Source organism: Urtica dioica, chromosome 5 (genome assembly GCF_054948205.1).
Source record: "Urtica dioica subsp. dioica isolate 48M chromosome 5, U.dioica_male_clone48M_v1_H2, whole genome shotgun sequence".
Lineage (NCBI taxonomy): Eukaryota > Viridiplantae > Streptophyta > Magnoliopsida > Rosales > Urticaceae > Urtica > Urtica dioica.
The window spans coordinates 36,497,761-36,569,849 of NC_142760.1; the positions used below are offsets into that span (position 1 = coordinate 36,497,761).

Here is a 72,089-nt window from a genome sequence, read left to right on the forward strand (position 1 = left end):
TTCGCCTTTTCTAGCCTCGAGCGTAGATAGCTATGACAAACAAATATTTAGTTGATCAAAACACTAAATATTGAATATTGATATTAAAAAACGCATATAAAGAAAACTCTTACTCCATATAAACCGTTATGCTCCCCGCGCCAATTTCCAAGTATTGCAAAAAATCGGAAATGTCTTCAAATTACACCGGAATCGGGATATCCGCGAGACTTGGACTAAAATTGACCATAATCACATCCCCTTCCGGTAACATTACTTTGTTGGCATGTTGAGCTAGCAATCGATACTTGGGATTAATCACCTTGTACGGAATCTTCTTAGCATCATCGATGCTAGCTTCACTCTCAAAACCGAGCTTTGAGAGTTGTTTGACAACCGGACCGCGACTCTCTATTCCCGTGTCCATTTCCATGAGTCTCTTCGGCCACGAGACAAACCCGCCTATAGCATCTTCAATGGTTTGAGCTTCTTCGGTGGGAATTGGCAATTTTGCTTTTTTAATCAAAACCCCCAAAACGGCCACGCGTAAATTTCCTTCCTCCAAAGGTGAGAAATGAACTACGCCTCCATTCATGTACGCTCGCCCATTTGCAACATGAATTGTGCCTCCGAACTCGGTGTCATCAATGAAAAGAACACACTCGACGCTTTCATCCGAACTCGGTGTCACCGGCGTGGTTGGATTCAAAGAGCAACTAGCACGAACACTATTGGGTTTTTCCACAACAATAGGATCGATCTTCGGACGATCATCAACAATGATAGGATCGATCTTCGGACGATCATCAACATCGTCGTGTTCTAAGCGAATCAAGAATTTTATCAATAACTTAATACCAAAACATTTATCTTTAATAAATAGATAAAAAAAAAAAATTAAACATACCTAACGAGACCGCTTCATTGACGTGTTCTTCAACATTTGCCATCTCTTTATCATCAACAACCTTTGCGTTGAGATTCTCTTCCACTTGCTCGACACTAGGCGACTCGACATTAATGCTACCATTTCCACCGAAGGCCTTCATCACCAAAGACTTTAACTCGCTCATTTCCCGACGCATCTTCATTACTTCTTCGTTGGGCGTTGGAGGAACAAAGTACTTAAAACGCGACGTATGTTTGGATTGACCGCAAACTCGTGACGTTCCCAAAGCTTCTTGCAAAACACTCTTTCCCGATTCCGGCAACCATGTCCCTTGCGATGCTTGTTGTGATAACGTTTTCTACACATAAAATTATTTGAAAATAAAATTACAAGGTTAATTGTTATAACAAAGGTAAAGAACTTATGATTTTTTCTCCCATCAATTTGTCTTTCTCATCCTTGTAGTTATCTACGTCTTTCATTCGCGAGTCAATCCAAAGTTCCTCTTTCGTAGGCCATTCCCCCGTTTCGTCATGCTAGTAAGAAGTAATTATATAATAAATTAAAAAATAATTGCAACATTTGGAATAACTAAAAGAAAAAAATGAATCTAACCTTTTCTTGATCAAGCTTTCGATATCCATTTCGGCCCGTTCGAGATTTGTACACACTTTTTCCGATTTATGATTTCCCATGTTCCGATGTTTGTTTGAAAATTTCGGTTCGTCTATACTCAACAAATGCTATCAAATCTTCTTCGGTGATACTTGTATAGTATTTCAAAATACAAGCCGGTCTCTTTAAGGCGATTGGTTCGTTGATTATGTCTTTGAGTAGATCGTTGTATATCTCATGACGAAATAACCTTGCGGCTTCTCCGACTCTCATAAGGCAATCGTGTTTTTGTTCGATAGGAATCGTAAATCCTTCTTGCATTTCGTTCCAAATCCGTTCTTTAATTTGGGCGTTGTCTTTACATCTCCAATCACGCATCGAAAGTGGAACGTGTTCTCTTGCTAACACGCCAAAGTAACTCGACAACTCATCACCCTCTTTACCCTTTGGTTGCCCTTTATCATCAAATTATACCGGGATTTTTTTACCAAGTGTTTTAGCCTTATTAACCCGACCCATAAGAGTGTTTCTTCGTTTTCCTTGTTCATCAGATTTAAGCGCTAGTTGTCTTCTAATTTTTCTTTTACCACTACCGCTAGAAGTAGTAGTAGTGGACGACATTGAATCTAATAAACAAAATTCAAAACATAATTTCAATTTTCAACTCAAATGTAATCAAAATTTCAACTCAAATGTAACAAAAATCCAATATAAACTCAACTCCAATCACAATATAAACTCAAATCCAATCCGATTCTAAACAAAAACACAATTTCAATCCCAATTCAATCTAATATCAAATATATTTCTCCTAATTTCAATAAACTCAAATCCAATACAATATCTCCTAATTTTAAATCAATATCGAATTCACACTAAATAAGTCTATGTAAAAATGTTCAAAAACATTACCCGGAGTTGGACGAGCACAAGGGCGGCGAAGAGAAGGTGGTGAGATGAGGGCCGGAGAGGTAATGGCCAAAGGCGGCGAGGTGAGGGCGCGCGGCGAGGGTGGGCGCGAGCGAGGTGAGACCGGAGGGCGCGCGGCAATGTGAGGGCCGGAGGGCGGCGTGGGCGCACGGCGAGGTGAGGGAGGGGGCGGGGGCGGGGGCGCCGAGAGAGATGAGTGAGGTGAGGTGAGGGAGGGGGCGGGGGCGTGGGCTCCCGGCGAGGTGAGGGAGAGCGCGCGGGGCGAGGGCGCGGGGGCTCAGCGAGGTGAGGGACGGAGAGAGAGAGAGGGGCCGAGAGAGAGAGAGTGGTGGCGAGAGAGGGGCAGGGCGGCAAGAGAGTGGCGGAGAGAGAGAGAAGGACGAGAGAGATGAGTAGTGGAGAGAGAGATGAGAAGAAATGAAGTAGAATAAGGAATGAGAATGAGGGAAAATTGAAAAAAAAAACGCTAAGTATAGAATATGAAATGGGCGGGTAATTAAAAAAATTTGAAATTTTCAGATTTTAAAACGCTCCTACAACGCTTATTCTAAGCGTTGTAGGAGCTCGCCATGGCGATGTATATTTCTCGCCGCGGTGAGCTGCTTCTACAACGCTTATAATAAGCGTTGTAGGAGCCTCGCCGCGGCGAAACCAAATTCTCGCTGCAGCGAGGGTTGCCCAGAAAATTCTCGCCGCGGCGAAAATGTGCCATCGCCGCAGCGAGGTAACCCTAGATGTCCTCGCCGCGGCAGTATACAATTTTCGCCGCGGCGACACCTTTCTACAACGCTTAAAAGAGCGTTGTAGAATCCTCGCCGCAGCGACAGCTAATTGTCGCCGTGGCGAGGAATACATTCGCCGCGGCGTAAAATCTATGATGCCGCGGCGAGACTATATGTCAAGAACATGGTGCTCTCGGTAAGATTTTCGCCGCGGCGACGATGTCTTCCCGCCGCGGCGCAAGACTCCTGCCGCGGCGAGATTTGTACATCGCCGCGGCGTGATGTAGTTGCCGCGGCGAACGCATATTTTTGCCGCGGCGAGGACATTCTACAACGCTTTTGGAAGCGTTGTAGAATATCTCGCCGCGGCGAAGTAGAAATGTCGCCGCGGCGAGTGACACGAGACTGGTGATATAAATTCTCATTTTTGGTCTTTTTCACTTTGAACTCTCTCATAACCTCACTCGAAAAAATATTTCCAGTACCTTTCCTACTCATTCTAGAGCGTCCTCGTTTACTAGTCTCATCTACACATTCAAATCTTGTAAGTTCTTCTTTAACTTGTTCTAATTGTTGTTCTCTTGATAGTTTACTAATTAGAATTGGCAATTTTTTGTATAATTAGGGTTTTTCTATGAATATGAGAAAGTGGATGTGGGAGAATAGATTGAATGAGATATATCGGAAAGGTGTAGATGAGTTTTGTGATTTTACTAGAGAGAACATGGTAGATTTGAAATCTATTCGTTGTCCTTGTATTAAATGTGGAAATCGTAGACATTTTTCGATTGATGTCGTTCGGACCCATTTGTTTGCATATGGAATAATGACCTCGTATCAAAGATGGTTCTACCATGGTGAGGTTTTTCGTTCTACGGCAAATGAGGATGATGTTGAAGATGATATTGATGATATGTGCGGAATGATGAATGATTTGGAGGATGATTTTGTTGAGCGACCGGAATTGTTTGAGTCCATGATGAATGATGCGGAGACACCATTATATGAAGGGTGTACAAGCTATTCGAAGTTGTCATTTTTAGTTACATTATTTCATTTGAAGGCGTCGGGGGGTTGGACAAACACTAGTTTTACTCTATTGTTGGAAACACTGAAAGAAGCATTTCCGAAAGACAATAAAGTACCTTTAAGTATGTATGAAGCAAAGAAGACTTTGGGTACATTAGGCATGAAGTACGAGAAATTCCATGCGTGCCCAAATGATTGTGTTTTATATAGACACGAGTATGAAGATCTAGATGAATGTCCGACGTGCAAAGAGTCACGGTGGAAGAAGGGTAAAATTCCATGTAACGGGGTTAAAGGAGTTCCAGTTAAGGTACGTACATTTTCATCACTTGATTAGAAAATACATGTAGCTCATATTCATTATTTATTACTGATTTTCGTTAAATATATTTCAGTCGTTATGGTACATTCCTCCAATTCCGCGCTTTCGTCGAATGTTTAATAGTGTCAAACACGCGAAGAACATGGTTTGGCACTCCGAAAAGCGTATCGATGATGGTATGTTGAGACATCCTGCTGATGTTGCACAATGGAAATCATTCGATTTAGAGTATAACGATTTCAGTGTTGATACTCGAAATTTGCGCCTTGGTCTAGCTTCTGATGGAATGAACCCGTTCAGCATGATGAGCTGTAAATACAGTGTTTGGCCAGTTATACTTGTGAACTACTATCTCCCTCCAAAGCTATGTATGAAGAGAAAGTTCTTGATGTTAACGCTTTTGATTTCAGGACCGAATCAACCAGGAAATGATATTGATGTCTATTTGGCACCGTTGGTCGATGATTTGAAGATGTTATGGGAGAAAGGGATGGAAGTTAAAGACGCTTACCGTGGAGATTCGTTCAACTTAAGGGCAATGATAATGTGGACTATTAACTATTTTCCGGCCTATGGAAACTTGTCAGGATACTATATGAAATGCTCGATTGGTTGTCCGATTTGCATGAAAGACACATCTTCCATTCGTTTGAAGCATGGTAAGAAAACTGTTTTTCTGGGTCATAGAAGATTCTTACCAAGAGATCACTCGTATAGAAGATTGAAACAAGCATTTGATGGAAATTCAGAAGAACGACCCCCTCCTAGAATTTTGCCTGGTGAAGATGTCTATGAGATGGTTAAAAACGTCAATGAAGTGCTTGGGAAAAGAAAGCGGAGTGCTAGTACTAAAGAATCGTTCAAAGAGAATCCTTGGAAGAAGAAATCGATTTTCTACGACCTTCCTTATTGGAAGACACACTACGTCCGGCATTGTCTGAATGTTATGCACATCGAGAAAAATGTTTGCGAATCGCTTATTGGTACACTTCTTGATGATCCAAACATTATTTTTAAGTATTTGTTTCATTATAGGTACTTATTCGATCGTCAACCGAAAAGAGTGGGAGCAAGCAAGTCTCCATGTGCTACACAACGTTTCCGAGGTCAAGCCATTTGTGGATATTCATTTGAATGAGTTGAGAGTGAATAATCCAAAGAAGGGTAGAAATGAAAAATGGTTGCAAGAAGAGCACAACCGTTTGTTTCAAAACTGGCTTGGAAAACGCATATTTAAAGAGGCAGGACATTCATCTACGTTGAGTAAACTATCTGGCGGGCCTTCCTCAATGGTTACAAGGTACACTGCTTGGTCTGTTAATGGTTTTACATTTTACACAAGGGAACGAGACAATAAGCATCCCGTACAAAATAGTGGTGTTACATTGTTTGCTGAAGCTTTACATGTTTCGTCGGCAAAAGATAAGAATCCAAAACATGCTTTTATGAAGTATTACGGATACATTGAAGATATTTGGGAACTTGATTATTGCGGGTTGCGAGTCGCATTATTCCAGTGCAAATGGGCAGACAGTAGTCACGTTAAAGTTGATAATGACGGAGTTACAATTGTCGACTTTAGACGGATTGGCTACGAGAATGATTCATTTATTTTGGCTTCGCAAGCAAGTCAAGTGTTTTATGATTCGGATCCAGCAAATCCTGAGTTATCGTTAGTGGTTCATATGAAAGCGAGAAACGGTAACGAAGAAGAAGACGAAGACATGTCTAGCATTCCTCCGTTCACATCAGGATTACCGCCAATTGATCAAGAGGTGGATGATTTTGATGATGACGATGTTTCACATCTACTTCGTAAGGATATAGATCCTATTTTTGTTTGATATTGAACATTTAGATAATGTATTTTCATTTTGGATTTTATGTTATTCTCCTGTGGACAACGTTATTTTTTGTTGTTGGCCCGTCTAGGGCCAACGGGAACAAGGGCATCTCTTCGACCCACATGGCTAGTACGAGGTCTTGGGCGGCGAAACCCTGACTCAACCAGGAGCCGGCCCAAACCAATGGCCAAGTCAAAGCCCAGCCATGGGCCGAGTCAATGGCTCACTCGGCCATTGGCTGGGTCAAATGGCTCACTCGGCCATTGGACAGTTCACTCGGCCAATGGCCGAGTGAACCCTTCAGCCGCCAAGGCAGTTCACTCGGCCATTGGCCGAGTGAACCTTCCAGCAGTTCACTCGGCCAATGGCCGAGTGAACCCTCCAGCCGCCAAGGCATTTCACTCGGCCATTGGCCGAGTGAACCTTCCAGCAGTTCACTCGGCCAATGGCCGAGTGAACCATCCAGCTGCCCCTACAGTTCACTCGGCCATTGGCCGAGTGAACCTTCCAGCAGTTCACTCGGCCAATGGCCGAGTGAACCATCCAGCTGCCCCTACAGTTCACTCGGCCATTGGCCGAGTGAACCTTCCAGCAGTTCACTCGGCCAATGGCCGAGTGAACCTTCCAGCCGCCCCTGCAGTTCACTCGGCCATTGGCCGAGTGAACCTTCCAGCAGTTCACTCGGCCAATGGCCGAGTAAACCTCAGCCGGCCCAAGCTTCTCACTCGGCCAATGGCCGAGTGAACCTCACCTCCATGTTCACTCGGCCATTGGCCGACCCAGCCACTCAATGGCCGAACCAAGCAAGTTCACTCGGCCAAGGGGTCTTCAAACCACCCCTTGGCCGCCTATAAATAGAGGGGCCACTCCCCTACTCCAGGTAATCCATTTTTGAGTCCCGAAACGCTGCCGAACTCGTACTTCGCTCGTTTCGCTCATCTTTGGCCTCTAAACACCCCTAAAACCTCTATACTCCACCTCAATCACACTAATGTTGAGCGTCGGAGAGGTAAACAGGGGCACCCTCCCTGTTTCCCCTTTGTAGTTCACGTGTTCTCTACTCCTTTTCAGGTACTCTGACGAACTCGAGGGACATCCATAGCTAAGGGACGACTCGGGACGCCGGGTCCGACACGCTCGAGTCAAGACGAGACCACTTGGTCCGGCCTTGGGTCTAACCGTCTTTGGCTCCTAAATCGTTGTCCGAAAAACTGCGACAACATTTTGGCGCTAGAAGGAGGGGATCTCTCGACCTTGACGACGCATTCCCTCTACCAGTTTTCTCCCTTTGTTTTCACGACTCTCGAGAGATGAGTCACATTCCCACTACCTCCGCGGGTACCCGAGCGACGAGCTCGAGGTACGGTCTCCGACTCCTCGCACACCGTCTTGAAGGGCAACCTCGCGATAGCGAGAGCCAGCCCCAAGACCCGGTGAACGACCCCGAGGCCGAGCTCCGAGAGGACACGGCCCGGCGGCTCGCGGAGCTCCTTGACCGTCCCGGCGTTGACGGCTCCCTCATCGCCGGTCTCCTCGGCTACGACGTCGAGGATCGATCTGCTCAGGATTACTCCGACCCCGAATACGTGGAGGAGTCGAGGACCGACGAGGCCACCCCTAGCCTCGCTCAAGCGCGACCCGAGAGGGCCAACGGTGCGTTGGCCGATCCTTTGTACCCGGCGCGACAACAGGCACGGTCACAGTCCCGGGGACTCACCCCCTCGGTTTCAAGAGGTGGCCGGACACGGCCCCTCGCCGAGGAGAGAGCGACTCTGGTCGACGATGGAGCCGATAGCCGAAGCGCTCGCCGGACGACCCGACCAAGGGCGACCTCGCCTCGTCACGCACCAAGCGTGGACCTTAGAGAGCGCTTGACGGCGCAGAGAAACTCCCGAGGGGAGGATCTCCGCCAAAGGCTAAATTCTCGAAGGGACGCGCTCCCCGCCGCAACTCTTGGCCGACCTCAAGCCAATGTCATGGACCAAGCATCCAACGAACGCCAACCGGTGACTCCCGTGGCCCCGACGGTCGGCCCTGCTAACGGGCTTGACGTGGTCACGATGATTCAGAGCCTCCAGAATCAAATCATCGAGATGAGGGAGTCAGGGAGGCAAAGGCCGTACGGAGGGATCGAGGAATCATACTCTCCCTTCGCCGCACAGGTCCTCGCGCAGCCATGCGTGGGAAACTTTAAGTTATCGTCCATTCCCCCCTATGATGGACGTACGGACCCCCACTTCCACGTCCAACACTATGAGACGTGGATGACGATGCAAGGGCAGACGGACGCCACCCTCTGCCAAGCCTTCAGCCTGACCCTCACAGGGTCGGGCTTTGAGTGGTTCCAAAGTTTGAGGCCTGGAAGCATCCCGTCCTTCCGGGCCTTGCGAGAGGCTTTCCTCGCTCGCTTTGCCACGCTTGTGGCACAAAAGAAATCGAAGACCCACCTCCTCTCCATTCGACAGGGGAGAGATGAGACATTGAGACAATACCTCGCTCGCTTCACCGAGGAGTCTCACAAAGTCGAGGGCTTCGATGACAAGGACACCATCACGGCGATCACCGAGGGAGTTCGCACGAGCGACTTCCTCAAGTCCATTGTCGGGCAAGTCCCGCGAGACATGGCGGAGCTGATGACGAGAGCCCGCACACATATGGGAATCGAGGACTATCTCGATGGCCGCGATGGCCGAAAGTCAGGAGGACAAGGTAGTCGCCACCGCGAAGAACAGGACGAAGATTGCCCCGACCCTCAAAGCAAGAGGAGCAAGGGAGGCCGGGCCCCTAACGGTCGCCCCCTCTCCGGTCCAAGATCGTCGCACGTTGATAGCTTCCGAGCGTCATCAACATACATCCCTCTGAACACTCCGCAAGAGCGGATCCTAGCTCTGCACCGCGACAAGCTAGGAAGTCCGGCTCCTCTTGCGAAGGATCCCGCGAAGAGGGATCGGAACAAGTTCTGTGAGTACCACCAGGATCACGGGCATCTGACGTCCGAGTGCTATCATCTTAGGCGTCAGATCGAGGCCCTGATTCAGGACGGGAAATTAAAAGAGTATGTCCTGAGAACGGTCGGGACGGCCGCTGTGCACGAAGGCCGTCCACGGCAAGGAAGGAAGGGTCCGGCGACGGTGACTGTCGCGGACCAGGCAGCGATTGAAGAACCGGAGAGCTCACAGCTGCATGTCGTGGGCTCGATCATGGGTGGCCCGGAGTTTGGGGACTCGTCCACGCAAAGGAAGAAGTACGTGCGCGAAGTTTCCCGAGGAAAAGTTGCGCACTACATCAACCACACGTACGAGGCTCCCCATCCGGCCCCGTTCGAGTCCATGTTCTTCACCGGCCAAGAGGCGACACGAGTTCTCCACCCGCACAATGACGCAATGGTCGTCTCGGCCCCGGTCGCCAACAATCTCGTCCGAAGAATCCTGATTGATAACGGCAGCTCGGCCGACATCGTCTTCAAATCAGCGTTGGACAGGATGAAGCTGACCGGACTGAAACCGACCCCAATCTCGACCCCACTCTTCGGCTTCTCCGGGGAGAGGGTCATGACGGAGGGCACTATCGACCTCCCGGTCACCTTCGGGACTCCGGGGGGGCTCGAGGTCACCCGCATCGTGTCCTTCCTAGTGGTGAACCAGCCTTCGGCGTACAACATCATCATCGGCCGCCCGACTCTCAACCGACTGAAGGCTATAACGTCTACCTATCACCTGATGATGAAGTTCCCGACTGAAAAGGGGATTGCCATCATGTTGGGAGACCAGTCGATAGCGAGGATGTGCTACATCCAAGGCGTGGACGCGAAAGGGAAGGAAAAGATGGTGAGCGCCATCCTCTAGCTCGGTCAAGCTACTGAAGCCGGCACTGCAGCGGAAGCCCGTCCCCATTTCTCATTATGTCATTTTATTTCCGGTTTTAAGACAATCTCGAATTTCAGTAAGGCCAATGGCCCAGGGATGTAATTTTGACTATTTGTGCATGATAATTGTATCACATTTCACCTCGAAGTCTTTATCTTGCTGCATTATAATTTCTAGTCTCCTCTACGAGTACACGAGAAACTCGGGGGGCTAATGGGAAACAATGCTCAACGAAACTAGAGCTCGCTCGCTCAAAAAAAAAAAGGTACAATAAAGTCGTGCAAATCGATTATGCCTTCGTTGGCAGGTCGAGAAAATAAGACGCGCACAACAAAACAAAGACGTGCAAATCAATTATGCCTTCGTTGGCAGGTCGAGAAAATAAGACGCGCACAAAACAAAAAAGACGTGCAAATCGATTATGCCTTCGGTGGCAAATCGAGAACATAAGACGCGCACAATACAAAAAAGACGTGCAAATCGATTATGCCTTCGTTGGCAAATCGAGAAAACAAGACGCGCACAACAAAACAAAGACGTGCAAATCAATTATGCCTTCGTTGGCAAATCGAGAACATAAGACGCGCACAATACAAAAAAGACGTGCAAATCGATTATGCCTTCGTTGGCAAATCGAGAAAATAAGACGCGCACAATACAAAAAAGACGTGCAAATCGATTATGCCTTCGTTGGCAAATCGAGAAAACAAGACGCGCACAAAACAAAAAAGACGTGCTAATCGATTATGCCTTCGTTGGCAGGTCGAGAAAACAAGACGCGCACAATACAACAAAGACGTGCTAATCGATTATGCCTTCGGTGGCAAATCGAGAAAACAAGACGCGCACAAGACAACAAAGACGTGCAAATCGATTATGCCTTCGTTGGTAAATCGAGAAAACAAGACGCGCACAATACAAAAAAGACGTGCAAATCGATTATGCCTTCGGTGGCAAATCGAGAAAACAAGACGCGCACAAAACAACAAAGACGCGCAAATCGATTATGCCTTCGTGGGCAAATCGAGAAAACAAGACGCGCACAAGACAACAAAGACGTGCAAATCGGTTATGCCTTCGTTGGCAAGTCGAGAAAATAAGACGCGCACAACACAATAAAGCCGTGCTAATCGATCACGCCCTCATTGGTAGATCGAGAAAATGAGCCACGCACGATCAACCCGAAACAAAAAGTCGTCCCTCGCGACGCGCGAAGGCCATTCCTCATGATGCAAACCCGAGAGCATTCATCCCGCGTCCGCATAAAAGCGTAGATTTTGAGCTTCCACTCGACCTACGCTCGACCGGAAACTCGGGGGGCTAATGTTGTTGGCCCGTCTAGGGCCAACGGGAACAAGGGCATCTCTTCGACCCACATGGCTATTACGAGGTCTTGGGCGGCGAAACCCTGACTCAACCAGGAGCCGGCCCAAACCAATGGCCAAGTCAAAGCCCAGCCATGGGCCGAGTCAATGGCTCACTCGGCCATTGGCTGGGTCAAATGGCTCACTCGGCCATTGGACAGTTCACTCGGCCAATGGTCGAGTGAACCCTTCAGCCGCCAAGGCCGTTCACTCGGCCATTGGCCGAGTGAACCTTCCAGCAGTTCACTCGGCCAATGGCCGAGTGAACCCTCCAGCCGCTAAGGCAGTTCACTCGGCCATTGGCCGAGTGAGCCTTCCAGCAGTTCACTCGGCCAATGGCAGAGTGAACCATCCAGCTGCCCCTACAGTTCACTCGGCCATTGGCCGAGTGAACCTTCCAGCAGTTCACTCGGCCAATGGCCGAGTGAACCATCCAGCTGCCCCTACAGTTCACTCGGCCATTGGCCGAGTGAACCTTCCAGCAGTTCACTCGGCCAATGGCCGAGTGAACCTTCCAGCCGCCCCTGCAGTTCACTCGGCCATTGGCCGAGTGAACCTTCCAGCAGTTCACTCGGCCAATGGCCGAGTGAACCTCAGCCGGCCCAAGCTTCTCACTCGGCCAATGGCCGAGTGAACCTCACCTCCATGTTCACTCGGCCATTGGCCGACCCAGCCACTCAATGGTCGAACCAAGCAAGTTCACCCGGCCAAGGGGTCTTCAAACCACCCCTTGGCCGCCTATAAATAGAGGGGCCACTCCCCTACTCCAGGTAATCCATTTTTGAGTCCCGAAACGCTGCCGAACTCGTACTTCGCTCGTTTCGCTCATCTTTGGCCTCTAAACACCCCTAAAACCTCTATACTCCACCTCAATCACACTAATGTTGAGCGTCGGAGAGGTAAACAGGGGCACCCCCCCTGTTTCCCCTTTGTAGTTCACGTGTTCTCTACTCCTTTTCAGGTACTCTGACGAACTCGAGGGACATCCATAGCTAAGGGACGACTCGGGACGCCGGGTCCGACACGCTCGAGTCAAGACGAGACCACTTGGTCCGGCCTTGGGTCTAACCGTCTTTGGCTCCTAAATCGTTGTCCGAAAAACTGCGACAACATTTTTCATTCAAAATTTCTCTATACAATGTCATTTACATTAAAATTACATTTCTCCGACATCGCCGCGGCTGAGTACAACTCTCGCCGTGGCAGGATAATCTCGCCGCGGCGAAATACAAATCCTGCCGCGGCGAGGACCCTTCTACAACGCTTAAACAAGCGTTGTAGAAATCTCGCCGCGGCAACGTCTATTCCATGCCGCGGCGAGGTTATAACGCCGCGGCGGGAATATCACCTCGCCGCGGCGAGACATGTTCTTAAAAAACACAGACTCTCGGTATTAAAAAATCAAAATCTCGCCGCGGCGAAATACAAATCCTGCCGCGGCGAGGACCCTTCTACAACGCTTAAACAAGCGTTGTAGAAATCTCGCCGTGACAACGTCTATTCCATGCCGCGGCGAGGTTATTACGCCGCGGCGGGAATATCACCTCGCCGCGGCGAGACATGTTCTTAAAAACACAGACTCTCGGTATTAAAAAATCAAAATCTCGCCGCGGCGACATACAAATCCTGCCGCGGCGAGTACCCTTCTACAACGCTTAAACAAGCGTTGTAGAAACCTCACCGCGGCAACGTATATTCCATGCCGCGGCGAGGTTATTACGCCGCGGCAGGAATATCAACTCGCCGCGGCGAGACAAGTTCTTAAAAAACACAGACTCTCGGTATTAAAAAATCAAAATCTCGCCGCGGCGACATACAAATCATGCCGCGGCGAGTACCCTTCTACAACGCTTAAACAAGCGTTGTAGAAACCTCACCGCGGCAACGTATATTCCATGCCGCGGCGAGGTTATTACGCCGCGGCGGGAATATCAACTCGCCGCGGCGAGACAAGTTCTTAAAAAACACAGACTCTCGGTATTAAAAAAATCAAAATCTCGCCGCGGCGAAGTAATATTTTAGCCGCGGCGTAGAGCACTCGCCGCGGCGGGGAATATACTGTGCCGCGGCGAGAATAGTCACGCCACGGCGAGAAAAGTACCTAGCCGCGGCGAAGAAGCACTCTATCACCTAATCATTCACTTTTTTTTCCAATATTTAACCTGTTCTCCAACTAAAAATGATCATTCAATTAAAATTTCTACAATCAATAAAACAAACCAAACTAGTCTTAAACTGAAACTTAAATTTAGTCATAAACATAAACAAACCAAGCGAGTCATAAACATAAACAAACAAACCAAGCGAGTCTTAAACTGAAACTTAAATTTAAAAAGAGTTTTAAATTTATATGGAAGAGTCGGTGTTGTTGGTTCTTGAAATTTACTCGTCATTCGGTGGTGGTGGTGGTGGGTTCCCCGGATATTGAGGAGGTGCCATATGCGGTGGCCACTGTGGTGGTGGGTATGGATAGTCGGAGTACTGAGGATATGGAGGAAATAACACCTGATTCTCTTGGTTGATGTCCCACCGAGAGTAGAGATCGTTCAATTGGTTGATGTGAGAGGCGCCATACTCCGCTTGTTGGTGCATGTACTGTTGCGTGTGTTGGAACCCGCCGACGAGATAGTTGGAGCAATGAGCAATGTAGTCGATGGTGGCGGGGTCGATTACCGGAGGTGCTGGTAAGCGCAATAGTGGCTCCGCTTCCCCCTCTTCCCCCTCTTCCTCCGCTTCCTCCGCTTCCTCCGCTTGTGCATCCTCCCTAATCTTGTACCGCTCGATAATGGAATCCGTAATAGGCCCCATTGGATTGTTGATCGTATCCCTTTTCAAGCGTGGTACCCCCGCATTTGTACAAAGGCCGGTAATGATCGACGGATATGGCAAACCGTATCGTTCATTAGTATAGTCGAGTTTCTTCATCCAATTATAGATGAATCGACCGACGTTAATGGAAAGGCCTTTAACAATGCAGAACAACACCTGGATACGATCCTCGTCGAGAGTGTTGAAGTGCTTGATCGGATAGAGACGAGCGCAAACAAAGTAAATCCACGCTTTAGCGATCCTGGTGAGTTGGTCACGCTTGAGTACCCCTTTTCCTTTTTCAGTGACCCAATCCTCTCCCGGAATGCACAACACCCGCGACATCTCCTGATGGATGCAACTTCTTAGCCATTCTCGATAGCCCTCGTTCTCGAAAGGCACATCTGGGGTCCCAAGAAGATCGTTGATAGCTTCGATACTCATATCGATCGGTTTCCCACGGACCGTCACAACATCACCTTGGGAGTCCGGCAAGTTTGCATAGAATTCGTACACGAAGTTGACGTTCGAATCGAACTCGGGTACAGCACAGTATCTCCACCAATCATGACCAACTATGCTGTTGCGGATTTGCTTTCCTATATCCGACGTATTGCTTACATTGAATCCTCTCTCATGGATAATGTTACGCGGCAAGATTTTGTCGTAGCGTTCCTCCGCGACCTTGCTAGTAAAGATACTCGAGTTGTATTCCTCTTCGGGAGACTGTTGACGAGGTCGCTTGCCTTTTCCTTTACTCTGACCTCTGGAAGAGCTCGGAGCCTTGGGGACCGCCGTGTTTTTAGTTCGAGGCATTTTCAAGCTCCTACAAAACCTAATCATAAACAATTCTACAATTAACATATAACAAATTATATATCAATTCCAAGAATATATATTTAAACATGACAAATTAAAACAATTCCAACAATCACAAATAATTCATAAACAATTCGACCAATCACAAATTCATGAACAATTCGATCAATCACAAATTCATAAACAATTCAATCTCAACATTAATATACATAACCATTTTAACCACTAACCTATGTAACAATATGTCAAATACAATCCGGACATTTCAATTTAACTCAAATTCTCATTCAAATTCATTCATATCAACAAAACCATAATTTCACTAAATTCACTCATTCAAATTCCACTAACCTAAATTCACTCATTCAAATTCCACTAACCTAAACCCTAATTTCTTGTTCTAAAAAGAGAAAATCAAACAAAACCCTAAATTTGTGAATTCAAAAAATCAAACTATATGCAATTCGGGTAAACAACAAGAAATCCATATCAACAACACGAAATTAAATCAATATACACCTTAAAAAACTTTTAAAATCATATCTTACAATGAGGTGGCTAGAGAGAGAGAGAGAGAGGCGCGAGAGGAAGCACGGCGAGGACTCGGCGAGAGAAAAATGGCGGCGAGGACAAGGCGAGAGAGAGTTGGCGGCGAGGACAAGGCGACGGCGAGATTTTGGGGCGGCGAGGACGTGGCGAGGGATTTTGAAAGAAAAAAACTGGAGAGATGCGGCCGAAAATGGTTGTCTCGTGTGTGGGTATTGGAAAAAATGAGAAAAAAAACTGAAAACGGCGTTTTATAGTGAAAACCTAAAAACCCTCGCCGCGGCGAACATATGTCTTCGCCGCGGCGAGGTGTTCCTACAACGAATATTATAACCGTTGTAGGAACGTCTCGCCGCGGCGAGATTCCTCAGTCGCCGCGGCGAGACAGTTTCTTAAAAAACTGCTTGGCCACGGTATCCACATCGCCGCGGCGGAGGATATTTCTAGCCGCGGCGAAATTATGTCGCCGCGGCGAGAAATATTTATCACCGCGGCGAATAGATTCTACAACGCTTGTAACAAGCGTTGTAGAAAGTTTCGCCGCGGCGATGTTGAAATTGTGCCGCGGCGAGGCCCATCCTTCTACAACGCTTTTACCATGCGTTGTAGAAAGTTCTCGCCGAGGCATAAATCACGTGGTGCCGCGGCGAGGATTCTACAACGGATAGTGTAAACGTTGTGGAAAATCTGAAATTTATGTACTTCTACAACGCTTAACAAAAGCGTTGTAGAATAACTAAGTTTCTACAACGCTTAGCTTTAAGCGTTGTAGAAACCATCAGATTCTACAACGCTTATCCATAAGCGTTGTAGAAACACCGAGATTCTACAACGCTTAGCCATAAGCGTTGTAGAAACACTATGTTTCTACAACGCTTATGTTAAGCGTTGTAGAATCCCTAGTTTCTATAACGCTTATGTTAAGCGTTGTAGAAAGTGGGTTGTATAATCCAACATTTGTAGTAGTGCCTCCAAATCCTAACCAAGAAATATGAATCACAAACATAACATTCAGATGCTCTCTCTCATCTCGTATCTCTCTTTCACCCAGAGTCGCTGGCAACCATCGCCTCCTCTTCGCCGCGCCTTCACCATCTTGTCGCTTGACCGGAGAAGGTGATGAAGATGATAATATTATTTCCTCTGATTTTTCGATTTTCTCCTAGAAAATCTAGGGTTTGATTCTCTGTTTTTCTTTTACTTTCGATTTCAAAGTTCCAGCGAGTGTTTCCGCCGAGAAGAAAGGGGGATTCACGTGGTCAGGTGAGGATTCAAATATTTTTTTTCCTAATTCTCTATGAAATTAGGGTTTTAAAACTCTGGAATTGGGGCTTTTGTTCCTCTGTTGTACTCCGTGGATTTCATGTTAATTTGAGACTCGAATTGGCTTGTTTTTGGTACTAATTATGTTATTTCCAATAATCTTTATAAAATTTTGTTACTCAGTTGCTGTGATATTTATGGAAAGTCCTTTACGATGATGTGTACACTGAAGAGTCCAGTTTTGCTGAAGGTTCGGGAGGAGATCAGGTACATAATTGTAATTCTTCTTCTACTTTAAACTTTACTGTAATAATCTTCTGTTTTGATTATGGCTTTTTTTTATTAGTATATAGTCGATGTGTTGTTATTTCATAGCTTAAAACTTAAAACTTTAAAACCATTCTTCCTTTTTGAATATGCAGGTATAGCCGTCTTCATTGTAGATGTATGAAACATGAAATTGTTATAGGGGTATCAGACCTTTGATGTTTGAAGGAGAAGCGTTGGGATTGAACGCCATGTATGAAACCAAATCCATTCAAGGTATGAAGATAAACAATTTTTCGAGAACCTCAAACACTTGTGGTCTTAATCCTAAGCGTCACAGGTCGGATCATTACCTACTGGCGGTTCTTACATAATTATGGAGTTCATCGAATTTGGTGGGTCTAGAGGTGATCAGGTCAGAATTAACATTCGCAATTCATGTATGGAAAAAAAAAATTAAAACCGACCTCTTTGTGTTAGTCTGTTCTTGGGAGGAGACTAGCTAAAATGCATAGAGCTGGGAGAACCGAAAAAGGCTTTGGCTTTGACGTTGACAATACTATTGGCAGGTGAGAAGAAAAATCGCGGATTGGTTTCCGATTTCGCAGTGATTTTGATTGGAGTTATTGTTTCCATTGGAGTTATCTTTCTAGATTTATGAGATGTGTATATTTCAATTCTTTGTTCTGGATTGTTATGATTTTAATGTTCTACTTTTAACTCTCATGTGGCTTTTCTTCTAGGTCAACAGGTGCCTGGTCTAGTTCAGAACGGAGAAATCGGTAATCTATTTATCCACATTTTATTTCAATTCCAATTTTTGGTTTCTAGGGTGATTAGAGTTTTTACTTGAATCAGAATACAGAGAATAGTATTTTGAGACTATTACTTCCCTCGTTCGGTCCTGTAGAAGGTTCTTGCACGTGAAATATGGTCCGAGTTTAGGTCAGTTCTTTAAGGGCTTAATTTCCCTGTTTTGTGCATCTCCAAGAACTAGGTTATTGAATATGAGTTCTCTTTGATTCAATAAAAGTATCTAGATCTATAAATTTGCAGCAACGGGTTCTTAGCCTTTTGCATCTTTCTACCCATCTCTTACATACACACACACACACACACACACACACACACACACACACACACACACACACACACACACACACACACACACATATGTAGGCTTTCTTGCAATACTTAGATAAGCATATTTTAAATTGTTACAGTGGTGATGATGGTTTGATTCAATTTTTTGGATAATATTTTTATGATGTGCGTGTGTGTGTTGCCTAACTCTGCGGGTGTGTGTTTATGTGATGTGCGTGTGTGTGTTGCCTAACTCTGCGGATGTGTGTATTAGTTTTTTTTTTCAGACCCTTTGTCCCGCGATCGAGCCACTGTCCCTGCTACCAAGCGCAAGGAAGCTGCTCAGAAGTCTGGTTTGGTCATGCAATGAGAAAGTCTGGTCAGTTAAGGACGCCGTTCAAAGGAATAAGCTCCTTGAAAGTGGCGGTGCCTTCCTCGACCAACAGGTCTCCGATCCCGATCTCCTCCGCGGAAGCCTTGACGACCTCGACGCCATCCACGCCATCATCGTCATACTCGACTCTGAACACGCCTTCCGTACTGTAGGGATTGTTGGGCTGGTATGCTTCTCTAGGGTTAGTGTGACAAATATCCCCTAACTTTGTCATCAGCAAAGGTAGTCATTTGTGTGTGTGTGTGTGTGTGTGTGTGTGTGTGTGTGTGTGTGTGTGTGTGTGTGTGTGTGTGTGTGTGTGTGTGTGTGTTTGAGTGTGTGTGCGTGTTTGTGTGTCTGTGTATGTGTTGAGTGTGTGTGTTCTGTGATGATTTCAGTTCAGCTCAATTCGATGAGTGCATTGCAACATGTATTGATATTTTGATAAGAGGTAGTGTAAAGCCCAACCCCTGTGTGCTGCTCGAGTAACACAGGTATATTCACATTAAATATTATAATTGTAATTCTGATCGCACAATTCCTGTTTTGTGTTCCATCAGTTTGAAAAAGAATATCATGTCAAGTGCTTGCAAGAATATGGATAGTGCGACTTAAAAGAAAGTGCAACCGAGTCTGACAAGTCTGAGTGGAAAGAGTCGTAATAACATAAGCCCGTCATCGAGCCCAACCCCGACCCGTTTATTCCAATCCTGACTCTGCACTCACAGCATGTCGTCTTCTCTTCCAGCACCGTCGTAGATCGTTGTCTCGTCTCGGTAACCCAAAATTAAAGGTGCGTGCTTTTGGACACAAAATTGAAGCTTGAAGACTTTTACTCTCTAGAGTGCTGAGGGATTCTCAAGGAGACTGTCTTGGACTATATGAACTCATATCTGCAATGATTTTGTTCCAGGATATCACGGCGTTGCTTTTGGACACAAAAAGCTCTCAGAGACACTATTAATTTGTTCATCGGGAGGTACAAAGACAAAGATATCTTCTTCGTTGCAGGTATAATATTTCTCTCGCTTTTGTATGGGTGAAAAAACTTCTTGGGAAGCTTGGTCTCTTGGTGCTTTATTTGTCAAAAATTTCCTTGTCTAAGATGATGAAATGGGAACAAGAACAACAAAGGCTATTGACTATAGAAAGAGGGAAACAGTAGTTGAGTTGTGAGAGAAAACCATGAGGTTACAAACACATCCGTGTGTATGAACCATAATCTAGATACTTTATATGACAATGTTGCTAAGAGTTCATAGTGAGATTATGCTTATTTAACTTGTTGCTGTACTGGCAATTTGGCACATGCATTGAAGCTAGAGGCTTTATATTTAACTTCTTGTTTTTTTATTTAACTTGTTGTACTATGTGTTATTAGAGTTCAGTGCCCGGTTTGAACAATTTTGATGTGTGAATTTATCAAAGGTATCTACTAATTTAATCTTTGATGGCGTCGAATACATGTCAATGTCAAATCTTGTTTAGCTAGAATATGGTGTTGTGACTATTAGTATGATAGCCACGGGAATTTCAGCTTCACATCCCAGTTCAAAGATGAGTATAAACTACCAAGAAGTTGGTGAGGAAATACTTGGTCAATCTGGTATTCTTGCTTTTTTTTTAATAAATGTTTGTTTTAAGCTTTTATGTCATAACTTGTTTTTGATATGGTTTCTCTGATTCTCTGCTCTCAAGGTTGGCGACCCAGATAAAAAGCTCACAGAGGGAATTAGACTTTATGTAGTCCGGTCCAGCCACTCTCCCCGGTGAAACTTTATTGCGTTTTGTTTAATTATTTTTTTCATGTGAATGGGTATATTAATTTTGCATGCTAATGAACTGATATCAAAACATGCTTAATAGCTTGTTTGGCCAAGTATGCAATAAATTAGACATGAATTTTATTTGTATGACACTATAATGATATTGATTGATGATTTAATGGAATATGAGATTTATTTGGATATCATGTGTTTTTTTAGATATTCATTTATGTATTTAATTTTATATTTATTTAAATATATTTTTATTTTAAAAAATTGCTCTACATAAATAAGATGTAGTCTATATTGTTAAAATATAATTTCATGAATATAAACTACAATTAAAAAATGTAGTCTTCAAGAGAAAAGACTGGAGTCATAGCCAAATAGAATAGACTTCGGTGCAATAGATGACACAAAACCACAGTAGTCAGTCAAATTCAATTAATTAAAACTACTTTCTAAAGTTGTAGTGTTTATGCACTCTTAACTTCAACAACTACATTTTAAAGATGTAGTCTTCAACAGAAAAGACTGGAGTCATAGGCAAAGAGATAAGACTCCAGTGCAATAGATGCCACAAAAACGCCGTAGTCTGTCTAATTGACTCAATTAAGACTACTTGTTAAAACTGTAGTTTTTTTATCTTATGTAATTAAGTTATATATAACTACATCATCACGATGTAGTATTTATAGATGCCACTAGTAAGACTACATCTAAACAATGTAGTTATATATTTTAACTACAGTCTTATAAAACAGATACACTACGGCCAAACACTGGAGTCATAATCAAAGAGATAAGACTCCAGTGCAATAGATGACAGTCGGTAAACTGTAGTGGATTTAAAATGACTACGGCGTTCGACAGTAGTTAGAGGCCAAATTTCTGGTAGTGCAACCACCCCGGTGACACCGACTTCGGATGAAAGCGTCGAGTGTCTTCTTTTCATAGATGATGTTGTGAAAGGAGGCATGATTCATGTTGCAAATGGGCGAGCATACTTAAATGGGAGCGTAGTTCACTCTTTACCTTTGAAGGAAGGGAATGTACGTGTGACAGTTTTGGGGGTTTTGATTAAAAAAGCAAAATTGCCAATTCCCACCGAAGAAGCTCAAACCATTGAAGATGCCATAGGAGGATTTGTCTCGTGGCCGAAGAGATTGATCGAAATGGACACGGGAATAGAGAGTCGCGGTCCGGTTGTCAAACAACTCTCAAAGCTCTGTTTTGAGAGTGAACCTAGCATCGATGATGCTAAGAAGATTTCGTACAAGATGATTAATCCAAAGTTTCGATTGCTCGCTCAACATGCCAACAAAGTAATGTTACCGGAAGGGGATGTGATTATGGTCAATGTTAGTCCAAATCTCGCGGCTATCCCGATTCCGGTGTCATTTGAAGATGTTTCCGACTTTTTGCAATACTTGGAAATTGGCGCGGGGAGCATAACGGTCTATATGGAGTAAGTGTTTTCTTTATATGTGTTTTTAATATAAATATTCAATATTTAGTGTTTTGATCAATCAAATACTTGTTTGTCATAGCTATCTACGCTCGAGGCTAGAAAAGGCGAAGAAGAGTCGAGACTATTGTTTTATAAATCCGGGCTTAAGTTCGTACATCGAAAACAACGACGAGGACGCTTATTTGTCAAAACGAGTCAAGGACGTTGGAAACATAGTACGAAAATGCAAATTTGGTGAACTAGCTTTGATGCCGTACAATAAAGGTGCGCATTGGATGCTCGTTGTCCTCGACCCTTGGAGAGATAGTGCTATGTTCTTCGACCAGTTAAGAAATAAAATTCCAATCGATTTAACTCGATTGATAAAAAGGTAATATTTTGATTTTTTAAACTATTTTTTATTATAAATCATTGTAGAGGTTTTTTCTCTTATGATTTCCGTGTTATAGGGTTTTTGTGGATTTCAAGCTCGAGCACCAAAACGCCCATAATAACGGACAGTCAACGTACATCAATGCTTGGAACGCTCCGAGACAAACCGGAAACACGGAATGCGGGTATTTTTTTATTTCGTATATGCGCGATATAGACGTAGGAGGTGTAGAAAAATTAGAAAGTAAGAAAAACTATACAAAAGAGGATTTAGAGAGAGTTAGGGAAGAATGGGTAACTTATGTACAAACATTTATTCATTGTGATGATTAGTTAGTTTTTGTATTCAATTTTGGATGTAAATATTTCTTTTGAATGTTTTGAAGATGTAGATATTATTTTTTGGATTGAAGGTTATTTTCAGGTGCCATATTTTTTACACCGGGTTTTAGTACGTGTAAAAAATGATTTCGGCTTCAAAATGAAGCCTTCGCCGCGGCGACTTAGACATTTCGCCGCGGCGAATAACGTTTTCCGCGGCAAAAAATAAGAGTCGCCGCGGCAAAAAAGATACCGAGAGCACATTATTCATACATCAAAACCTCGCCGCAGCGATGTTTTGGTTTCGCCGCGGCGATATACACCACGCCGCGGCTAAGCTACAACATCGCCGCGGCATGTTTTTAAAAAAATAATCAGAAAGCTTCTACAACGGATTTTTATCCGTTGTAGAATCCCCTCGCCGCGGCGCAAAACCTACGTCGCCGCGGCGAGAATCTCGCCGCGGCTAAGTATAATTCCTGCCGCGGCGACATGATTCTACAACGGTTTGACAATCCGTTGTAGAATGTTGTCGCCGCGGCGCGGAACGTACTTCACCGCGGCAAACAACTCGCCGCGGCGAAGTATAATGTCCACCGCGGCGAAATGATTCTACAACGGATTGAAGATCCGTTGTAGAATATCTCGCCGCGGCGAGATGTTTGAAAATATTTAAAAATTACACAATGGATTCAAACCGTTGTAGAAGCTTCTACAACGCTTAAATATCCGTTGTAGAATCTTAGTTTCTACAACGGATAATTAAGCGTTGTAGAAAGCTGTTGGATTCTACAACGGATTTTTAAGCGTTGTAGAAGCTTCTACAACGCAGGATTCTACAACGCTTCAGAAGCGTTGTAGAATCATTCTACAACTGTTTTTAAGCGTTGTAGAATCCTAGTTTTGTAGTAGTGAAAAGAGAACATACCATCTCTCTCTCTCTCTCTCTCGCTCTCTCTCTCTCTCTCTCTCTCTCTCTATCTCTCTCTCTCATAATCGAGACAAATTATCTCACCTCAAAACATAAAGAGGAATGATCTACTTCCTTTCTCTCTATAATTGAAGAAGAAATATTCTCTCTCTCATATTTCTTTCCCAAACAAAGGCTAGAATTACGCCAAATTACATTCACTCTCAAAAGGTGTCCAAGAACTTGAGAAATCTAATTCTCTCGTTCTTCATTTAATAAGAGGAACATTCCAAAATATATCACTCTTTGTATTTTCTCTTTCAGCTAAGGGAAAGGAAGGACACGGCGAAACATACCACCCACATCGAGTTCCCGAAGGTCTACACCATGGTCGTAACACCATCCTCGATCCATCACAATCCATTCAGAAACATAGGAGATTCGACGCTTCGTAACCCAAGATCGAGACACGTCTCAAGCTCGCATCCCGACACGTGTCCCGTGAATCTTGATCTAAAAAACGCATTAACATTTTCCTTTGAGAAATCTGAGCGCCACCACTTGAGGGTTTGGAAGCCCACTCTCAAATCTCAAGAGGATTTCGTGATAGATAAGTTCTAAACCCTCGTGGAACGTTCTCTTCGTAAAATGGTCATTAATGTGAATTTGTAGTAGTGATTCACAAGGATATATATTCTCATGAACTTAAAATAGTAATGCCTCTGATGCATTTGACACGTCAACCCTCTATCTTCTGACTTCTATCTAATAAAGGATAAATTGGTAATTAAAATAATGACGTTAATTAACAAAGAACGCCATTTTTAATAGTCAAAAGGCCCTATTTTGCATCTGTTAATTTTCTATGTTGCTCTATGCTAGAGAGCTTATTCAAATTAATGAATTATATAATTTGCATATTTATATTATTTTAGCTTGTTATTCAATTTATTTTCATAATTTAATTTTTGCAAATGTATAATTTAATTTCTATTGTGTTACCTTAATAGTTTACTGAGAAGTTATATATTTATTAATTATTATTGATGTAGGACTTTGTCCTATTTTCTAAAGGATTTTTTGTTCGAAGTAGCCAATTCAAATTAAGTGTTTAACAAAATAGTCAAGGTTTTATAAGTTAGTACATTCTAACCATTTATAATGTAAAAAATACTAATATACCCTTAATGTTTGGGTGAACTAGCTTTTTCAGGATTTCAAAATAATTAATTGAGGTGTTAAAAATTTTTAATCCACTATTTTTTAATGCACTATTGATATATACCAAATAGTTTCAAAACTAATTCCATCGTCAAAATAAGGCAACAAATTTTCTAAAAATTTAATCATGCCTTCAATTTTGTTAATCCAGTTTCAAAACACACAAGCAAGTTACATGATTTCAGTCAATGTACATGATTTCAAGAAATTTAATCGCACCTTCAAAATATTTAATCTCACATCTAAACAGGCAACAAAATGTTTGAAGTGTAGTCATCTGCAACGAGAAGACAATAAAGTGTGAAAATATTTAATCCTATTTTCAAACTTTTTAATCCACTTTTCTAAGAAGAAGAAGAAGACAGTGATGATGGTGGTGATGACGATCGACGACGAAGCCACCTTCTGATCGTCGACCGGAGACTTCCAAGCCGCTCAACTAGTCCTCAGATTCCGCGGCCTCGCTTCGATTTTCGTCCGCCGCCGTCAGAGCAGCATTCAAATTCGCCACGCCGTCAGATTATGCGTCGTCCTTCGTCTTCTTGGTGACGCCGTCTCTGAAAATCGCGTCCTTCATCTTCGCCACGGCGACTTTCGGATCACCGGGAAGCTTCTCCCCGACGGTGGCAATATCGTTGCCTTCCTCCTCCTCTCCGACGCAGAGGCTCTTCCTCCTCCTCGTCGATTCCCTACGTTCATCGGCGATCGGAGAGTATTTCGGTTATGGAGACGGAGAACGACGCAAATGGCTATGGGGACGGTGACTAAGAATGGCGGAGATTGAGAACGACGGAGATATCTACGGTGATTGAGATGGAGAACGACGCAGATGTGAAGGCGATGACGATGGCGATGACGAGTTCGAGCTATGGAGATCATGACGGCGATGACGATGGCGGCGACAAGTTCGAGCGACGGAGATCGTGTGATTTTAGGGATTTTTTGGAGCTCGAAGCAAGTTTTGGTGTTTTAGGTTTAATCTAAAACAGTGGGTCTGTAGGTATGGGGCTTAGTAGAGGGATTTTTTTTTGTGATTTTTCGAATTTTAAACTAGTTTACTTCAACTTTATAAAAAAAAATTGGTTATTTTGCTAAACCTAAACTTTTAAATGGCTAGATAGCCTAATCATCGATATTTAGGTCTTGCAGTTCCGAATTCAGAGTGATATCGAGGGAATCGAACAACCGAGCCGAGCAAAGCCCTTTGGCCGATCCATCACAAGAACTGAGTTTGGCATGCGTGTGTTGACCGGATTTTGCGGAAGACCATACTCATTCAAACGGAGCCATTCTTAGATATGAAGTTTAACAAATTAATGATTGGCACAATATACTTTTAATTACAATTGGCTATATATTAAACCTTTATTGGAATAACCAACTGTAAAAGCCATCTATATGGTATTTATTAGTTAGAGAGTAGCCATGCAATTAATCTCGATTATATATTTGAGAGTTCATAAAACCAAATTGTACTTAATTATACAATTATAAAAATAAATCAAAAACTAAAAAAATTAGTAAAACGTGGTTCCCATTTTCAAACCTTACGCAATTTTTATAATAGACCGGTCTTAAAAAATCAATCGGACTGGTGGTATGAAAAAACAAGGAAGACTGTATGATTTACGATTTGTTTGCGATTCTTCTCAATTTTAGTTTTTCATCAATATTTATTGATTTCGATTCCCTCTCATATTATTTGTAATAATGCTAGCAAATAACTATCTAAATTAATTGAGAGTAAAAAATAATAATAAATGATCATTATATAGATCACGAGGTGTATATGATAATTAGGCGATAGAAGTATGGCTGACCTTATTACTTGTTGACTTGTAGATCTGCTTCATAGCCTCTTCTATATATAGTTCTGTTACGATCATCGATTTTGAAGAATCAAAACTAGAACTTAGCTGCAAAAATAACAAAGTCAACCGACCGATGATTCTGAAGGACTTTGGATCACGATCAGCTGGTGAAGAAATTACTGAAGAACTACTTGCTAATCACTGATGAGCTGAAGAAATCACTGAAGAACTCCATAACTGTTATAATGAACAGCTGTCATAAAGAAAGTCAACATACCACGTCAACATGTATACATGAAGAGATATAAAGATTACATATATTTATATATATATATATATATATATTATATTAGATTGTAACACGTGCTTCGCACGTGATTAATTGTGTGTAATTTAGAATTTATTAAAATCAGCAGTCATTATTTTTTATATAAATAATAAGCAATTCAAAGTATACAAATATAATCGATGTACATCATTCTAAATCAAAAAACGAGAATAAGAAAAAAAATTACAGTTGACCAGTATAATCTATATAGTAAATATGATAAAATAAATAAATATAATCAGTCACTACATAAATTAAAGTCTACGTTGCATTCTACTTTAATGAAAAATTATCGTTACGCAGTCACGTTCCAGAAGAGAAACGACAAGTCAAATGAAATAATAATCTTGTAGAGCAAGACATGACACACCAAATCTGAGAGAGAGTGAGAGAGACTTATGATAAACACCTTGAATGGGAACATGACCTCCACAACTCAAATCGTGTAAAAAGATAAAACACACACCCAATAAATTCTATGTGGGAGAGAAAAATCATAGAAGTTGAACACAGTTGTCTCTGCCTTTTCGAATAATTGTGAGTGCCCTGTAAATAATCCACCTAGTCACATAGAAAATGTGAGAAACAAATAAAAAAAATACTTATCCTTGTTATAATACGTGAGGGAAAAAAATTAATTTCTTTTAGATAAATAACTACTTACCTCAAATTGATCATCTGAGCAATGCATCGATGTAAGACGACGTTGACGTTTACTGCGTCTCTGATTTGAAGCTTGAGAATGTTCATCTAATAAAGATAGGTGAAGATCCCTATAGACGGAGGAAAGGCACCCAAAAAAAAACGTTATACCAGTTCACATTATAAGACCTGAACAAAGAAGGAAAGAGAAATTGATTCGACCATCTCTCGTTCTGAAATGATCTGCTAAATTGAGTTGGTCAAATAATCATACTTTAGGACCAGTGAAAATTGAGTTGGACACATAAGATAAACAAAAAAAATCATGAAATATAGAATAAAAATTCTGAGTTTTAAAAAAAATCTAATTCCATTTCAATTAGATAAATTTTATGTAACATGATAACCTCCTATTAGATAAATGTTAGGTAACATGAAAAAGAAAAGAAATATAGAGAAATATAAACTTGAGAAAAACTAATAGAGAAGAGATAGAACCTTGACCGGTCTCGTTAGGATGCATGTTACACAAATTTTCTGTTTGATGATAAAATTTTGGGATGGTCTCTCAGACCGTGAGAACCTGCGATAAAAAATAGAAAGGTAAACCGTAAACATAAACAGGGAAGCTTGCTTAAGAGGCAAAGAGTCGTTAAAATTGTAGAAAAGAAAAGATTGAAAAATAACTACCTTTGTTCAGAGATGAATAATTAATTGACACATCAAATCTGAGAGAGAGAGAGAGAGAGAGAGAGAGAGAGATAGAGAGACTTATGATATTCTTTGTGTATATATCAGTCTTCGATTCGTTGCCCGACTATGAATCAGGTCAAAATCTGATTTTTTTTTTTCTCAAAAAGTTAGTTAATTGTATTAGAGATGCATTTGAACTCTATTCTCAGACTTTGGTTTCTTGGCATGCCAGTTACGATTGTGAAGCTAAATTCTTAACTTCCTTTGCTTTAATTAATTTTTTTTTAGTAGCGAATTAATTGTACCATTGTTATACCAAGATCCAAGTTCAACTACCATTGTTGTGGAACTTGGATTCGAAATCAATGGGGATACCGTTCAGAGCTATACCATTATGACCATGGGTTGTCATGAAATTTTCCCAGTCAAGGATTGCAAGCTTTTATTTAAATTATATATTAATTTTATATTAATTTGGTGTTTGATCAAGTCAAGATTTGGCTTAAATTTTGATTTCTTGTTTAAGTTGTGTGCTCACTAAAACTTCAGATGAAAATTAGACTTCTTTATTTAAAATGTATGATAAGGCTTATTTCAACATAGTTTTTTACTTTGCTATTAACTGAAATGTGGATTAAAATATTTATAACCGAGATAGGCATAAGTTTTCTTCTAATTTTCTAGTTCAGAACTCAGGAAGCCTGATCTTCAGCAGCTGCAACGTGTTGCTCGATAAGGAATAGAATAGGAGATTGAGAAGAAGAGAATCAAGATCACCATAAAAAGAGTTAAGCCTTGGTCATAATCTTAATTAAATTTTCCGATTGTTTAATAATATTGACTGAGTAGTGGCACCCTCGGGCTGTTGATCACCAGCTGGCCAGCGACCAAGATGCATGTTTTTGTTTTTTTATTTTTTGCATGTTTGTTCTCCGTTTTATTTTTCCTGGTATAATGCTTAGCATGTCTTTGAATTCCGTCGTTTAACGTGTAACGATGTATATGTGGTATAAATAACTTTTGGCTCTGGCTTAGACTTGAACCAAAATATGCGAAATGATCTCCGCTGCGAAGTTCACTCTCATGTCCCCCAACTAAAATCTTGATTGTGATCACATCTAAGGTACTAAATCATATCAAATTTTTGTCTACACGGTTATATCGCTCAACTTAATAATAAATTCTGCTTACAATTTTATTTTGAATAAGCAAATGGACCCGGGATAAAGTTAATAAGAAAATATTCTTGCAGTCTCATTCGGAGGGTCGCTACACATATCTAGTTGGGCCTAAGGCCACAAATAGTGTGTGTTGTGATTGTGTACCCATGCATTATATTTTCTTTTAAGCATTTATATTGACATATCTAGTTGGCTATGTCACAATTTGTAATTACAAGGTTTAAAAATACCAATTTAACATGGAAGATGTAAGATGAAAAAACAGCTGCATGTTGGACCTTTTATCATACTATTACTTAACAAACCCAGCAAAAAAAAAAACATGCCATTTTGAAAAGAAATTAAAAAAAAAAAAAAAAAAAAGTGATATCAAAGTAAACTGGGAGGTATGGCTTTAAAGCACATTCAAGATCAAAACTTTACCCTGTTATGAAATTAATATCCCAAGCTATAACCAACTAAAGCCCGACCTTCCAAGAACTCGTACTCGAAGCTCCACCTTCTCTACTCACAGTTCAACATGGAAACAAACACTTTCGAGACAATTTATAACAGAGAATTGAATATATCAATCATCATGTCAGCTTACAGGCGAGCTCAAGTGCACGAATAAAAATTGACTTCTTCTGGGAAATTGGGTATTCAAGAACGAATTTAGTCAAATGATTGCAAGTCAACGGAAGCCAAGTTAGAACTCATTTTTTTTTCACTTGTTCTGCGATTAACTTAACCAAAAACTAAGGAATGCTTTAATAAAAATAATGATACCATAAATGTCAAATCGTGAGAGTCGAGATAAGTCATTCCTGGAGCGAGGAATCGGAGAGAGAGCCTTCCAAGTCCCGTCGACGGTCGATCCGGTCTCCACAATTCTCTGGAAGATGACGAGAGCGGAATCGGACGGCCAAGTTAAGCTGAAATAGCAAACAATCGAGAGAAGAGAGAGTTACTCACATCAGATTAGCGAAAATTGGCATCGAAGCAGAGCTCATGAAACAGAGCTCTACTCTCAGAATCTTCTTTGTAAATGACCCGACCGAAACGGGATGTAACAATATAACGAAAGACCGGTAAATTGAAGAAGCAGCCATGTAAAAGTATAGTAACCAGATTCACTCAAGATTTCAGTTCACATTGATGAAATTTGATTTCAAGTAGAACTCTCTTTCATATTGAATTTCTGTTAAAATTTTGATTAAACTCGAGATTTCATGGGATAATGATAACATAAAAGTCAATCGTGAGAGTTGAGATGGTTTATACCTGAAGCGAGGGATTGGAAAGAGAGCCTTCTGACTGTAATAAAATCCTTGCTGATGTGTTAAGCTCTTATTGCTTGAAAAGGAAAATGAAAATGAACAGAAATGATCATTATTTTAGATATAGATATAGATATATATTAATTCGTGATATGATATCACCTAGAAATGTCCGTACGAATTGCCAAGTGCAGCTTTTTTGGAAGAAAAAAAATAGTGCAGACTGGAATTCAAATTCCCCTGAAACAAGTACAATATAAATAAATAAATAGATAAAAATCCATGTGCTTGCCTGTTATTTCTTACTTCTGCAGCGACATCTGGATTCCAAAGCATACTAACAAGCCATTAAAGATTTTTGCGAGTCATTTCAACTGTCTCAGCTGCTATATGCAAAGCATTATCACCTTCATCATCCTGGAAAAAAACACGAGCAGAAGCGTCACAAACATGCGAGTGAAAATCATATTAATCAAGTGAGCGAAACAAATAGCCGATTGGCCTAGCATATATTCTAGGACTGCCTAAACATTCCATGTTTTATCTCACAACAAAGAAACTCTGAGATTCACCCATTTCAAGACATCGATAAAAGGAATAGTCCAATTCAAACTACACAAGATGAAGAAAGAATATTAAAAATTCAGACCTGCAAATTATAATTTGCCCCAGCTGCCTGAAGCAACCCGGCACATGACTTGGCTCCTCTAGCCAATGCTACATGAAGAGGAACTGTATTGTGTTCATTCCGAATGTTCACATCAACCCCAACATCAAGAATAATCTGCTCAACAATAACAAACTCGAGGTCTGACATTTCTTGAAAACTGAGGAGAAAGAAACTTGCATTCAAAAGTTACAATAAGAAATACTTATAGCATTCTTCTGAAATAGATATGTCGGGTATACCATGACCAGCTCGATATCATTAGCCATTGCAGCTGTATGAAGATCAGTTCGACCATGTTGGGCATCTTGAGATGTAGGATCTGCCTCAGCATTAAGTAGTATTCGCATCATTTCTCTCCCCTCTGAAAACAGAACCAATACATCAAATTAAACCATCAAAAGATATCTTCGAAAGGTAAGAACAAGAAGCAGGTAAATGGACAATAGAATACGATGAACAAATGATCAAAATTTGGACCACTGCCACGTTGCTATTCAGCAGGAAGCATGAAGTTAGTGTGAATTAGGTCAGACCCATATAAGAATTTGGGTATACTCCGGAAACGCAGACGACAAAGATTGACCAGTGACCAGATAAAGGACGTCATCGGAGGCCCAGTCGAGTCATCACGACATTTCTTTGAATCAAGGTCGCCAGAGGATAAGAGGGCCCTAATTTATAAACCAATTCAAACGAATCACTCAATTCCAACAAGAAATCTGAAATCAAACAAAGAATCAATCAATTCAACACTCAATAATCAAGACCCGAACCCTAACTAATAGATTCAAACACTAAATCCACAAAACTCAATTTCTCAACCCCAAATCGGGCATTAAACTAACCAAAAATCAAAGTTTGGCCTTTACCTTGTTATGGAGAGGAACAACACGCACTTCCTTCTCTTCCTCACGGATTCACACCACCCACCTCTAGAAGAACAAAAGAAGAGAAGCTCAAACCTAAAATCTCCAACTTTAAAATTCGGAAGAGAAAAGAAGAATAAGTCAGGGACTTACCATAAACAACTCAGGCAAAGTGTACCGCCTATATCTCTCTCCAACACGGACGGGTTTTTTTCCTCTTTGAATCAGTATGGTAATCAAATGGAAGGGGTACGAAATGGCGACAATGGACATAAAACTGGTTTGTGACGATTAGAAACCGAGCGAACAGAAAGTCCGGTTATTGGGCGAAAAAAAAAAACAAAAGGAAAAGAAAAAAAAAGCTTACGTGTCGTATTATAATTGGATAAAAACGTTATGAACAGTGATTTCGGATTTGCACTTATTATGTTTTAATAGAGATATTATTTTCACATGTCCTTAAATTATTATTTGCCAAAATTAATTAAATTATAATGTAAGCTGGCGAAACCTATAAAGAACCAAGGTTCAAGATTATAACAGTTGTTATAATAAAGAAAGTAAAACATACCATGTACATCCTCATGTACGATGTCGTAGAGACATACATATGAGAACAATCAAATAAAAAAAAATAATAAAAAAATAAAAAAAGTAAAAAAAAATTCAAATTCAAATATTATTCAGTGCTTCATTAGGCGTTCAGAGAATTTGCATTTTCCATAATCAGAATAAGCAATTATGGATTTCTTAGTCGTATGCTAAAAATAAAATTTGAACAAAATTACCATTTTCAATTTAGGAAAAAAATATGCAGACCAGCCATTGTAAACCAAGATTTTATAACATATGACAAAATAGTCAATTCTAATTCGGAATGACAAACCTATCCTTCCTTATTACTTTTTAATCCCACCAAAAGAATATTAACCCCAAGAATCACCAAACCCTGGCCGCCTAATTGGAGTTCCCGATCTCCAACCCGAACGAGAAACCGCACACCCTTCCGGGCGCTTGATTACCAAGTCTAGTTATAATTTTGTGTCTTTTCTGTTCTCTTTTTGACCTGGTAACCAATATTTGGTTGAGATATTAATATGGTTTAGAAAAATAAATCGATTTATATACAATTTATTTATAATTTGACTTGAATGAGAGTTTCTTTAAAAAAAATTAATATAAAAACTTTTTGGCAAGCAACTACCATAATATCGGACAAAACGATCCATGGTACATAGCTAACTCATGTGCCTCAATTACCAACGTTTGATAAGTTTTTTTCCAATTTTCCACCAAAAACTTAATTTGACCAAAAATACTAGTAAGTCACTTGTACAAATACAATTTTACCCTCAATATGATGTCAACAATTGACATATATTGTTCACATATATGAGTTTTGGGTTCTTTGTTTGTTGATATAGATGTCAACAATCAACATCTATTTTTGACATCTATGTCAACAATTGACATCAATTGTTGACATCAATTATTGATGGTAAAATTGTATTTGTACAAGTGATTTAGTATTATTTTTTGCCAAATTAAGCTTTTGGTGCAAAATTGGAAAAAAAAAAAAACTTATCAAATGGTAATAATTGAGACAATTTCTCTGTTTTTATTAGCCTACCATTTCACAAAAGTGAGTTTTGCGATCAAGAATTAATAAACCAAATTTTGACACCATTTTCCCCTTGCCTCAATTTATAGTACTCTAAAGAAATCTATAGGTACAAACTTTTTTTAGAGAATTCTCTCAATTAATTACTATCTAGCAATTACAAGATTATTCTATAATTTATTTACTCTCTAAGCAATCTATACCGCATAGGCATGTTAACAACAATATGAAAAATTGCCAAAAGTAGGACTAAATTAAGGCAAAATTTCATTTTCCTATTTTTTTCAAAAATTTACCAAACTAGGACCGGTCAAACAAAAGTCAAATGAGAGATACACAAAAATCTACCTATTATACCATCATACTAATTACCAACCTACAATCTTCCTCAATAAAATCTCTTATTTTTTCTCTTTCTTTCTATTTTCCCGCTCATCCCATCGAAAAAACGAATTTTTTTTTATTAGTCCTAGTTTGGTAAATTTTTGAAAAAAATAGGAAAATGGAATTTTACCTTAATTTATTCCTAGTTAAGGAAATGTCGCTAACAATATTCTAGATAATATGACTGGTTAATGAGGCCCAAAATAGTGTAAGCTCAAACCACAAACCAGGAATAACTAGGCTCAAATATTTATTAAGTTATATATCCACACGGTTATAGTGAATTGAGATATAGCCCACCTTTCGTTAATTTCTTGTAAATAGCCAAGTTAACTTATTAACAGATTAGTAAAAGACTTATTTAATCAAGCCAAACATGTAAAAAAGGTAGTTAATAGGCTGCCACGTATGCAAGTTGGCTATTTACAAAGTATTTACCAAAGGTTGGCTAATTTACAATTCCTATAGTTTAGGTGGTTTACGTAGCCAAATTTAAATTGGCTACATAAGCCACCTAAACTATAGGAATTGTAAATTAGCCAACCTTTGGTAAATACTTTGTAAATAGCCAACTTGCATATGTGTCAGCCTATTAACTACCTAAAATATATGTTTGACTGTGTTAAATAAGTCTTTTATTAATTTGTTAATAAGTTTACTTGGCTATTTACAAGAAATTAACTAAAGGTGGGCTATATCTCAATCCACTATATCCGTGTGGCTATATAACTTAATATTACAAAATCAATTTAATGATTCAACAGTCTTGAATCATCTCCACATCTCATATTCTCCCACTTGTCTGCATTTGGCAACTACTGACCGTCTGATTTATCATACTCGACGTTGAGTGTCAATAGAGGGATTGATATCATCTAGCAACCACAGATAATTTATCACGCTTTTCTTTCACTATTTAGATACTATGAGAAGCACCTTTGTTGATTATTCCCGAACTTCCCTACGGAATCGCCACACATAACTAGGATTTTTTCTAGATCCGCTAGCAAGAACGAACGAACGAGAAAGAGGAAAAAAATAACAGCAATATTGTATTTTTATCTTGTACTACATCTCAGGATTGCAATGTCTTGACGGGCGGAGCCGTTATGATGAAGGAGTTTGATAATTGAGCAATCTTTCCCCTAAAACCTAACCTCACTTCTTGAGAGAGATTGGATAATTTTTATTAATGAAAAAGACCTATTTATAGATAAATCTCACTTACCATCGAGTTCTAATAAGAATCCTACTTTCTAAACAATGCATTTAATTAAATTAATTGGTAATTAGAAACAATTAGATAAATTCCTAATATTAATCCTAACGGAATAAATTAAACTCGGCCCTTTTGTCACTTGCTCGTGGCTTAAGGGCTAACTCAGTGGGTAAGCACCTCCACCCTAAATGAGGAGAAGGGTTTGAGTCACCGCGAAAGCAAATTGCTAAAAATTAATGATACAGGAGCTAGCAAAAAAGAGTAATCAATAACAAATTTGAAAAATAAGCTGTGCCGAAGGCTGATATAACAGAAATCTAGAACCCTCTGAAAAAAAAAAAAAAAAAAAAAAAAAGGATTTTGTGGTCCTAATTTGTAGAGAGAAGATAAAATCAGCTCTCATTGGGCAATATGAGGCGATCTTCCCCTTCCACAAGCTTTGCAGATTGTATTATGTCCCCTGTCTTTATCTGTGGAAGAATTTCTCTCCCAACTGTTGTATATCTGTGAAAAATAAACATAAATAATATGTACATATGATGCAATGAAATAAAAATATATTGAGTTATGTGAGATAGGTCTCTAAAGAGGTAAAAAATGACATACCCAAAAACTGAAAATTGTCCTTCATCAAATGACAGTCCTCCTAACCCGGCCTATAAAAATGCCAAACAATTTTTTTCTGTTCATTATTCTAAAGAGAAATTGCAATTCATCAAAAAGTATATGCTTGAGAGAAGGTAGTACATTATTAAATCTAAACTTTGTAAAACAATTTATCGAAAGGTAAAACATGGCCATTTTTTTTCTGTAGGACATGATGTTTATGCAATCCAGCATGAAATAATAAATTATTACTTGATCTCTTTTTTATTTGCATGAAGATGTCACACGTCATGTACTCGATGACACGACCAGAATAAACTATTTCCTGAATATACCCATGTAGAAATCGGACTTACATTTCTCTTATCATATAGATAGAAGAAAAACTGGTTTGAAGATGAGTACTCCTCTGAGGCTTCACTGTGAGCCATGACCACTGCTCCGTAAACAGATAGGGGTAGAACTGGCAATTCGCCGTCCTTCACACGAAAGATACAAAGAAAAATATCATTCATTGGAAAAAAAAAAATTACAGTATATTGTTATAATATATATGGACATACCTGTACGTTCAATGGGGTTCGGTATAAAGGCTCGAATTGCCCGGATGGCATTATTTCCAAGGGAACACTGATTCCTTTGCTCTTATCAATCCCATCCGAGAGAATGGCTTGTTCTGTGAAGTTGAGTTTCGATCCATTGTATGTACCATCGATCACCTGAAGAATTGTGAATTCCATAACATCTAACGTGAATGCAGGTCCTTGCAAAATTTAAATGTACTCGAACAAACAAGCATGAAATTTATACACAATATGGAAGAATTGGTGTGCTAAAAATACAAACGATCCATTGAGGCCGAAGTGACGTTCAACTACCTTACCAGCTTTGCGAAATTCCCGGCAGTTAATGGTGCTGAATAACCGTCTATTACGACCTATCATTGGGATGGTAAAAAAGCATCAATAATTTTTTTAAAACAGTGATTCTTCACCGAAGAAACGCTGGTTTAGCCATACCTGTAGTTTGGCGGTTTTTCTTGGTTCACCAGCTTCTGGCGAAAACGATGAACCATCTCCTTTCGCGATCGTGAATTCTACAACTCCTCTACCTGATAGCCTAGAAATCACTAGAGGAGAGGTATATTGATATTCTATCTATGGCGTCCCTGATATCATAAAGACTAATACAGTGCCGTTGATATATATCGAAATTGATGTTGAGCTACGCAAATTGTATGTGCAGGTCTCTAATAACTTATTGTGTACAAGCCCCAAAAGCATAACTGGCTGACTCAGATCGGGAAAGACAACTATAGTTTGGGTATTTTCATGAGGTTCAGTAATAAGACATAACTGTCTCAAATCACAAAACATTGAAGGTCCAACAGAGCTAGATAATGCAATCATTATGATACAAAGACGGAAAATGGAACATAGGGACACTAAAAGAGCTTTTTTCCTTTCTGTTTCAGAAAAGGTTTAGAAATTGTAGTTCTTAATATCCCTAAAGTGATAACCAATATTGACAGTTTTCTTTAGAAAGAAAAAAAAATTATTCATTAACACTGACCTTGGGTATTTCTGGTATTGCTCGGGTAAAAGAAATGACAACCCGGGAGCCTGTTGCAGACAATATAAAAAGGCGGGTAATTATTTACCCACAGACATAATGACCTTAAGAGTCTTAACATCTTCAAACTACCTCCAAAAAAAAAATTAATCTTCAAACAGATTTTAAACAGCTTTTAAGATGAGATTGACTGCAGTGAAACTCGCAGCCACGCTGTTGCGTACCTGCAACAGCTCAAGCTCGGCAATGGTGTCCAATGAAGCCGCAAGTTTGACCGACACTTTATCGGGGTCTTTGTCTTTGATAGACTCAATTAGAGCTTGTAATCCACCCTGAGTAATTAAGAGAAAATTCATGACGTTTTGATAGGTTCTCAAGTGATCCATAACTTCAACTTGAGGGATTTTTTTTTAACATGTTTTTTAATGCATTGATGATTTCACTCTCAAAGATCATGCTTCAGCTTCTGATTAAAGTACCTTTAATATACCTTTCCATCAATCAACGACGTGTACAATGTCGAACCCTTTTCCTTCACGTCGGAAGGCACACTTGCCAAAATAGAATCCTTTTCCTCTTTTGCAATCTGAAACAGGAAGGGATTTACACAATTAGAAAACACTCCTGGCATCAAATACTAATCATAAATCTGAATCACGAACATCGGTTCTCTCAGCAAAACATGACAAACTAAAAACAGGGGCTTTCTAAAAGGCAATCAAACGGAAATACGTACTGTAATTTGTTTAACAATACTTAGATGGTTAGAGGTATATGTACCTTTAAAGCTTTCTTCACATTTCCTTCCATTGTCCCAAAAGGCTTTCTCTGCGGGATTCTTAGCAAGTATGATATATCCTCAAGTGAATCCTAGAAAAAATTAAAATAAAAAGGGAAAAGATTATCCAACAAGAAATCGAATCTCAAAATACCAAAAAAGTCGAAATCTAGAGACCAATATCAACCTGAATAGTCTTCATGTTTGAATTTGCAGGGATAGCTCTCCTGAGAGCCAACTCTCCCGTTCTCGGAACTTTCGTATCCGGAGAGTAGAGAACCGCATTCGAAGGCGGCGGAGACCAAGATTCCCATCCGAGAACAGTAAGCGGAGAAGAGATCTGAATGACCGTTACGATCGCGGCGATCAGTTTCTCGATCCTCTTTTCATGTCTCTTCTCTGATATCTCCGAGTCCAAATGAACTTCCTGTTGGTTTTCCCATTCCTGCAACACTGAAAGTCCCTCTCAGAAAAAGGCTTATCGCTTATATCTAATTGACCATTGATTGAGTTATTCCCTCAGCTCCACCAAAGAGAAATAACTAGGTTCTTTCACTAATATTGGCTTCGTGAAATTTAGAGCTGTGTATGAATCCCTAGCACAAAAATCCCAAATTTGGACTTGAAATAACTAAACCAAGTGGATCAAGAAATTCAAGAAGTCCCAGCAATGTCTTTAGCTACTATTTAAAATCCAACATTTGCAAAGTGGAGGATATAGGTAAAAGCCCCAATATCTCGCAGGTTTCATTTCATATGAGCTACAAGAACAGCAGATAAAACGATTCTTTTGAACTTGTAGAAAAAAAAAATCCACAAAGAAGTACTTCGTAAAACACGTAAACGAGACACATTAAGCTTTCGAAGTAAAAGAAACCTTTTGGAAAAACGAAGGGACTAAGAAACGGCCTGAACTTCTCGGCTCTTTGCTTGGGACCGCATTGAAGCAAAATACAGAGCGATTGGTCAGCGAGTTCGATCTCGGAGCAGAGACATTGTTGGTCACAGCGAGCTTTGGAGAGAAAATAGCTGAGGATAAAGGAAACGCCATGGACGGAATTTGGTAGTTGATCAGAAGAGGTTTTGGCGCGTCTCATCCATATAATAAAATAAATAAATAAACTCAATCCTATCTGTAACGTTTTCTTTGGCTGAGACTTTTACGTGCAATGACCACAATGTCCTGGATTTCTCCAGGACTGAAAATCTGATCCTTCTCTTCATTTAAATTTTTTTATTTTTTTAGACAGGATATATATATATATATATATATATATATATATATATATATATATATTTTTTTTTTTTTTGCGGGCTAGTTATTTAATCCAAACAGCCCCTATTTTAAAATTATAGTTCAACTATTAACATATTTAAGAAAGTAACAAATTTGTTATAATAACATTTCAATATTCTAATAATACCTTTAAGGGTTGTTATTATTAACTCTCAGAGTAAATAATATTAACGATAACAAGAAAAATAGTAAATCTCATTACTTGTGATAAGCGCGTTTTAAACGTGTTTGTTTGTACTCTCGGAAGTGAAAAGAAGTTAATTCGAGAGCATTTTCATGTGTTTTGTAGTGTTTTTCTTAATTTTCAGAGTTTGGAAGTTCAAAATGACAAATAGAGCATCGGAGGATGATGGGGCAATCGCAAGGAGTTCAGAACATCTTTCGGATTTCAATTCCGACACCCGGAGCTCAAGATAGGTGGTTCAAGGTGAACCAAGCAATGCACAAACTTCCAGAGTCATGTGCATTTGCCATGTGCGGGGCCCCTGTGCGGTGCACAGCCCTGTGCGTTTGCCCTGTGCGGTGCACAGGTTGCCCAGAAGACCTGTGCGGTGCACAGGAAGACCTGTGCGGCGCACAGGCCCCGATTCCCATTTTTTTGTCACGCGTTTTAATTGTAATCCAAGCCGTTGGATGTGATCTAACGGCCCATATGAGCTCCGAAAAACCTAGGAAACCTACAAAAACACTTTAGTTTATTGAGAAACATATCTTTGCTTTTGCTTTTAGTTAAGTTTTTCTTATTCGGCCGCAAAAACCCCGGGAGAGAAGAAACGTTCAAAGAGGATCATCGTCGCCACAATTCTCGTTTTCATCATTCACAGTTTTCATCTCTATTATCTGAATCTTTAGAACTCTAGTTTTTATTAATATAATTCAGTTTTAGTCATGATTGCTTTGTATTCATCTCCGTTTATTCTCCGTTCAATCATGCACTAAATTCATTAAGAGCTATGGTGTAGCGAGTTAGGAATATGGTTATGGATTAATCATGTCAAATTAATGTCCATATGCTCTATCATGTTTGTTTATTTTAATTCTGTGTGTAATGCTTGAATTCGATTAGCTACCGTGTTCATGATATTAGGATTGCTTGATGCTCGGAAGAGATTAGGTTAGTCGTGCACAAGGATTAATTTACCGGGATACATTCCTAGGCTAGACATAGCTAGGCTGTTTCGGAGTCGTGTGAATGTTCTTGTTTTTAATGCTAGCCGTTGTTTTTAGGGGTTGAGATCGAGAGAAGATATCCCGGCATAGGTTTAGATTCTTAGATGTTCGAGAGAAATCTTAGATTACCATTATCGTGAGCGTGATTAGCAAACATAAGAGTGGGTGTTTAGTGCTTAATTCTCGAATCCAAACCATAGGAATAACTTGTGAAGCCATAGTTCTTGCTTTCTCATTATCGTGATTTATCGTATTTTAATTGCTTTTAATTTTCGTTCGCTTTTTATAACCATCACAATCATCAAATCATCGGGTTCAATAAATGCTAGTAATCTTGTCAATTTAATTAAACATTTTCCTCGTCGGATCGACTCGTACTTACGAACTCTACTACTTGAGCGACTACGTGCACTTGCGTACGGAAAAATCGCAACAACCCGTAACAAAAACAACAATAAATCTTATTAATTGTCATCTCCGTCGTCTTCGGCGCCGGAATCCGAGTTTTCATCATAGTTTCAAACAGCGAAATCTCAATCCTAGCTTCTGATCCGAATGCCGCCGTTAACTGAATCACCTCCAACGTTGCTCCATTCTCCGGCGAAGTCTCGCTCGTCTACGTCGAAAACGAGGTCTTGACATTCGGCGACGAAGCTCTCAAATCTCAGCTTCTTTCGACGATTTCAAGACTGGACTTGCGGCCTTCAAATGGTCGGATCGGTGTGCAGCCGCGGGACTCGCTGATGTTCGAGAAAGTTTCCGGAGAAGGATCGTCACGGTTAATCGAATTAACATTCACAGTTAATCCGATCAACTATCACTATTAATTATGCAAAACTAGACTTGCGACCTTCGAACGTTCGGATCGGCGCAACCGCAAGACTCGCCGATGTTCGAAATCGTTTTTGGAAGAAGTTCGTCACAGTTAACCGTGACAATTAATCGAGATTAACTGTGACAATTAATATGTAACTGTCAAAACAAAAAACCCTAGAATCTGAAATTGCACATCCATCGCCGCGTGCGCTGCCCCCGCCACCTTCGCCTGTTTCCTCCTCCACCGGCATGCCTTTACCAACGCCTTCACCGTCGTGAATTGCAACTAGAAGCCTATCGACGCGCGAGATTTGGCTGAGCTTCTTGCGAAGAGCTCGGAGGCGCTTGTTGATGAGACTCTGGACCAATCTGTCGTAGAATTTCGACGTAGTTGTGGACGTTGCTGCCATTTTTTTCCGGCGAGGTTGTGGTCGTCTAGAGTTTCAACGTCGTAGCGATGAGGGAGGGTTTTTGGTGGAGAGAAAAAGAGACGAGTGAGTGTTTGGAAGAGTAGAAGGAAATGTGTTAGAGTTAAGGGTATTTTAGGCTCATTAAAAAATTCTTTGGCGAATTACTTAATATAACTCAAACCTTGACTATTATTTTAATAGACCTTCAATTAAGTGGCTACTTGTTAACAAATCTTTTTTTTAATTGAAATATATATGTCAATAAATATAATATTTCCCTGCACACCAAAAATCTTGAAAAATCGTAGTAGTCCTCCATTCCATTTTTATATTTTTCTCATATAAATATCTCACACATATATAAATTTATATTAATTTGACAACAAACTCAAAATTGAAAAATATAAGTCTACTGCTTTAGAAAAGTGGACAATTAGATCAATAGTATAATAGTCAACCACTTTTTAAAAAGAAAAATAAACAAAGTTTCATTTTATTAAAAAAATAACTCACCAGACCGAAGTTAATTTAATATAAATTTAGTGCTTTAGAAAAATGGGCAATTAGATCAATAGTACAATAGTCTACCAATTTGTTAAAAAAATAACCCACGGCCGAAGTTAATTTAATTATACCCAAATCTCAAAATCATATTATCTCAAGTCCAGTAAAATTAAATAAAATAAAAGTCCCCAAATAGATATCAATTGTAATTATAAATATGCATGACCTCATATTAATTATTAGAGTTTTCTTACAAGTTAAACAAACAAAAAGCTGTCGTTTATCAGGCAAACGAGGAAACGACAATAAAAAAAATGCTCTCTCTAATCTGCTTACTCTCGGCGTAGATCGAGGTCGACCATGGCGAATTACCTCGCTCAATTTCAGACGATCAAGAACTCCTGTGATCACCTTCTAATATCGGGTAAAACCTCGTTACTTATTTGTGTCTCCCAAATTGATAATGAATTCGTCATTATTGCTTTTCTTTTTTGCTCTTTTAGTGTACGATTTTAGACAGATTGTTTAAGGATTGAACTTTGGTTGTCGGAGGGTATGGACTATGTGAGATTGTTGAGGAATATTGCATTTTCGTTTCCATATCCTTTGAAAATGTAGCAAATTTGGAAATGCCTGTGAAGTTTGATCTGTGTTTCATGAAATGAAAGAGTTCAATTACGGCTCTGGAACTTATTTCTGAACTATCTGTGACTCTCTTGAGGTCATAAAACTGTTGAGCTAATTGTACCTCCTATATACTGTGTTGTGCCTTTTCAGTTGAAGATGTGAGTGACTTGTGGCCAACTGGTTTGAGGAGCGATTTCCTTTGAAAAGAGCTTGCTTGAATAACAAGACCCGAAATCCCGTATTCATTGAGAGTTTTCCTGCTGAGTTCATACTAACACAGATGCGAGGCTGCGAATATGCGACAATTGTTCTTGTTACCGGCGAAGTATTTAACGTTGCATTAATGTTGATCTTAGAATATTTTGTATCTTCGATTTCAACCACGAAATAAAAAAAATAAAAAAAAAACAAAAAAACATGTATAATCTCGTGAACTGGCGGCCTTGTTGACTAATTGTTGGTTGGTGATGCGTTAACTTCATATTGTAAGAGCATGAGGGTATAAATTGAGTTGCTGGTTCTGTCCAGTGTAATCTAGATTGTGGTTGATTTCTATATTAGTATTTTGTTGTACTTGGATTCTTAAAAGTGTTGCTTGATAACATTTTTTACTTACCCTTTTACCAGGATCTTGATGAATTCAAAACCATACTTAAGCCACGCTTGAAGCTGATCGTCCCGAATGAAGAGCAATTACTTGAAGTGGTTTATCATCTTCGTCTCTAGGGCTCATCCTAAAGATTTATGCCTGTGGAACTTTTGCAATTTTTTATTTTTTTTATTTTGAAGGTACTTCCATCTTCATTTTAAATAAACTATTAGACTAATGGTAAAAAAATCATTGGTCCACTTAAACGTTGCAAGAAGTAACAGTTTGCAGCCTAGTGGGTGGTATAACAGTTTTCATATTACTCTCAGGAAAGCTTGGCTTTTATGTTCGACACGGCTCATCTTCATGAAGATGCTTTGCGTGAATATTATGAGCTAGAACTTTGTTATTCGGAAACAGGTCCGCTTTTCTCTACTGACAGACTTGGTAGTTAGCAATTTCTATTGACAGTAAAATTTATTAACGATGTATAACTCGTTATATAGGGTTCATGTGTGCTTTTATATCATTCACATGGAATTTCAAAAACGCATATTACTGGATTAAACTGATTAGCATTGTTGGTTATGAGACATACCTCTATATTTGCTGCCATGATTTCCAACTGGTGATTTATTTTTTACCTACAGTAAATATAAATGGGAAACAGAGGGACTTCGGTAGCGTAGACCACGGTGACGATCAAGCGACATTGCTTAATCCAGGAAAGAAGCCGCTGACACAAATTGTTCAGGAGGACTCATTTAGGGGGTTCGAATTTAGACAGTACCTTTTTGCCTGTCAATCCATGGTAAATTTTTTTTTTTTTTTTAAACAAGAATCTTATATTAACAGGCTAAAAGTGCCAATTTACAAAAAGAGAGAGCAAAACGCTCTCCAGACCAATTCATAACCTCCCACAACAAACCAGGAGGTCGGTCAGAAAAAGGAACCAAAAAAACAAAAAACCTAAAAATATATCCAAAAGATTTCTATGTAAACCGGGAGGTCTATATAGCACTACTCCAGTCTCGCTGAAGATCCACCAAAGAGTATTTTTTAAAATCCTTGCAAGCAGTGTGAAGCCAAAGAGCAATGTTCCGATTGAGAACTTCCCGGACTCCTTCTTGACACCATCCCTCGTTCTCAAAAATACATTTATTCCTGCTTAGCCACAGAGCCCAAAAGCCTGCCAGCACCCCCGTTTTAACCGCCTCCTTCCAACGATTGTTCTTCCCCGGTGTCTCATGAAGCAAGAAAAAATCAGAAAGAAGAACAATCGAAGAGGCATTAATGTTTAACTTCCCGAAGAGCCACTTCCAAATGCTTGAGGCTGCTGGACAGTCGACGAAAAGGTGATGAATGTCCTCCGCTGCTCTGTGACAGAGGATACAGCAGCTCGGGGAAAGGGCCTGGTGAGGATTCTGCCTTTGAATGACGTCCGCCGTGTTTATTCTTTTGCGTGCCAGTCTCCACCCGAAGATTTGAACTTTTTTTGGGGCAGCGCACTTCCATACTGTTTCGTAGAAAGACACTGTAGTGGTCGGTCCCGGAGACGCGAGTGCAGCATGCATAGCTTTTACCGAGAACTCCTCCGAGTCATCCAACCAAACCCTTCGATCCTCTACCCCGTCCCCGAGGGAAACAGACTCTAGGGAGTCCATCAGTTGCGCGTATTCCAAGGCCTCTCTATCTGTTAAGTGTCGTGAGAAGTTGAAGTTCCACTCGATAGTACATGTAAGAGGGTTAGAGGCCATTTGCCTAATTGGCACATTTTTAAGAGAGCTTAAACGGAATAACCCGGGGAAGCGTGATTCCAGAGTCTCACCTGTCGCACCAGACATCCTCCCAAAACCTGACTTTATTACCATCTCGTACTATCCATGAGCACCGCTTATAAAAATCTTCGTGGATCGAAAAAATGGATTTCCACGGACTCCTAAGGGTGCGTCCCGTTGCAGGCCCCGGATCCCATATGTTTTCTTGAGTTCCGTAGATTGCTTTTATCACCTTATGCCACAACTCGTTCGGCTCGATTGGGAAGCGCCAAAGCCATTTCGCAAGCAAAGAATTGTTTTTCGCAACTAGTCTCCCAATCCCCAAACCTCCCGCCTCTTTTGGCTTGCAACACTCAACCCAAGAAACCGCTGCCCGCCTTTTCTGGTTTTCGAAACCTTCCCAAAAGAAACATTTCATAATTTTCTCCATTTCGTCAGCTACCCCTCTGGGCATCTTGAAGATTGACATGAAATAGGTCGGTAGGGCAGATAGCACCGATTGTATGAGTGTCAATTTCCCGTCTTTCGACAGAAAACCTCTCTTCCACCCAGCGAGTCTCTTCGCAACCTTGAAGAGAACGGGGTCCCAGAAAGATTTGCTCCTCGGGTTGTCTCCAAGGGGTAATCCAAGATATGTGATGGGCCAATCCAGCTTTTGACAACCAAGAGAAGCTGCGAGACTCTCACTTTCCTCTACTTCGCAGTTAATACCAACCAAACTACTTTTCTCAATATTGACTTTAAGACCCGAGTCTTTGCAAAAGTCACGAATGATGTCTACAAGGTTTGCCCAACTTTGTGTATCGAAAACCCCAAAGATGAGAGTGTCATCCGCGAACTGTAGATGGGAGAGACTCAAACTCGGGGAGCCTACCTCGAGGGGTCTGAAAGATTCGTTTTCCACACCTCATAGAATTCTTCTGGACATCGCATCCGCGGCTAAGATGAAAAGGAAAGGCGAGATAGGGTCTCCTTGGCGCAAACCTCTCGAGCTCGAAAAATGATTCCTATCTTTCCCGTTTATGATGATAGAGAAGGAGACCGATGAAAGACATCCTTTAATCCATTTTCTCCATCTTCCGTCGAAACCTTTCATATCCATGACGAAATCAATAAAGTCCCATTCCACCATATCGTAAGCTTTCTCAAAATCTATTTTAAAAACAGCTCCTTTCCTCCCCGACCTCTTGGTTTCCTCAACCACCTCGTTTGCAATAAGGATCATATCTGTGATTTGACGTCCTTTGACAAAAGCACCTTGGAAAGGGGAAATAATTTTGTCCAAAATAGTTTTGATTCTTTCCGCCAATACTTTTGCCAAAATTTTGTACAATCCTGTTACCAGGCTGATTGGTTTGAAATCCTTGGCTCTACTGGCATTGAGTTTTTTTGGAATCAAGCATATGAAGGTCTCGTTTACACTTTTGTTTATTATACCCGATTCCCAAAACTCGCTAAAGAATTGAAGCACCTCGGCCTTGATGATCTCCCAAAAATCCTGGAAAAACGCCATGGAGAAACCGTCCGGTCCGGGAGATTTATTCCTCGCACAACCAAAAACCGCTCTTTTTATCTCTTCTTCTTCGAAAGGTCGCGAGAGGTTTTCAGCGATATTGGAGTCCATAGGCTGCCAAAGAATGTCGTTCCACTCTCCTCTCGTAGATGGGTTCGCTCGGTACAAAATTTCGAAAAGAATGTCGTTCCATGGTAAATAGAATACGAGATTATCTCTTACTCTGAGGCATTCGATAAAAGGGCATATTAGTTATGATTTCTTATGTTAGTTTCATTTGACGAAGAAATATTTCATTGCAGCTTTTGTTCAAGTTTAAATCGTACCTTTGTGGTTGCTTTAAGGGGTTTCTCATTCATTATAAGCTTTTCATAGGCCTGGACTGCACACGAATTATTTAATTTGAAAATTGCTTTACTAGCTCTATTATCAATATTGACATGCCAAGTAAAATGCTCGAGTTTATGGACTGCCCTGGAACTTGAATTTGGAACATCTCATAGCCAAACATTTGACAAGCAAGTTTTCTGGCCACTTCCCAAATTTTGTTTCTGAATCCTTTTTTTTTATAATCCACTATCAGACAAATGTTAATGTTTTCATTATAAATTTTTTATTGAACACCTTGTTCTTTTTTACAGGACTCTTGCTGTGCATTTTACTGATCCTTTCCATGCGAGTTACAGATAAATGCAATGAAGGTATTAATATGTCTTTGATCTCTTGTAACAAAAAGAAAACATTTCATGATTTTTTTTTTGTTTGAAACAAGAATCTTATATTAACAGGCTGAAAACGCCAATTTACAAAAAGGGAGAGCAAACCGCTCTCCAGACCGATTCGTAACCTCCCACAACAAACCGGGAGGTCGGTCAGTAAATGGTACCAAAATAACAAAAGAAAAACCTAAATATTATATCCAAAAGAGTTCTATATAAACCGGGAGGTCTATATAGCACTACTCCAGTCTCTCTGTAGGTCCGCCAAAGAGTAATTTTTAAACTCCTTGCAAGCAATGTGAAGCCAAAGAGCAATGTTCCGATTGAGAATTTCCCGGACTCCTTGACACCACCCCTCGTTCTCAAAGATACATTTGTTTCTGCTTAGCCACAGAGCCCAGAAGCCTGCCAGCACCCCCGTTTTAACCGCCGCCTTCCAACGATTTTTCTTCCCCGGTGTCTCGTGAAGCAAGAAAAAATCAGAAAGAAGAACTATCGATGAGGCATTAATGTTTAACTTCCCGAAGAGCCACTTCCAAATGCTTGAGACTGCTGGACAGTCTACGAAAAGATGGTGAATGTCCTCCGTTGCTCTGTTACAGAGGATACAGCAGCTCGGGGAAAGGGCCTGGTGAGGATTCTGCCTTTGAATGACGTCCGCCGTGTTTATTCTTTTGCGTGCCAGTCTCCACCCGAAAATTTGAACTTTTTTTGGGGCATCGCACTTCCATACTGTTTCGTAGAAAGGCACTGAAATGGTCGGTCCCAGAGACGCAAGTGCAGCATGCATAGCTTTTACCGAGAACTCCTCCGAGTCATCCAACCAAGCCCTCCGATCCTCTACCCCGTCCCCGAGGGAAACTGACTCTAGGGAGTCCATCAGCTGCGCATATTCCAAGGCCTCTCTATCTGATAAGTTTCGTGAGAAGTTGAAATTCCACTCGATAGTACCGCCGCACCAAACATCCAAACGGTGAACATACAACCAGAGAAAATTCAGGCAGATTAACTTTAATCTGGTCTCATGTTTGGACTATAACTATTCCTGGGAGATTGCACGCTGCAAACGATGGGTAAATTATAGACGTTTTAATGTGGACCACATGTCTATCCCTAAGCAAAATCTACTATTCTTGCCACATGTTATACTTCATTCTGAAGTTAAGGCAACATTGACAATCAACGACTCATGGCTTGATCTTCAAGATGGGTTTATTCATACCAGCCAAGTGTTCTTTCCGCTTGTCGTTTCTCCGGGGTCCAGAGCCGGAATCTTGTTCGGTATATGCCTTGGGAAGACAAACGGCAAAGGTGTGTCACACTAATGAAATTTTTATTCTTGTGCTTTTTTAAGTATGATTATATATCTAAGAAGATCCTGGGAATCAACGAAACTCTCTTTTATCGATGCAGATGAAGCGTCGGAGCTCATCCTCCGGTGGGTACAAGTGATTCCAAACAGGATTTAGTTTTCCGAAGCGCTCTCGTATTGCAAAGGCCCATCCTCGACCCGTACTTGGCTGTGGGACGGGAAGCTTTTTACCATGAAATGGCGGGTCAAAAGGTTGAAAGATTTCGGGGAGGAGAAGGAAGCTTCACACTTAAGTCTCCGGGAGCAACAAATTTTTTTTTTTAAAAATGTATATAATTTCTACTGTCTCTATATTTTTCGCGTGGTAACAGGACGAGGTGTTATACGAAGTCAACAAAAACACCGGGACGTGGATGATTGCCGGGAGGAAAAGAGGACATGTTTCTCTCTTGCCGAAGCAAGGTTTGAATCAAATCAACACACTTGAAAACTTGTATTCTTTATTGTCATATGTTACTGAAATAGAATTTTTATTTTCCATATTTACTTTTTTTTTTTTTTAAAGAAACAACGGGACTTTATTACTTTAAAACGGCATAGCCGAGAACCAGTACAAGATGTTCAAAACTGGAATTTTTCCATATTTACTTTTACAATCACGAACAGGTTCGAGGACAGAAATCTCGATACTGTTCGTGCCAATTGTGGCGGGTTATGTACGACCACCTCAACTCGACCCACCAAGCGTTGACAAGGCAAATATTAGTTGCTAATTTTGCATTCCCGCTCTCAGCTCCTCATTTTGCATTCCCGCCTTTTTTTTTTTGGCTTTTAGCTCCCGGTTTTTTTTTTCAACGTTCTGTGATTGAGCGCTATTTTATATTAAAAAAATTTAAAAATTTAAAAAATTCTAATAGCAGAGCTATATATTTATTTTTGGAATTGTTGGATCCGAAAAACCCAGAAACTTGTAAATTTTATGTTTAATCCTTCTGGCTGGTCTTGGTCAGCTGATATCTAGGTTTTTTTAGTGTTACACTACCAAATGCCATTTAAGACCTTGGTCCTTGTACAGCACTGTTATTCATACTCTTCTTGTATAAAACATGTTACAAATTTTGAGCTCAAGACGATCTTCTTCTCTTCTTTCTTTTTTTTTGCTTTATTTCACCTTGCAAAAGTTTTTCTCAGCCTTGAGAGTGACTAGGTTATTAATTATGAATGAATGGAATATTTGATGTAAAAGGTAAAATCAATGAAAATAACTGAGTGTAATATTTGTGTAATATGAAGCAAGTCATACAATCATTGCTTAGGTGTTGACATTGACAAATGTAGGTATGAACTTGTTACCATCAAGAGAAAAATTAAAGGAACTTGTGGAACTTTCTGTTATACGACCACTTATAACCTTACGAGTATCAAAACTCCAATATGACTCCAAAGTCAAAAAGTAGTAAAGCAATCCATAACACTTTCATGTATTAACTAAAGCAGTCTTCATAGAAAAGACGATAATGAAAAAGAAAAATGAATAGTCACCGTAATTGACTCTCTCTTACGACCATTTTATAATTTTATTGCCCTCCAATAGCAAAAGTTCAGATAAGAGAACCACTAAAATTCAAAAGTAGTAAAGCAATCCATAAAACTCGTCTATGGCTTAACTAAAGCAGTCTTTGTAAGGCGAGAATGAAAAAAGAATAATATAAGGTCCCACCGAGACTTGAACTCGGGTTACTAGATTCAGAGTCTAATGTCCTAACCACTAGACCATGGGACCTGTTTGTGATATTTGAACATCTAAATAAATTATTATACTACTCAAATGTTATATAAAGTTGAAAGCTTATAGTTTTACCAATCAGCCAAATATTTAATACCTAGGTAAATTAGTCCAAAATTTACCTAGATATCATGTTGGGGTATTAAAAAAAATAAACAATGCAATACGAAGAAAAACAAATTAATACAAGTAAAACACACAGTTTTACTCGCGAGTACAAAAGGTTAATAAATACAATATGATAATTGTTATCATTATATAATGTTGAGGACTAAGTAAAGGGTAATAACTAATTGAGAGTCGTTGCTCTTACCTTATAAGTTGTGGCTTTCTTGTATTTTTCTGGTCTTTGAGTGATTCTAATACATCTACTCATTTGGAAGATGAGAGTGTTATCACTGAATTATATCTTAGAACTACATTTTTTTTAAAGAATGGTGAATTATATCTTTTACCAACAATTATAAGTTATCTTTTCTCTCTTTTTATTTTATTATTACGTCTCTATATCCAAACCACACAGAAGTAGTGTTTATGAAGCACTTTGGTGTCTATATAGCCTCTAGATTTTGTTGAAGAGTTAGTTGCATAATGTTTTAACTTAAAAGAATTAATTAGATGTTGTACCTTAAGGAAAAGTGGACTGCTTTGAAACTACGTTTTAAGTAGCGTTTTATTCATGTTTTACCAAAGAGTAATTTCTCTCTAACTAGTTTGCATAATTTAGAATCAGAATGCATAAAACGGATTATATTTGATGGAAACGCTCTGCTTGTTGAGAAAAGACTGTTGAGCACCAAGAACAACCAATTTTTATTATTATTTGTTTGATTTCATAACATAAATAAATACTATTTTTTTTTATATCTTGACATTCTTTCATAGAAATTAGTTGTGTGGCTCAACCCAAAGTCTAAAAGTTGCATTTAATTCCATGAATCTTCCATGTATTGCAATTTATGAAGCTAAGAATCTATATTTCATTGCAGTTGGAAGTGGACCTAATGGATTTAATGCCCAACAAACACATTTCATTTCAACTTCGTCTAGTTTCCAATTTCATTTCTCATCAATGATGCAAGAATATGACCACGCAACAACATGATAATCTGTGTGATCCACTTTCCCCACAGTTTCTAAAAATATCATCTTTTTTATTTTATTTTATTTTATTGATAGAACGCTTCATTAACTTCAACATAAAATCAATAATAAAATAAAAGAAGGAATATCTTCATTTTGCAAACAACCCACTACTATTAATCCTAAACGTAGGGTTCTAGTTTGTAGATTTTTTTTTCTTCTCTATTTTTTTTCCCTCCAAAGTCCAAATTTAGAGCCAGCAAATGTGAGGAAAGATTATGGGTCCTGTTTTACAAACACTTCAAATTGAACATGTATGTGTGGTTCGAACAATACTTTCGAACAGATATGCTAAATACGTCCAATATAATTTATTGTGTACTATATAATGTAATAATAAAATATTCCAAACAAACAAACAAATATCGTGGTAATGTAATAAAAGACCATCATGCTTGTCTTAAACTCATACGGATTGATGGGTTGAAAATGCCTCACTTTAAGTGGTGGTAAGAAAAATAAATATACAAGTACAAGAACAAGATAAGCAGTGAATAGTTGTACAAATCGTTGAAGAGTATTTAATGATGATAATTAATAAATACTTGAGTCACGAATATATAAATAGACACGTGGCAGTTAAAAGATTTTACCAAAACAAAACAAAATATATCTAATTCAAATTTGACAAACCTCTACATACACCAATTTGATGTTGTGAGTTCGAATAACAGTTGAAACAAAATTCTCTTCATCCCATATAATTATATATGTAAACAATTTTGGACTTTAGGACACAATTTTCTCTTGTATTTTACATAATATGACACAAAATCATAAACTTTTGTGTTTGTGATTTGAAAATCAGATATCTTCACGTCTCTTATCTATAGCAACCTCATAACTCCAAATTTTGTTGATTTTTATGAATAAATATCCTTAAAATTTTCAAGTAACACTTTACAAGGTATTATAAGACATTTGTTCGCAAATTTTGTGATTTTTCACGATGATTACATAGCTCATAAAGTCTAATTTATAAGATTTTTCCGACTACGCTATATGCCGATATGTGTATACATATACAATATCTATAACATATTTAATAAACACCACATCTCCCCTCAACTTTCATCATCAGGCCGCCACGTGGCGTCGCCAGGCAGCGACACGTGGCGGCCTTAATTTTTTTTTCGTTTTTTTTTTTGCCTTTAATTTTTTTTTTCTTTCTTTCTTTAGTTTTTTTTCAATATATATTTTGTAAAACTTTTTTTTTTATGTATATTGTTTTTTTTTCTCCCTCTTTCATCAATATATTTTGTATAATTTTTTTATGTATTTTATAATTACTGATACTATATTATACTATATCAATAACATACATTATTTTGAGTATATGTTAGTTTTATATTTTCTTTATTAAATTATCTTTATTTTTCTCTTTGATATTTATTTCCCTTCACCTTATATGTGTCTCCATATTTCGTTGAAAGCGAACGCAAGTTTTATTTACCCATGAAAGTCTAACCAATGTACAAAGTAAATTTTTTACATTTTATTATTTATTCATGATTTTTAAGGGTTTTTTTTTTCAATTGCAGGTTTTTTTAGTGCCCATTGTTTACGAATTTTAATAACACAAATTAACCTCTACAAATTTTATAATTTATAATATCCTAAAATCATTCGCGCGTAGCGCGATGCTAAAACTAGTAAGTTAACAAGTAAAAACCTTAATCTAACATTAATATTGTGACACGTGTATACTTCTCGATCCTTAATATATGAAATCGTGACACGTTCATATTAAGGTTTTCGCTATATGCCTATATGTGTATACATATACACGTGTCACGATTTGGTTAGAGAAGACATTTTTTGGTAGCATGTCTTATGCAATGCACGGAGCTCAGTTGATGATTTAGAGTTATATAAATAGAAGATGATCATAGAAAGAAAAAAAAAAAAAAACCCCTCAAATGGATCTTCCTATACTAATATTAATACATTGGTACTATGCATCTGCAAACCTCTATGTCCAATATGGTGTACAGTCTATTGTTCAAAACTTCAAATGAAGTTGTTACACACCATTTTGCATGATTCGTATCAGAAAGTACACACATCACAAGGAGAAGATATTTAGATATTTTCTTTGGTGTCGCGTTACTCGTGTATAATGCGATACACCGAACTTGAGAAGACGATTCAGAGTTTATATATAGAGAGGTATAGACCTCAGAAAAACAGACGAATCTTCCTATATTGATAATATTGCTCGATAAACTATGGATTAATAAATAATTGTGTTCAATCTCGTGTATTGTCTATCGATAGATAATAATATCATCTTATTCTCATTATTATTTGCATTTACATTATTTTTAATTGTATTCGAATTGACTAATTAGTTCTCATAATCAAAATTTGAGGCTATTAACAACTCTAAATTTGAGTTGGAAAATTGACACATTTAATACCAAATCGGTCACGAACTGCAACCAGTTCATGATCAATGTGTCACGAAATCAACTCAGTTCGTGACCGATTTGGTATTAGATGTGTCAATATTTGGGTTTTGGTTGATTTTTGGTAACTGACAAGCCATTGGTATTATTGTTGTCAATTTCTCATTTGAGTTTGCAATCAAAATCTTGTGATTGTATATATGGCGTATTTCAAATTTATATATCTAGAATGTAATAACTCCTCAAATCTAAGTGGTTTAATTTTTATATACTACTCTTTAGACTTAGACTGTTTTTAGTTCATTTAATTAAAAAAAAAAACAAAAAAAAAAAGACTATGTTGTTTCAAGTAACCAAACAGCTAGCTACAAAAAATAAATAAATGATGTTTCTTTTATTACTATATTAAATATAGGACTTGATATAACACAAACAATTCAAATTTATATCTTCTAAAGAATTCCTTATATTAAATAATTTTAGTCAAATCATATACTAACCAGCATAAAATGTTCAAGAGAAATTTCATTTTCTAGACCTAAAAGTTATGAAAATATCTCAATTAGACCCGTTAATTAAAAAATATCCAAAATTGGACTTTTGTACCAATTTTGGACAAAAATGCCCTCAATTCAAAATAAACCTCATAACATCATCTTCTTCATTCTCACTTTCTCACTTTCTCACTTTCTCTCACTTTCTCTCAACACAAAAACAACTTTTCTCCATCTCCACCAATCCGACGCGAAAATCACCAAATCCGACGCCATCCTCATCAAATCCGACGCCGACCTCGACACCTCCGACGCCCACCACCAACTCCGACGCCGACCCCGACCTCCATCAACCTCCATAGCTACCTCAAAATGACAAAAAAGGTATGTTTTTTAATGGTTTTTTTAATGGTTTTTCATGGTTTCTTAGTGTACCATAGATAAGAAATAAGATTAGAGTGGTTTCATAGTGATTTTTTTTTTTTTAAAATCTGGAAATGTTTGGATTTTTTTTTTTTTAAATCCTGATGGAGACCGAATCCGATGGGATCCGACCGTCTCCGACTTCAAAGTTATTTTTTTTTTTTAAATTTCGTCGGATCCCGTCGGATCCCATCGGAATCGGTCGGAATCCGACCGATTCCGATGGGATCCGACGGGATCCATCAGGATTAAAAAAAAAAAAAATCCAAACATTGAATCCCGTCGGCTTCAAAGTGAATTTTTTTTGTTTTTTTTTTCTAACGAGAGATGGGTTTAGATTTGAATGATATGTAATTGTGTTTTTAGTAGTGTTTTGAATGATATTTAATTTTAGTTGTGTTTTGAATGATATTTGTTTTGTTTTAAAATTTATTAGTGATTGAACTTGTTATAACTCGTGTTTTAGGAGAATGTAACGTGGTTGCTATGTGATTAAACTTGTTACAATTTTTTATTTTTTTTTTCAGATTTTAGTTGTGTTTATTGTTGGATTGTTTTGAATGATATGTAATTGTGTTTTTAGTTGTGTTTTGAATGATATTTAGTTTTAGTTGTGTTTTGAATGATATTTGTTTTGTTTTAAAATTTATTAGTGATTAAACTTGTTATAACCCGTGTTTTAGGAGAATGTAACGTGGTTGCTATGTGATTAAACTTGTTATAATTTTTTATTTTTTTTTCAGATTTTAGTTGTGTTTATTGTTGGATTGTTTTGAATGATATGTAATTATGTTTTTAGTTGTGTTTTGAATGATATTTAGTTTTAGTTGTGTTTTGAATTATATTTGTTTTGTTTTAAAATTTATTAGTGATTAAACTTGTTATAACCCGTGTTTTAGGAGAATGTAACGTGGTTGCTATGTGATTAAACTTGTTATAATTTTTTATTTTTTTTTCAGATTTTAGTTGTGTTTATTGTTGGATTGTTTTGAATGATATGTAATTGTGTTTTTAGTTGTGTTTTGAATGATATTTAATTTTAGTTGTGTTTTGAATGATATTTATAATTTATTAGTGATTAAACTTGTTATAACTCGTGTTGTAGGAGAATTTGACGTTGCTATGTGAGAGTAATTTTCCGGGTCGAATCACGTATAGTGGTTCGGGAATGTTGAAGCTTGTGAAAGAAAAATTCACAGCTCTGGATCTACTTCAAATGATAGCAGAGACTCCGTTCGCTCAATTCTTCGAGGCGACGACGTTAAATTTCTCTTCAGTACTTTTACACTCTCTGCTTCTTCGAAAGGTGGAGTCCACGAAAAGGGGTGAGATTCACTTCGGTATCGGAAATAAACGCGTGAGATTCGGTAAACTCGAATACGCGTTGATCACCGGATTCAGTATGGAAGACGGTCCGACGGCGGAGGAGCAGAACGAGCGAAGAAGTAATAGGCTCGTGACCGATCACTTAAACGGCGTGCGAAACGCCAAGTTCGAAGTCTTGACGAACGCGTTCAAGACATATCAAGATCCGGAGGACGCGTACAAGCTCGGATTGTGCGTGTTTGTCATTGGGTATCTCCTCGGAGTAGAACACAACCGAGTCATTAACGACAAGTATCTCTACATGGTTGAGGACTTGCCATTCTTCTATTCTCTGCCGTGGGGGAACATCACGTGGACAGAGACGTTCTCCGCCCTCTCTGTGGACATGAAACGCTACTGTCTAAAACAAAAGGACAAATCCGCCAACGAGAACATTCTTCAGAAGGAGGCAAAGTATTCCTTACCGGGGAATTTGCACGCCGTGCAATATTGGGCGTTCGAGGCTATTCCGGAGATTGGTCAGCAGTTCGGGAATAATATCGGTGTTCGAGTACCGAGGATGCTTTCGTGGTCAAGCGTTCGAGTGGTGACACGCAAGGACGTCGAGAAGGTTTTCCTTAAAAAAACGGTAATTTATAATTTATATCTTTTATACATAATTTATACACTTATCTAGATGTTAAGTACTTACATTTTTTTTCCTCTTGTAGCTCGGTGTTCTTCAGATGTTGAGACCAAGGACCGGTGAGCGCGAGTTCTTTCAGCAACTAGAAACGCAACTCAGTCAATCGCTCTATCTGACTGAAGACGAAAACGTGGTTGAGCCACGTAATATCGAGGAAGAGATTGATTTAGTACAATCAATCGCGAAAGAAGCCGACGGACTCAGAGAAGCGGAAAAGGACGAAGAGGAGAACTTGTGGAGTGATGAAGACGATGATGATGATCATGTTTCAGATACACCGCGAGAACCTCGTCAGGTAAATTTTATTTAGTAATTACTAGTTTTAGAGTAGTTATTAGTTTCAATCATGTGAAGTAGTTATTAGTTTCAATCATTTCAGCCCACACTTCGCGCACCTCTCAGTCGTCCCGATCATCCCGCTCGTCCCGATCGTCCCGGTCGTCCCGATCATCCGGCTCGTCCCGATCATCTCCCTATGTGGTCTTTGACGGAGGATATGTGGAATAATATGATCGAGACTCAGAATCAACTTCTAAAATCTAATAATGAACTTCGAAAATCTCAGAGTCAGTTGGTACGATCTCAGGCAACCGTCTTGAGGGCTCTAAGTACAAACGGTCGGAGGCTAGAGAGAATGAGGCGATCTCAGGTTAGTTTTTTTTATTTTTTAAATAAATTAGTCATTTCTATAAAAATTTAGTTTCTTATTCAGTATTTTGTGTCATCAACTTACAGCTTGACATGTTCGAGAAGATAAACTACATTTTCTCGGACGTGACGGGTTTATGTCCCGGGCCGTTACCAACTACACAAGCATGTAAACCTCGTCCACCTCAACCTAGTCCTCCGGCCCCTCCTAATCCTCCGGCCCCTCCTAGTCCTCCTGCCCCTCCTAGTCCTCGTTCACATGCGGCGTCACAGCCGTCGTCTTCGCATCCCTCGTGTACGACGAGGAAGCCGGTTTCACCTAGTAAAAAACGTCTCCGGCGGAACGATGCATCAGATAAGACGCTCCCGTTGTCCACCCTAGCACAGAAGAAGGCGAAAGAGAAGGTACGAACACCATCTCAAAAGCGTATTCGAAAATATACTTTCTCCGCCGATTTCACGGATCGGACGCGGCCGAAGTATGGAACAAATAAGCGGGTGTCGCCGTTCAAACCGTTGAAGGAGCCAATACTTAAAGATTGGGAAGCCGTCGTGAAGTGGAGTAAAACGCGAAAACTTGATGGTCATTTTATGCCGAGGATTTATGTGAAGATCGCTAGCGTGGAAGAAAATTTTTTCAAGCTCCTTCTCGAGAACGGAAAATGGCTAGACGACACGGTATGTATAACTACTTTACGTTTAATATGTTTTTTCATCTAAAAGTTAATTATTATGACTTAAATATATTTGTTAATCCAAATACGTTGACAGCATATTGATGCTATTATACATATGCTACGGAGACGCCAACGACAATATGACGGGTATCGTCAAGACGTCTGCATCATGGATACCCAATGGGTCCAACATGTATATGGGCGTTATACGAAAGAACAAGAGTTCAAGAAGATTGTCGACGAAACAGGCAATGAGGCGGAGATCGTAGACTGGGATCAACGACTCGTGTTTGATCCTATGACTGGATACAGGAACTCTCAAGTCTAGCCGTGGAATTGTGCCGTGGAGATTTTGTTCGTCGTGAACTTCAAACAGATGCATTGGTTCACGTTCCGAGTCGACCTCAAAGAGCTGACCATAACCGTCTTGGACTGCCAAAATGATATTGTGAAGATGAGAGAACATGCCAACAACTTCAGAACGACGATGGATGTTAGTAAACTTTAAAGTTTATAGTAAATCATATATTTATTTTCTTACATTCTCATGTTAACGTAGGATTGGTGTCAAGCGATATCGAAGGTTATGGCAATGTCGAGATTATTCAACGAGCATCCGAAGGCGGAGCGAGAGCTAGATGGCGGGGAAATTCGACTTCCACCGTTCGGATGGGTAGTTGACGATACCATCCCACAATGTGTGACAAGGTATGTAAAAAAAATTATGAAGTTTTATTTAAGAGTTATGTTATTTGTGTATAACATTTTTTGATTTTGTCTTTCAGTGGTGATTGTGGGATGTTCGCAATCAAATACATGGAGCATATCCTTGTCAACGCCAGTTTTGATACACTACGAAGCGAGAACATGAAGACGTTCAGGAAGAAATGGTCTACGGACCTATTTTTCCAATTAGAAGAGCGATGATATTTATTAATTATTAGGATATCTCTATTTTTATTTCATTAAATATTTTTGATATTTCTACTTTGATGACATTAAATATATTGGATATCTTTAGTTTCATTTTATGTTATAGTTTCATGTCATTAAATTTATATTTAATTATTTTAAAGTAATAAATAAAAATATAAACATAACATAAACATAACCACAAACATGTTCAACTCAAACTTAAACGTCAATTTTTCAACAAAATAAGTTTTAAAAAAAAAGATAATGATCAACTTAATGAAAATAAACAAGTTTTCACTCTCTCCATGTGCATGTCTTCCTATTATGTCTCATACCACCACATTTACCACATTTCCGATGGATAACAACTTTTTCTCCTTGAGATGGGTATCGATTGACTCTTCGCCTTCCTTGTTTACTTTTCTTCGGCCGACCGGCTTGTTTCTTTTCAACTGGTGCCAACACCTTCATGTTTTTTATGTCATCCGGAACGTTCCACTGTTCTTCATTCCCAACAGGATATATAGACTCCTTGTACATCTCAATCCATATCTCTTTCGAATAGAAAGGACTGCACAACGAATAAATGTCCACACTCCTGTGTTGTGCGGATGCGATGGCATGCTCGCACGGGATTCCAAGTAGTTGTGGTAGTCCACAAGTGCATGTGTTATTCATCAAATGCACATCAAAGTCACCTCTCTCGTCTCTAACATTACATTCAAACATCCCGAGTCCGTAGGTATTCACGTATTGTGCTTTGCCGTTCAGATGTTCGAGATTATCTTGAAACTTCGGGGACAGTCTTGTATCACATTTTCTAGCAATTTCTTCTCGATTAAAAAACCATGTTTGAAGTGTGAATCTAATGAACTCAAGCAAAGTGGTGATGGGAAACGTTCTAGCATTCCTCGTCTTATTGTTGAAGCTTTCTGCATTATTGCTTGTCATTATATCATACCTATAGAAACAGTTACATATTAGCGACGTTTTGGTTAAAACACTTGTAATGATAAAGGGAAAGGTTTTAGTCTTACCGTTTTCCAGGAAAAAATGCTCTTGCCCACCGATCAAAACCGACTTCCTCGAGATACTTAGCCATCTCGACATCTTTTCTCCTCAACTGCTAAAAATGAGCTTCGAAAGCCCGCTTATTGAAGGCATAAGCGACATCATACAGTTCAATTCCACAATGATCAGTCTTGAATTTGTGTTGGACATTTAGTTTGAGATGATGGAAGCATGCTCCATGAGAGATACCGGGAAACACCACTTCGACGCCATGTATGATGCTAACATGTCGATCGGATATGAACACCAACTCTTCAACGTCTTCACCGATAGCTTCTCTCAACTTTCTCAAAAACCAAATCCACGAAGCGTGACACTCGCTATCTACTACCCCGAATGCAAGTGGATACAACTGAGAATTAGCATCCATCGCAATTGCGCATAGCAACTGTCCACCGTATTTTGTCTTAAAAAATGCACCGTCTAATGATATGACGGGTCGACAAGACTTGAACCCTCTACGACACGCCCCAATAGAAAAGAACGCGTATTTGAATCTATCGCCATCTTTCACAAACGCCGTAAGAGTCCCTGGATTCTTTTGCTCCAACATGTATAACCAAGATGGTAACTTCTGATAAGATTCTTCTGGCGTACCCCTTACGTAAGAAATTGCTTTCTCCCTTGTTCTCCACGCTTTCAAGTACGATATGCCAACACCCCATCTTGTCTTGACTTTCTCTCTTACGTTATGCGCTGAATATTCAGCCATAGAGCTAATGTTGTACTTATCTTTGAAGACGTGCCCAATAACCCAAGGTGCAGCTCCTCTATGACCTTCTGTTCGAACAACACGCGCGCAAGAATGTCTACTCTCATACGACGTTATCTGCCACATGTCAGACCACTGCACAACACCCCTCAGCTTCCAAGTGCACATCTCATTTTTGCATATGACATACCATCTCTTTTTCGAAGATGATTTCACTCTAAACTCAAAATTATTTTTTAGAGCAAAAACATGAATCTGTTGCTTCATCTGTTTCTTTGACTCAAACTCTTTCCCAAGGTATATATCTTTTGTGCTACCTATTGCATGTAATCAATGGTTATAAAATATATAACATAACATTTTCCATATATAAGTAGATATCATTGTTTTTATTACCTGTGGAAGAATGTGACAATAGAGTTGGACCTTCATTACGTTCTTCTTTGACAACATCAGCCGCTGTGAAGTCAGGGGCTTCCCATGAATAATGCACGAAATCCGTTTGTGAAACATCTTTACGAGGGTCACGTGACGGTTCACCTTGTTTTGATTGTTCACCGTGTCCTGATGGTACTGCAAAATGTTTAACAAAATCTTTATATTCTTCATGATTTACAAACTCTTCGAATTCTGTTTCTTTGTCACTGTTGAGTCCATCTTCTCCCTTGTCACTTTTATCTTCGTCAACTTTGTTATTTTGTTCTTCATCATCTTCTTCCTCGTTGTTGTGATAATTATCTCTATCATGCACGTATACTTCATCATCTCGATCGGTGATTATCAAATTCTTTCGTCTCTTGTTGAGTTCAACACGAGGCAACTCTTCATTGATAACATTTTTTCCTTTATCTACTTTGTTTGCACTGAACGCTGTGATTTCTTTCGATATCAAAGTTACACAAAGTGCATATTTTCTACGACTTTTGCACTTCGTGTAATACTTAACATCAATATCGTCCTTCAACAAAGCAGGCTCAATCGGCATATTACCCGCTTCATATGGAACTTCTAACTTTAAGTCATACTTTGATCTGTCTATATCGACTCTATTGTACACCTTGTCGACTAACCCCGTGTATGTCGTCTCTTTCGAAACTTCAAGCGGAAATGTTCTTGCATTTTTGAACACGTATAAGTGTCCATTTCTCTCCCATGTGCCGTTAACCATCAACAAAACTGCAACAAATATAACATAAAATACATTAAATAAAAAAAAAACAAAGTTTTTATTTTTATTTTTTCTACATACACTATCGGATCCGGCCAGATCCGGTCGGATCCTGCCAGATCCGGTCGGATTCTGGCAGTTTGCCAGAGCCGGTCGGATCCTGCCAGATCCGGTCGGATCCTGACCATGCCAGATCTGGTCGGATCTTGCCAGATCCGGTCGGATCTTGCCAGATCCGGTCGGATCCGGTCCGAATTTTATCTTAAATTTCATCGGAAATCGTACTTAAATTTCATCCTAAATTATCGGATTTCATCGGAAATAACGTTAAATTCCCGGATATTTGACCTAAATCTATTAACTTCTTTTTTTCTACACAAACTATATCAACATAACTATAAAAGATGAATGAATGAGCATACTAACCCATTTCGACGGGATTGATTGAAGTGGTTACTCAAAAATGATGAAACGAGAGGAAATGAGAGAGGATGAGAGATGAAAAGAAGTATAGAATGAAGTGAAGATGGTTATATTACCTTGAAAGGGTATTTTTGTCCGAAATTGGTACAAAAGTCTAATTTTATATATTTATGAACTAGTGAGTCTAACTGAGATATTTTCATAACTTCGAGGTCTAGAAAATGAAATTTCTCATGTTCAATACAATTTGCTGAGAAACTATATATTATAAAAAATTAACCATTTAAAATAAATTAACCACTCATAAGGTTTATTATTCGGATCTCTTAGGTGTGTCACCTGTCAGGTAGTAGATTTTGTCCAAACTTGCCATGCCATCTCCATTCCACAAGCAATAATCATCCATCTTTGATTATTAATTATTGACGCTTTAAGATTAGACTATGATCCACAACCACAACTATGGCTATGCTTATAATAGCAACAAAAAACAAGTCCTGATTTATGTGCTCATTAGAATATCTCTAATTAGGGTGATAGTAATTTCAAAAGAGAAAACAAAATATAATATAATATAATATATATATATATATATATATATATATATCATACAATATTAAAAGAAAATCGAACCACAACAACAAGAGAGTCAGAAAAATCAAGAGAAAATAAAATATTGATATAATATAATAGAGAAAAAGAAAATTGAAATTATAACAAGACAGTCAAAAGTTTTGCTCGAACACATGTATTATGGTTTTGTCTATATGCTGATTTTGCGGTCTTAAGATAAAGGACTCCTTCAAAAAATTTTGATAAAAGGCAAAAAAAAAAGACTTATATTACAAGAATAGCGCAAAAAAAATTCAAAAATTTATACATGAAAAAGATAAAAATTGGACCACAAACAATTATAAATACAACAAAATAACCTGTGGGTTACCCGTCTATGCAGGTAACCAGTCATTATCATATTAATATACGAATCACGAGCAAAAACGTCGGTCTCCGTTTGTTGCAGATTGCGGTTATACGAGTCTTGCCCAACTGAGATTCACGCCTAAAAAAAATCATATCTTAAATCTCATATTCATATATGAAGAAACTAACCACTCCGATTAAAGATCGGGGGTACCAAAAGTCAGATTTACTAAGTCTTGATTATTGAAACATAATCGAAAGAAAAAGCAAAACATGAAGAAGTTAATAACTATAAAAAGTACATTCTCCTAAATTGAGAGTCCTCCGCTGGTCGAGATCACTGGAGTCTCCGTGCCACAGGAGAGGCGACGACACCGAAGACTGAAAGCCGAAGTCTTGATTTTTTGGGAGAAGTAACGTGACGACTAGAGTTTTTTTTTATGACTTGTATTATCTAGATCGGGTTTACATACGTGTTATATATATATATATATATATATATATATATATATATGGGAGCAACGTCATATACATGTATATATATTTTGGTCTGAAAATAAATGTATGAACTAAAATTGAAAAAAAAAAAACAAAGCAACAAAATAGCAAACAGTCGGAAAATAATATGTTTTTGATTGCCTTTTAACTTAGTAATCATTGAATTTATTTATTTTTTTAATTGAATTTTATTTAGTTTCAAACTCTGAACATTAAATAAATTTATTTTTTGTTATAGTTTTACTTTAACGTAATTGTTGTGATTTTCAGATAGCTTCATTGACAAATTGAAATTTGCAAGCTTCTAGTCTTGTATACATGTAAATATCTTCACTTATATTGGCCTAAACCGTGAATGTTCGATGAATTGATGAATGTAGGAAGTTATGACACATATCTTCACTTATTTTGGCTTAATGTCAGTTAATTGCTCGGTCAAGTACAAATTCAAATCATGTTACTCAGAAGGTGTACTTGCCTCATGTGCACCTGAAAATGACTCATATGGTCGATTACACTTGAAAATGCTTGAAGTTGCTCAAAGTCTTCCTTACTAGTTAAGATGTGTAATGCGATTTTCTCTTGTAGAACGAATATTCAATATCTTAGACAATGGAGCTCGTACTCGCTCAGTTAATATTAATTTTAATTGTAGTTTAAAATAGATAACCTACTTTTAATTTTTGTTTGTTTACCCCAAATAATCTAAAAGTTCAAGTTTTAAATAATATGTTTTGTTATGGTTAAGATCGATTATTCTTATTTAATCATAAATTTCAGTTCAAGGAAAAAAAAATCATTATCCAATTAAACATAGCATCTTTAACTACATTCACAAGCCAAGAACATGCATGAAAATCCTCATTAACCATATATATATATATATATATATATATTTTTTTTTTACAATTTTTGCTTTTTTTTTTAATTTTTTTTTCTTTTTATATCATAAAATTTACAAATTAGTCCCCCTTGAATTTTTTTTTTCATAGTTTGCCTAATTTATATTTTTAGTTCCATTCCTCCGAAGAACAAGCAAGAAAATCCTCTGACAAAGATAAGATCCACGCTTGGAAAAAGCAAATGGGACGAAAATTGGTTTTACTTTTTTTTTTTGTGTGGAGAATTTGAAAGATTTGGAAAATGGCTGGGAATCCGAATCCATTTATCCATATATCTCATTCCACAGTCTTTTCATTTTTGGCGCTTGCATGCTTTAAAATAAAATAAATCACATGCCTAGATATCATTTGATTTTGACTTTACAACAACCTTCCCAAGTGCCCATTTCTACGTCAAATTATTTACAAAAACTCGTATAAATCTTTCCCATCCAACTTTCACATAATTATCACAAATTCTCCTAAACTCCATTATTATTATTATTCACCCAAAAGAATAAAACATTGAACTATATTATTTAAATACGAGAGAGATCGTCATCTTTCTTATTCTTGTAATCCAAAACGTCACAAAATTATAAACGAGCCAAGACAAATTTTCATCGAGTTGGATAAAAGTTGTCAATTTCGTTCTCATTCGGACTATTTGTCACTTAGATCATCATAATTTCTAAACACCTTTTTTCTTCTTCTTCTTCTTGTAAAGAGAAAAACTGAGTCAGCTTCGCTTCCTCAGATAGACCATTACATATTACAAGGCTATAGCAAAACATTAATCAAAAGCTAAAGCCTATTATAAATCTTTTACATCAAAGCTAAATCAAGTCAAGTAACACCCCCGTTACTTATTCAAAGTCCTAATTAATCCTAAAAAAAAAAAAAAAAACGTATATTACCATTTTATCTTTCCTTTTTTTCATTTTTTTTTTGCTCGGAATTACCATTTTATCTCATATAGGATGATATATTTATTATATAGTATTTTTTTATAAGGAAAAAAAAGACACGTAACGCCACGTCAGCATCTCCAGTCGAGACGAACCTCGCCGCCCGGCGAAACGGCGACGTTTTGGCTGGGCTTCCGGAAGGAGACGATGTGGCTGGCAGCCATGAAAGCCGTTACCTGCTCGGAGACTCTGACGTCATCCATCCGGAGCTCCTGGAGCCTCCGCACGTACTCCGGCACGTGCTGTAGGTCCCACACGACGGCGCGTCCGCCGGGCTTCAGAACCCTAACCAGCTCTCCGACGGCGCGCATCCTCTCCGCCGCCGCCGCCGCCGTCCGGTGGCCGTGCTCTCTCCCGACGGTGTGGACGAACACCGCCGAGACCACCACGTCGAAGTAGTTGTCCCCGAACGGAAGCCTCCGCGCGTCGCCCTCACGGCACGTGACGTACTCCGCGACGCCTTCCAGGTGAGCCGTGCGGAGCGTGGAGACCAGCGCGTGAGATCCACTCGACCTGTCCAGTCCCACGACTCTGCCGGAGCTTCCTCCTTTTTTGAGCTGAGTCGCGACGGCGTTTAACAGGATCCCTCGGCCGCAGCCGAGGTCGAGTGCGTGGCGCACAGTCGACCAGTCTCCGACGGTGGATACCATCTTCTGCGCCATGTCGTGGCGGAGGGCGACGGAGGAGTACAGGAAGTTCGCCGCGGCGAAGAAGAGGCACGCGGCGGAGATCGCCACGACGGCGCCGGAGAATCCGGCGGCAAATCTGGCGGTGGCGGCGCCGGGGAGGATTCTGGCGAAGACGGCGACGGCGGAGGAGAAGTAGGCGAGGTAAGCGACGGAGATGGCGGCGAAGAGCACGCCGTGGAATAGGAGGAACACGATCGTCTGCCATTGATCGACGCCGTAGATTGAGTAGATCTGAGGCCAGTCTTTTCCTCCGCCGCCGGAGTTGCTCAGTTTTCCCATTTTACCCTTCCCGAACGACGACAATTACTGAAATCTGTATCAAGGAAGTGGAATAGCGTTAGAAATTATGATTTTTAATTTTTTTTTAATAGTCCACCTAAATATATAGTAGTGAGAGACAGAGAGACTATTGACTGAACCAAAACAAAGACTCTGGTTTTGAATTTTTTTTATATTTTTTTTTAACTTTGGCATTTATTATTACTCGCTTACCGCGAAGAAGAATCCGAATCCGAGAGCAGAAGAGTCAGTCAGGCTCAGAATCTCAGATCTAATCTCTTCTCAACAGTCTCTGAGTCTGAGAAAAAGAGAAGAGAGATATTTCTTTCTTTCTTACTTTCTTATAGCGATCCCAACACAACACGTAAATGGGAAAAGGGGTTTTGTGAGAGAGAAAGTGAGAGAGAAAGAGAGCAAAAACAGAGTAGAGAAAGAGAATTAAATAGGAATAGAAGAGAAGATGAGAGCTTTTTAGTTAAAGGTACGTCATTTGGGTTTTGGGTAATAACTCAGCTCCGATGGTGGGAACAAAAAAAAAAGTTGAAGATGATGAGATCGTTACACACACACATACATACACTCTTTTTTTCGCACTCTGCTTCACAGCTCAGCCTCTTGAAAAACGCGGTTTCACGTCGGTTTGTGATTTCGATTCTTTTGAGCAGATAATGAAAATAGAAAAAGGGAAAATGGGTTATTGAGAAAAGAAAAAAATGTAACCCGAGTTTGGATGAGGATTTTGTACGGAGTTTGTAGAGAGAACAGACAGACTGATTTGGTTGTAAGGATTCTGAATTTCTGATATTTGTAAGGGTGGTTTCTTAAATTTAATTTAATTTAATATTTTTTTTGTTAATTTCTACCGGGAAACCGGTTGGACCGGTTGACTTGGCTTTTATTTATTAATTAAGATTTATTACTCGTTGTTTTTGGAGTGGGAATGAATGAAGAGTTGGTCCAGTCAGTGGGAAATGTTGAAAACTTCTTAGTAAGAGAGAATAAAGAGGGAATTTTTGGGGCAAGCAAAATTTGCAATTTGAATGGTGGTTTTGGAAGTTACCCAAGAAGAGTTGGAATTAAATGGGTGATAATAAATAAATAATATTGTGTAACTCGGAAAAGTGAAGTTCGAATTTTCTTTTATAAAGAAATTAAAAGGTTAAGCTTTGGGTAAGCAAAATTAAATAATTATAAAAATACTATAAGAATTCATAAACAAGTAAAAAAAAAAACTAATACAAAAAATTAAAGCTAAAGCTAAAGCTAAAGCAAAAGTTAGGGCTGTTTAAAGATAACGGTTCTCATGGAGTCATGGTCTCATGGGACACACTGATGGTAAAAGTAAATAATTGGCGATAAATTAAAGACAAGTGTAATCATTAAGATAACATAAACAATTTTGAATGCTAAGCGAATTGTACATAATTATCTTACAAAATGAAGCTAATAATTTGATAGTTTTTTTTTTTTTTTTACAAAACAGAGAAATACAACCATATAAATTAGAATGGCATGTAATTTTTACAGTTTCTTGTGAATATTATTTATAGAATTGACTAATTTTTACTCGTTATTGATAAGATATCCAAAGTTTACAACTAAATTGCTATTCTTCTAGAATTCTCTTTGATTTTACGAATATATTCATATATTTGAGTGACATAAATATCTGTTAAATAAAATCTACTCTTTATATATTGAAATTCATAGCTCTTTAGTTTTACTTGCGTCAGTATTGATAGCCGATATTGTAGATAAAAAATGTATACATTTCAATAATAAATTGAATAATAAAAAAATAAATAATGAATCAGTCATACAAATCTCATACTACACAAACACACACAAAATGGATCAAACCATTTGATAAAAAAAAATAAAAATAAAAAATCAAACCTAAAATATTTTAGCGTAAAGTGACACGGCATTACCACTAGATCAACTAAATTAATCAGAGGTATCATTTGATTACAAGTAATTAGATTTACCTTCAAAATTGTTCATTTTTACATGTTCCCCAATATAGTTCTCCAAACCATCATGTTTTTCTTCTTCTTCTCTCTTTTTTTTTTATTTTTTATTTTTTTTATCGGACTTTTCTTCTTCTTCTTCTTCTTCTTCTTCTTCATGTTTTTGAAGTGTATGCTTTCATTCATTACACGTGGAAGCACTGAATAAAGAATCGCATAGACAACAATCACAACAACATTGGTTTCATGACATTAAATTATATCTTTCACTATTAAGATCGGACAAAAATTATCATTGTTCAAACCAAGCTTTTGAATCCTACAATTACGCGAGTGAAATTATTCGCAACTAAAATACATGGAAATGATGACTCATTGCTTCTTATTCATATTTATAGTGAGACAAAATCATTAAATGGAAAGTTTTGATCATGTGAAAGCTCATGCCAATGTCTAAAACTTAAAATAAATCAATAGTAAAAAAAAAGTGACAAATGAATAGATCTTCATCGTTCACCTTAAATGTTTGCTTGCTTGCTTTTATGAAATAAGATAAATGATATGATGCTGTTGTTCTACTATGATATTATCTTTGATTATTCATAAATACATAAATTATATATTTTGCAAAAGTTCAAACGTAATAATAATGAGTTAATGTACACTTGGTAGTAGATCCAATACAATATGTTACAAGCCTGTTTTTATTTTTATTTATTCTAAAACATTTACCAACTTGCTTGACCTTGAAGCACTTGTATTTTATTTTCTTAATTTTCTCTAAGCAAGCACTCGTATTGATATTTTCCACATTTCTTTAAGTTATAATCTTCTCTAATTAATGAGTTAGTACAGATCTATCTCTTACTTACCGAATCCAGGAGTGACAATAATCCCTTGATATAGTGCATCATAGTTATGTTTCGCTGCTAGCAACGTAGTGTGTTCAATATTGGGGAATTGAACATGAATATTATTATATTGAAATTTGTTTTACATCTATGAGTAAATATTTTACCAAATTCAACAAAATTGTCAGAATCATTTTTATGAAAAATTTGTCACGAAATTCAGTATTTTGTGACAATTTTGATAGTAGTTGCGTAGAAAATCAATTTCATTTTTATTTTAGTAAATGAAAAGCATGCGAACTAGTAATGTTTATGTCCAATTCCCTTATTATTTGCACAATATTGAATATTGGGTTTGATTGTCATGAAAAAGTTGATGAAGTGAATTTTCAAATATAATTGGAAAATAAAGTTTCCCCATTAATGCGTGAAAGATACAATAATATTTACATTTTTTTTTCAGGGAGCATCTACTACTTGGCAAATTTGAACCCACTATCTTAATTTAGAGAATACGCGTATACCTTATGTGAATTTTTGTTTTGAATATGTTTATAACTTATGTACTTGTTATTAACTTTTTTTTTTTTTTTTTTTTTGCGATTTTTTTTTTCGGGGAAGCTCTCATCTCTTTATTTGGGGCGATAGTGCTTTGTACACTTAATGTAATATTATTATTTACTAAGTAATTATTAGTAAAAACGAGAAATATGATATAAAGAAATATAATTACTAAATAATATATAATTAACATTAGTAAAAAAATTATATTTCTTTTAATTTTTAAATTTGAGTAATTATTTATAAAATTATATTATCATTAATGTTAATTTGTTTTGTTAATGTTTAATTTTGTTGAAGAAAAATATATAAATCTTTGTTAAATGTGAGTCCGCCACGTGTATTTCCGTCCGAAGATAACAGTCTAGTAGTTACGGTGCAATAAAATAAAATATTAGGTATTTATATCGTCGAAAAAAATTAGGTGTATAAATGTATTGAAAAATATTAGATATTTATGCTGTCATTAATCCTATATATATAGAGAGTATTATTCGTGTGAAACTTTGAATTCTATTTCCTTGTTTAAAGCTTAATTACTTCTTTTGCACATAGTTTTGTTGGGGAGCGGAAGTCAATAAGATTAGTTTAATTGTTTAAGATTTGTCCTTTAGTGCTACTCAAAGTTGTTTTATTTTCTATTTTTTTTTAACAATTAAACCACTAGTCCAATAGCATACTCTTCTCTTAAAAAATAACTAAAGTTTTATTTTATTAATAAAATAGCATATCGGATCGAAGTAAATAAAATTAACTAAAACAGTTTTTTCAATATATTTTGGTTAAATTAAAGTAAATTAAATTAATTAAAACAAATAATTCAATTTACTTTGACAGTACTATTTTCTTAATAAAATAAAATTTGGCTAAAACTTTTTTTTTTTTGAGTTGGGGCACTATCGGCGAAGATTACATAATATATTAGCAGTGCAAAGCGCAAGTGGCACGATTACATAGCAGGTGGCACTATTGGCCAAGATTACATACTTATTAGAATAAATCCTAGGGTGCATGCATTTCTGCATCCCATGGGGGCTTGAACCCATGACATATCCGTCGAGGTGAGTGTGGGATTACCGCTAGACCAAGCTAGCTACCACAAATTTGGCTAAAACTTTAAAAGCAGCTGGGGATTTTTTTTTTTTTTTGGGTTGATATTAATGTATTAATATCAAATTCTTCACTTTATTAATTAAATATTATGAGAGAGAAGGAGAGAGGGGAATTCAAAGGCAGACAAGTGTAACATTTAGATTCCTAATAAGCACAATGATATCCGCAAATTATGGAATTCGCTGATCAAGACCGTTAACAAGAATTGACGGTCCTTTTGAGATTGATGAATTAAATGCTTTATTAGTTTTTTTTTTTTTTTTTTCACCCCAAAAACACTCACTTTCATTATCACTATCCTCTTGTGTCCCCTTGATATCAGGTCACAAAGCCC

At 38.7% G+C, this 72,089-nt stretch overlaps 3 protein-coding genes, 1 long non-coding RNA gene, 1 other non-coding gene and 1 pseudogene across 9 annotated transcripts; 2 read left to right on the forward strand and 4 right to left on the reverse strand.

Annotated features, from left to right (window-relative positions):
• Positions 1-29,815: 29,815 nt before the first annotated feature.
• On the reverse strand, positions 29,816-32,523 carry LOC149398179 (E3 ubiquitin-protein ligase KEG-like). 3 transcript variants are annotated; one of them, XR_016297165.1, is made up of 6 exons: positions 32,384-32,523; positions 32,234-32,296; positions 31,604-31,725; positions 31,344-31,478; positions 30,987-31,111; positions 29,816-30,349 (listed from the first exon to the last, which is right to left on the reverse strand). XR_016297165.1 is itself a non-coding variant. In XM_089615633.1 (6 exons), the coding sequence occupies exons 3-5, from the start codon at positions 31,712-31,714 to the stop codon at positions 31,043-31,045; spliced, it is 315 nt and encodes a 104-aa protein (XP_089471759.1). In that variant the 5' UTR covers positions 31,715-31,725; positions 32,234-32,296; positions 32,384-32,523; the 3' UTR covers positions 30,772-30,934; positions 31,001-31,042. The 3 variants fall into 3 exon arrangements, 2 of the variants coding, with proteins under 2 accessions (XP_089471759.1, XP_089471758.1); XM_089615633.1 differs by lacking the exon at positions 29,816-30,349 and adding an exon at positions 30,772-30,934 and having other exon boundaries at positions 31,001-31,111; XM_089615632.1 differs by lacking the exon at positions 29,816-30,349 and having other exon boundaries at positions 30,772-31,111.
• Positions 32,524-35,668: 3,145 nt separating this feature from the next.
• LOC149398180 (Cyclophilin-like peptidyl-prolyl cis-trans isomerase family protein) lies at positions 35,669-39,524 on the reverse strand. Of its 2 annotated transcripts, none has more exons than XM_089614005.1 (12): positions 39,288-39,524; positions 38,598-38,863; positions 38,413-38,502; positions 38,123-38,218; positions 37,857-37,964; positions 37,633-37,682; positions 37,080-37,179; positions 36,944-36,997; positions 36,624-36,779; positions 36,417-36,539; positions 36,061-36,110; positions 35,669-35,958 (listed from the first exon to the last, which is right to left on the reverse strand). In XM_089614005.1, exons 1-12 carry the CDS (start codon positions 39,505-39,507, stop codon positions 35,847-35,849), a joined length of 1,425 nt encoding a protein of 474 aa, XP_089470131.1. In that variant the 5' UTR covers positions 39,508-39,524; the 3' UTR covers positions 35,669-35,846. The 2 variants fall into 2 exon arrangements, with proteins under 2 accessions (XP_089470131.1, XP_089470132.1); XM_089614006.1 differs by having other exon boundaries at positions 38,598-38,855; positions 39,288-39,518.
• Positions 39,525-42,865: 3,341 nt separating this feature from the next.
• LOC149398181 (trafficking protein particle complex II-specific subunit 130 homolog pseudogene) lies at positions 42,866-44,021 on the forward strand (annotated as a pseudogene). The gene is made up of 3 exons (XR_016296975.1): positions 42,866-43,031; positions 43,385-43,559; positions 43,862-44,021. The product of XR_016296975.1 is annotated as a trafficking protein particle complex II-specific subunit 130 homolog pseudogene (transcript).
• Positions 44,022-44,077: 56 nt separating this feature from the next.
• LOC149398182 (uncharacterized) lies at positions 44,078-50,004 on the forward strand. Its single transcript, XR_016297198.1, has 6 exons — positions 44,078-44,243; positions 44,474-44,634; positions 47,756-47,815; positions 48,222-49,144; positions 49,247-49,607; positions 49,812-50,004. It is a non-coding gene; the product is annotated as an uncharacterized LOC149398182 (long non-coding RNA).
• An 852-nt stretch (positions 50,005-50,856) lies between these two features.
• On the reverse strand, positions 50,857-50,928 carry TRNAQ-CUG (transfer RNA glutamine (anticodon CUG)). Its single transcript has one exon. It is a non-coding gene; the product is annotated as a tRNA-Gln (tRNA).
• Positions 50,929-66,003: 15,075 nt separating this feature from the next.
• Positions 66,004-68,053, reverse strand: LOC149398184 (uncharacterized). Its single transcript, XM_089615427.1, has 2 exons — positions 67,474-68,053; positions 66,004-67,294 (listed from the first exon to the last, which is right to left on the reverse strand). The coding sequence occupies exon 2, from the start codon at positions 67,258-67,260 to the stop codon at positions 66,364-66,366; it is 897 nt and encodes a 298-aa protein (XP_089471553.1). The 5' UTR covers positions 67,261-67,294; positions 67,474-68,053; the 3' UTR covers positions 66,004-66,363.
• Between the last annotated feature and the right edge of the window lie 4,036 nt (positions 68,054-72,089).

Bases quoted from the DNA above. Each gene is read 5' to 3' on its own strand.
- LOC149398179 (XM_089615633.1), bottom strand. From the start codon at position 31,714: ATGATGCGAATACTACTTAATGCTGAGGCAGATCCTACATCTCAAGAT. The intron at 31,479-31,603 runs GTATACCCGACA...ATTGTTGAGCAG, and splicing joins ATGATATCGAGCTGGTCATG to ATTATTCTTGATGTTGGGGT. The intron at 31,112-31,343 runs GTCTGAATTTTT...GTTTTTTTCCAG, and splicing joins GGGCAAATTATAATTTGCAG to GATGATGAAGGTGATAATGC.
- LOC149398184 (XM_089615427.1), bottom strand. From the start codon at position 67,260: ATGGGAAAACTGAGCAACTCCGGCGGCGGAGGAAAAGACTGGCCTCAG.
- LOC149398180 (XM_089614005.1), bottom strand. From the start codon at position 39,507: ATGAGACGCGCCAAAACCTCTTCTGATCAACTACCAAATTCCGTCCAT. The intron at 38,219-38,412 runs GTACATATACCT...TTCCTGTTTCAG, and splicing joins ATGTGAAGAAAGCTTTAAAG to ATTGCAAAAGAGGAAAAGGA. The intron at 37,180-37,632 runs GTCAGTGTTAAT...AGTGATTTCTAG, and splicing joins CAATACCAGAAATACCCAAG to GCTATCAGGTAGAGGAGTTG.